Below are 72,089 nucleotides of genomic sequence, written 5' to 3' on the forward strand. Positions count from 1 at the left end.
AATTAAATATTTCAAATCAATAATCAATAATCAGATGATTCCCAGATCGGGTGGAGCATTGTCAAGAGGCGTCACTTAATAACCCTTTCTTACAGATAGAAATCTGTTGTTGACAGAATCATCCTTTCTCTCATATCAAAAATTCATATTCAATTACGTGTTTCACAAACACAAGAATCTCATGATTGTATTCATAATATTATTCTTAAGGTTATGAAACAATTTCACTATACTAGGTTGTCTAACAAACGCCTTATGTTTATTTAAGTTCACCTAAATCTATTATCGCATGATAAACTAAGCATATATCATATATCAACATGAATAAACATCAAGGTAGGCATGTTACATCATCTAGCACATTAGTCTAAGCATTATACATCTCTATGTATCACATGAAGCATTTAAAATCAATTAAAACAATCAAAAACAGCTTTAAAACACTTCATGGAAATATAAACAGTTCAAAACTTTTATATAAACTAAAATTGATCACTCCATTAGATCCGTCTCGAAAAAACGAATCCAACGGTATATTGCACGCCTAAAACGGAGTTACGAAACTCCCAGAAAATTAATTTTAAAATCAACAGAAGGGTTGTAACGCATTACAGGAACGCGTTACAGGGTCTGTAACGCATTCCGGTGATGCGTTACACCACTTTTCAGCCATTAAAGGGTGTAACGCATTCCGTGAATGCGCCACAGGTGTGTAACGCATTCCCGGAATGCGTTACACACTTACACCCCTATTTATTTATTTTTTTTATATTTATTGCAGCCGCTCTTTTCTTCCTTGGAAAACGTGCCTGACAGTTCTGTTACTTCTTTCGTGCAGCAGTAGACAGACAACAACACAGAATACAGCAGATGGAGTACAGATATAATATATATATACAACATAATATATATATATATATCTATATTTTATTACGAATTTAATTACAAGAACTTCAAAAATTCATAATAAAAAATCTATATATCATAAAATTATGAAAAAATACCCAGACGATCTACAACACTTGTAGAACCCAGATCAACATTCAAAATTATTCTGAGAAACGATTTCTCATCAGACAAAATTAATCCATGATATAACTTGTAAAAATCATAATTAATTCATACAAGCACATAAAATTCTGAAATTTTTACCACAGATCTATATGCATACAACCTATGCTCTGATACCAATGTTGGATTTTTAACGCAGCGGGGCATGGCAAAACACTTTTACACATACAAAATCCAAATAAAAGCATATAAATCGTGAATAAAAATTCGAGGGATCGAATCTAACCTTTTAAAATTAATTCGGAGACAACGATCAGAGATCCTTAGCAGTTGCTCCTCAAGTGTGAAGCACTCCACCGGTATCCACCAAGAAAACGACTTTTAGGAGGAGGAGGAGGTGGAGAGAATTTGGTTTTCTAAAACTTTTGGGTTTCTGGGGTTAGAATAAAATAGGGTCCATAATAGTGTATTTATAGGCAAAATTTTCAGCTGAAATTTTCCCATAAATATTATTATTATTATCCCATTTATTATTTTCATTAATAATTAAAACACCTTTTAATTATTAATCCTTTTTCTAAACACTTTAGAAATAATTCTCTCTCTTGATTTAATTTCCAAAAATTAAATCCTTAATTAATAATATTAAGAACTTTTCTTAATTAATTTATAATCAATTAAATCTCATTTAATCAATTATTAAATTTGCCAATTAATTATTTATTTCACAAATAAATAATTATTTAGCCATTATTAATTAATTCCTCCACCATTAAATCATTCTCTTTTTATGGTGTGACTCTGTAGGTTCAATATTAAGCCGGTAGTAGAAATAAATAATAATAAAACTATTTTATCATTATTTATATAAATTCTCTAATTTATTAAATATGATTAATTAATTAATCACATTTATTCTACATCGTGAGTGATGCTTCTCAACATATCGCGACTATCCGGATAATATGAATTCACTGCTTAGAATACCAAGAACCTGTCAGTGAATAGTTACCGTACAATAAACTCCTTCTACCCTACAATATCCCGATTAAATACAAGGCATGGATCTCGTGTCAAGCCTATCTAATTTAATCACTTGCTTACCATTTATTATGCGTAGTTATATGCAAATTAGAAACTCCTTTCTAATTTCATTCACTCTGGCCAGAGATTCCTGAACTAGCATAAGTGGATCAGCCTTGAACATTCGCTTCCTTCACTGGAAGGGGTAGATCCTTTATTGATCATACACTATCTTCGTGTACAAATTCCTATACCCAGAAGAGCCCTAATAATTGTCCCTGGAGACTAAGAACTAAACCAAAGCATAGTTCAGTGTACACAAGATGACTATGATGACCTCAAGTCTAAGGATACTTGTACAACTATCACTAAGCGAACAACTGCTGACACGTGAGTGAACTCCATCAGTTATTCAGCTGGGCGAGTCATGTTCAGTGAACTTATTCTATAATAAGCACCTACATACTAGCTATAGTGTCACCACACAAATGTCTATGAGAACAGACATCCTTCATAATGAAGCAAGCATAGTATGTACCGATCTTTGCGGATTATTAATTACCAATTAGTAATCCTATGACCAGGAACTATTTAAGTTTAGAGTTATCATCTTTTTAGGTCTCACTATTATGATCTCATCATAATCCATAAAAAGCTTTACTCTAAACTATGGTATATCTTATTTAAACACTTAAATAGATAGAGCCCGTAATAAAAACAAAACAAGTCTTTATTAATATCAATGAAATCAAAACAGATTACATAAAAGTTATTCCTAAATCCTAATACATGATTGGACTTAGGACATATTCCTTTCATCAAGTGGGTGAGGCGGGCGGGTGTTTGAATCAAGACTCAGAAACCTGCGAGGCCAATAAGCTAAGTAGAGGAAGTGGCACAAACATGTAAAACTCTTCCCTGTCCCTGTGTATGCTCCCTCAGTTCCAATCAACCCGATAACCAATAAATGGTTTCGCTCTTTCAAACATGTTATTTATGGAATCCATCCGATCATGAACTCCATGTCACCAGATGGCTACCTGGGTTCTCATAGACAAAAATGACCATAATTTTGAAAACCATAATTAATTCAGAAACAGAAGGCATAAAGACTATAGTTACAAACCAGAACCTAATTTTACAAAGAAAAAGAATTCATGACGTTTAACAAGTTTGAGATTAAATGTGTCAATATTAGATAATATGTCATGAAAGCAACAAGTCCAACAGCGCATATAAGTCAGAACAATTCTATTTGGTAACAACGTACCATCTGAAACTTGTAGTAACATGATGTAATGTTATATTTAGTCTCCAATAACATGTAATGCTTCCGGCTACATAAGCTTTGTGCTTAAGCTCTTAGCAAAGGGGTAACAGGTCAGTTATCATAATTTATAGGGTAAATTACAAACCGCACCCCCCTGATTGTTTTCATTTTCACTTCACCGTAAGTACTTTTGAAAATTGCAGTACACACCCCAGAGATATTTTGGCGCTGCAAATCACAACCTTCCGTTAGTGCTCTGTCAATTAAGACCGTTATCCTCAATTATGTTGAGGGTAAATTTGTCTTAAAAGTATGTTTTCTTGGCAACGTTCATCTTCTTCCTTCTTGCAGCTATATAAACATATATAAACATGGTAATATGGTTTATTTGAGGGCTAAAACTAAGTTTATAAAATACATGGCTGAGAGGTGTGTTTGTGGAGCATGGGTAACAGCGAAAACAGCTTGAACAACTGCAAATGCCGGTCGCCGTTTTTTTCTTGCGATCGATGTCGTTATTTTAGGTGGTTGGATGGTCCGTTGTGTGAGCGTGCAAGAATTATCATTCCAGGCCTTTTGCGGAGGATTAACTATCTTGAAAAAGAAGTTGATGGCATGAGGATGACTGAGCGTGCCTTCAATGAAGCTGGTGAAGCACCCGAAAGTTCTTGTTTATGCTGCAAAGTGACTGAAGGAAAAAAATCAGCTAACAAGTTGGCACTTTTCTTGCTGATTGTGACATGCGTTGCAATTATCATTTACATCATTTGTAATAGTGTCGATGGCAAGGTAGAAGAGATTTAGTATTTCTATTGTATTGTTAATGTGAATCATAAAAAGCTTTGTAATTGTTTTTTAGTTTTTTAATTGTATGTTATGGGACTTGCAGTTTATGTTGTTTTGGTAGGTGTTATAAGAGTACAGAGAAGTGTATGAATGTGCAGAAGTAGATGAAGGTGATAAAAATGGTAACCAACCAAAAAAAAGAGTAAAGGCAAGATTACAATAATTGGAACAAACATCATATTCATGATCATTACAAAAGTATCCAATGTATAATAGAGTGAGTTTCATGGTCATGAGTTACAGTCCACGCAAAAAGTTTAACAAAAACCAAGTCCACTACATACTAAAACACAAAATAGGCACGCAAATTACTTGGTCTTTTTCCTTTTCCCCAACATTTTTTGCTTCTTCATGAGGGCAATCTGCAATTGTTTAAGTGTTGTAATATTGTCACCATCCCCCTCAAAATATTCAATTCCTGAAGGTCCTGTTTGTGCTGGGGGTTTGAAGGGTTTGACAATGTCTCCATGCTTCCCACTCTTGGCTTGCTTTTCAGTCCCCTTTCTTGCAGATCTTGCAACAGCCTTCTCTTTCTGTGATTGCTGAAGTTTTGCAAACTTCTCCTTGAAGGCTGCCTGCTCCTCAACCTCTTTATCTTTGTTCTTAGTTTGAATATCCACATTCTGCACTTACATGAAACACAATTACAAGTGAAAGAAAAATTGGAATTATAGGGGTAAATTGCAAAGTCAAAGTCATATACCCGAGCACTGCAAGATCTTAAGTTATGTCCTGCTTCCTTACAATATGAACACCTAGCTGGTTTAGCATTCCAATTCAACTCATCTTCTCCCTCTTCTGCCTCAGCTTTCTGAGAAAATTGACAAACAAAAAATAAGTGAAGAGCTGAAAATTGACAAACAAAAAATAAGTTAAAGATAAACATATACCTTTGATGGACATTTCCTGACATTGTGCCCTCACTGGCTACAATTTGAGCACCTCATGATTGACCGTAATCAATCATGACCGCGCCTTCATTTGATCCTCCTTCACCCTTCGCTTTCTCAAGAGTTAAAATATCATCAGCATCGAATACACCTCTCAATCGGCCTCTCATTGCTCTTAATTTATGCACTTAATCGACCTCTCAAGACTTAATCTTCAGATTTGGGAATTTAGGGTTAGGTTTGTGCAAATTTTGGTTGTGAATTATGATTTAGGAAATAACAAGAAAGGACGCAGTAACAAGATTTAATTGTAAAAAGTCTAATATGCCCTTGCCGTTAGAAAGATAACGCTAAAATTTAACGGCACTTTGTCATCGGGTTGTGATTTGCAGCGCCAAAACATCTGTGAGGTGTGTACTGCAATTTTCAAAAATACTTACGGTGAAGTGAAATTGGAAACAATCAGGGGGATGCGGTTTACAATTTACCCTAATTTATATATAACAGTTGGTAATATGAAGTTCAAATGAGTAATTGAGTCAATTTTACAGAGAATCTCAATTATCGCTATGATTATTTCCATTTTTTAGGAGAAAGAATGGATATAAATGTGGCTCAGGGAGTACAATCTGAACAGGGTCTTTATCAGAAGCTAAAACTAAAGAATTTATTCAGATTTTCACAAACTGAATACTAACCACTCACCATACTTGCAAATGTCTCTGTAATATCATAACTCATACAATTCATTGACTACGAGATACTAAAGGAGGGCTCCCCAGCAATTAAAAATTTGGCTTAAATCTCAAAATAGTCACTGAACTGAGAGTCATATATCAAAACTATCACTCCAATTATTGGGGACTCGTATGAACCACTCTAGTTGAGAATAATTACACTACCGTTAAATATGTTACTTTGACCTGACTAAGAATTGTTGACATTAACGGTAGGTACAGGTGGAAGTGGTCGTGACTTTAAAATAAAATTATATATCAACAGTAACACTTTATGTATTTCACCATTCTTCTCCGTTAAACACGAACCCTTGGATCACAATAATATATTTCAAAACTAAAGCACATTAAAGCTGTCATAGCAAAATCATAGAAACAGCCAGATATGTGTTTCTTTTTTGATTTAATTTCATTACTTTGTCACACTATATATCCCGTATTGAACAATTAGGTTATGCTAAATAGGATGAAGAAGGAACTTATTTTAAAATATTATTATCAGTTTAAAATTTGTTGATTTAGATTATTTTGAATTAATAAGCTCTTTTTATCAACAATATTCTGCGTGAATCGAACGAAGAGACAAAAAAATTAAAATAAGAAATGATATTTTATTTTATAAGAAAATTTAAAATTTTAAAACTTGAATATTTTATTCATTTATTTTTTAAATTTCGTATAAATATTTTTTCTTGAAATTATATATGTATTTTAAAAGTTTCCAACTTCAAGATATTTGATCTTTTCAGCTCTTATCAATAAACTTTTTTAATGGAAATTGAAAATAGATATTTGAATTTTTTTAATAAAATTAAAAACAAATATTGAGAGTTTAAATTAATAAAATCAGTTTTCTCTAGAAACTCAATTTTTTATACTGAAAATTATTTGACTATTTTTATAAATTTAAAAAGAAAGTAAGATATTAAAACTAATAAACATTTTTGTATTTTAAATAGAATTAAACTTTTTAAAAGGTTGAAAAAAATATTTAATATTTAATTATATATATCATTCTCATGTGACTGTGACCAAGCTACGCAATTTGATATTAGTATTGCACAGACACGCGCTGCTGACACAGGTTACATATGTCATCCACGTCAACTATTATGCTTATCCGTTAACATTTCTGTTAGTCAACAATTCAAACTAACGGCAGTGTCATTATTCTCAACTAAAGTGGTGCATACGAGTCCCCGATAAATACAGTGATTTTTTTGATATATGACCCCGAATTCAATGACTACTTTGATATTTAAGCCTTAAAAATTTAGAACAGATAACTTGCTTGTAACACAGTTCTGATTGCAAAAGAAAGATGAAAAAGGTGCTACAACTACGACTTCAGGGTGAAGGACTAACAATCCAAGTACTCGGCTCCATAAGGAGCATATACTTGCATGTATTTCCTTTTCCCAATCAGAGATCACCAAGTGGTCTAAAATATCTTGCATGAAATTAATCTTCTCTCTAGCTACAGGAATCAATTCGAAATATTGCCTCGCTAGCCTCTGCTTCTGATCTCAAGCTTTAGGCTTAAGCAGTTTTACAGTCTCCCAAGTGAAATCCGGGTCATCACGCCCAAAATGTCCATAAGCAGCAGTTTTCTGGTACCTGAAGTTTCCTCCTCTCGTCAGGTCAAGATTGATAGCAATCACTCCAGGCCTGAAGTCAAAGGCTTCCTTAATTAGACCCAAAATCTCAGTGTCTGTAATCTTCCCTGTCTTGTAAGTGTCCACATACACCGAGAGTGGTTCAGCGACACCTATTGCATAAGAAACCTGCACAATACAGCGGCGTGCAAGACCTGAAGCTACCACGCTCTTGGCTGCCTGCCTGACAATGTATGCACCGCTCCTGTCCACCTTAGTGGGGTCCTTACCAGAAAAAGCACCTCCACCATGAGCACCCCAGCCACCATAAGTGTCAATTATAATTTTGCGACCAGTAAGTCCAGCATCACCGTGAGGACCACCAATGACAAATCGACCTGATGGATTAAGGTGGAATATTGTTTTATCATCTAGATACTGAGCAGGAATAACAGGTTTGATCACATGCTCTTTCAAATCTGCAGCAATCTGCTCATTTGTCACATTCTCGTCATGTTGAGTAGAGATGAGAACAGTATGGACTCTGAGGGGAACCATAGCACCATTATCATTCTTATATTCAACTGTCACTTGAGTCTTTCCATCTGGACGCAGCCATTTGCAAGTGTTGTTCTTTCTCACTTCTGTGAGCTTGGCTCCCAGCTTAGTTGCTAGCACATGAGTCAAAGGCATGAGCTCGGCTGTTTCATCAGTGGCATAGCCAAACATGTGCCCTTGGTCTCCGGCTCCAATTTCTTCAGGTTTTTTTGTCAGATGGCCATGAACACCCTGCGCAATGTCAGGGCTTTGTTGCTCAATGTTGACAAGGACCTTGCAATTATCAGCATCAAGACCAACATCAGCTGATGTAAACCCAATGCCTCGACAAGTATCTCGAACTATTTTCTCATAATCTACATTTGCCTTTGTAGTGATTTCACCAAAGACCATGACCATGTTCGTCTTTGTACATGTTTCACAGGCAACTTTGCTCTCTGGATCTTGTTGCAGGCAAGCATCAAGGATCGCATCTGAGACTTGATCACAAATCTTGTCGGGATGGCCTTCATTGACTGATTCCGAGGTGAATAGGAAGGTTTCCATGTCTCAGCTGAAAGTTTCAATCAAATGTTTAATGTAAGGAATTTTTTTTGTTATTGTTCTCTCCTAATTTCATTACAAAATACTCGACATTCTCATTCTCCTAAATAAAGGTATCCTAAGGAAGACTTAAAAAATTAAGGTATGTCATTCATAGTCTTTATGCTGGTAAATTTTCTCCAAGAAAATACATTCTGCAATGCATGACTAAATAGCAGATTCATATATCTATCGACTGTTGTTAAGAGCAAGTCCAAGAGGTATCTTAAATCATGCCTTAAATCAAAATTTAGGGCAAGTTTTAAAAATAAGAGCTACAACAGTATACTAGATATGTCTTAAAATGCCATGGCATCAATCAAATGCCTTATCTTTGGGGCACCACTACACATGTTCTATTTCATTTTTAGCAATAAATTTTTTTTGTATACATTTATGTTCTTGTCATTTCACTTCAGTACGATTTTAATTCAATATATATTATTATTTTACAAACAGTACACAATTGTAAGACAAATTGTTGGACTAATATACCAAAATAATATCCTAAAGCAGTAGTACACCGTTATTTATTGTATATTTATAAGGCATTTGGTATTAAATTATTGGACTTGCTCTGACCTACGTACAGTGGCGGATCCAAGACTTAGATCTCTGTGGGCAACATGACCATGCCATCGGCCATGTACTCAAGTGATAAGTGAGTATGTTATGAGTCAATGATTTTAAGTTTTTTTTGGATCATTTTCATTACACTTTTCGATTTTTTTTTATATTTAAGTGTTAGAAATTAGTATTTTAACCATTTAATATCCAACCTATGACCATATAACTTTAAATAAAAATAAATATGGCTCAAATTACAAGAATATTACTACCACTATACGGACACTTAGCATTTTTTAGTGGGCACTTTACAAAATATACATATTTATCTTAAAATTTCAATAGAAACCCGTAAATTTTTGTCTACGTGAGGACACGTGTCTATAAATCCGCCCTTGCCTACGTATATATAGCTACAAGAAATCAAATGCCAGTGATGCCCAATGATGATAATAGGAAGCAATATAAAGATGATTGAGAAAGTAAATTATAACCAATAATATAAGCAAGGAATAGTATAATCCTAGCAAGCATATACCATTGTTAGTAGAATATGAACAAATTAAAATGCATGGCAATTAGAAGAGATTGCAAAACAATGTATAAAGTAGGGTTATTAGAATTTTTGACGTACCGTAATAAGTCGGAGATGAATAGGAAGAGAGGAAGAGCAAGAGAAGAGAGAATAGGAAAATATGATATGAATGTATTTATAGGAGGATACATTTACATAAAAGAAATTATTGGACGATCCGTGTGACCCGCTCTGCTACTCAATCTAGTTGTTTTTTTAAACCACCCTCCTTTTTTAGCTGGCCTATCTATTTTTTCTTCTTTTCTCCCACCTCCCTGCACATTTGAGATATCAAATCCCACGATCCCTTAATATTTGAACATCGTTAAGCAAATTGTATTCCGGAACTCACGATAAGCAATTAATTTACAATATTATTGATGGAATTTATGTGAATGAAGAAGATCCATCGTTATTAATTAATTTGTAGTCAATCAGTGTAAGCATTTAGAATTCATTTTGGATAACGATTTGTTACCTCTAGAATTATTCATTTCTTTTCCCTTAAAATTACTCATGTTTAAACAGTTAACACCGAATAATCACTTGTGCTGCAGCAATGTGGTTGCTATGAGAAGTCACTCCATCAATGCGGTTGCTATGGGAAGTCAGTCCATCCCTCATGTGATGATGATGATGTAGTTCTGGCATCGTGACAATGTGGTTACATGGCATCACTAAGTAGGTCCCAATGGATTGAATTTGACCTTGAATAATAAAGAAAATCGTTTGGAAACCGATGGCATTCAATAATTTATCAAAGAGTTGTTCCAGATTAGGTTAAAAAAAAAACTCATGCAAATGCAAGTTTACAGACAAAATGTGTACAACCAGATTTGTGTACCCCTCCTGCCGCTCTGCAACAGATTATATAAACCTAGGAGCATCTTTTTTCAGTTATTTCCTTTAAATATAATCTCGGAATTGTGGTTACAGAATCATAAATTCTGAACTAGAAACTGAGGCCTAGTTGAAGCCCCAGGGCTGCGTGTACAACAAACAGTGTCATGATGCTGCTTCCTAATATACCATGAACATTCCTTAAGCTGGGGTTCCCCTGTTTATAAAAACTCAATTTGATCAGTATAGCAAAATTATCTTCACCAAAGAAATCAAGTTCTTTGGTATAAAATTGCAATTACAGAAATTAGGGATCAGAAGCTTTTGCTACCTCGAATAAAGATGGTAAAATGGTCTGTATTGTTAAAAGAGAAAGGCCTATTAGCCCTGTGACGGCATGAGGGCTGCAACCAACATACAAATTTCATCTGAGGTTAAACGAATTATAATCAAGACCCTCACTCTTCTATCAGATATGGCCTTGGTACTTCCTTAAAAACATCTTTTTTCAGAAGTTAAAAATATTTCTATTGGTCTAACTTCCAAGGACTATGACGATCTCTTCATCCCAGAGAAAGAGCCACATTTCAAGTTTTTAAGTCAAAAACAGCATCTGAAGTTTACATTTGATTTTAATTGTATTCATTATAATTTATAATTCAAGTAATAATTACATACTCTGTTATTAGTAGTGTTAACAGTCTTTTCCTCGAAATATAACATTTATACCATTTGGTACAAGTACTCCTACTCATAATAGTCCCCCTTATTATGTGAACCACATCACTTTATAAGGGTATAATGTTATAAATGATATCTGTTAATAAGTCCCAAGAATACCTTTCGAAGATAGGTTTATCTGAAGTCAGGAGTGCTGTTACGCCACCGGTTGCACCTAGAGCGAAGAAGAAAAACATTCCTGCAAGAAGCTTTGGATGCAAATCTTTAGCCATTGCCTTCTCATCCTGAATTTAGTAAAGAAATTTAAATTAATGGCAGTTCGTTAAAGGATGAAAATGAAATATTATAGAACTTTGATAATAGATATAATGAATGAATTTCCTACCATGTCATCTGCAAAACGGATGCGGAAGCCCAAATAAGTTCCATAACCGCCCATGGCAAAAAGCACAACAGCCTGAAACAAATCAGTTTACGTAATTTACATTTAGAACTTGATGATCAAGGGTAAAGAAAAAGGGAAGGGGTTTAGGAGCAAGAGCGACCATGTTTCCAGGGTGGCCCCAGTGCACTAGCCATCCCGGAAGATTCCAAGATTGTACAAGTTCAACAAAAGGCCCAAAGAGAGACCTCACAGTTCCAGCTGAAATGTACAACGTGCATATTCAATCACATTATAAGTTCTCACAGGAACTACGCATAAACAAAGAAGGGTCATGTTTCCTAACAATCATGTGTCAGGGAACGATTATCCAACACATCACTCCCAACGGCCCGGATTTGAAAAAAAATTATCCCGGTCCGCGCATAATAACTGCAGAAAGGACGGCTTCCGCGCTTATTATCCACGGAAGGAATAGATAGTTCCGCGGGTATTATGCGCGGAAGGGGCCGATCTTTCAGGTTTAAAACCCTAGACGATCCCACTTTACTTTTTGTGGCACTTGAACCAAATTGGAGAGTTAAATTGAAGAATTTCTTGCAATCTTTCATCATTTTCACAATTTTTATTGGGTAAGCTAAAATTCTTGTTTTCATTATGGATAAGATATTTGTATTTGAAGGTAGAAAAACTTTGGAAAAAAGTGATTAAGATGTTAGTAATGTAGTAAATAGTAGTGGTAGTGGCTTGCATAATGATAATGTAGATTATGTGAATCTTGTAAATGATTGTGATGAGGATGTTTTTGTTAGTGAAGATGTGTTTGAAAATAAAAATTTTGCATGAGTAGTAACTTTATGCATGATAGTAGAAAAGATATAAGAGCGTTGTTGGAGAAGAAAATATAGTAATTCCTTTCTTGAGTCAAAATTTTCCTAATTTAGTAGTTGCGGAGAATGTAATTAGGGCTTACGTTTTGAAAAATGGCTTTGCAATTAAGATTCAAAATACACAAAGTCGTATAAACAAATCAATATATACCCGTACATATATTTGTAATTTAGCGGGAGAAAATCGTGATAAAGAACCTGTCGAGGATGATGAAATTTTGATCAGAAGTGTTGGTAGTACAAAGAAGAAAAAACGTAGAGATAAACTTCCTAAAAGTGGATGTAAATTTAGAATTTATGTAATTAATAGGAGAAATACAAGACATTGGAAGATAACGTTTTTAGCGTTAAAACAAAATCACGATGTTGTGTCGCCATCTAAGATGAGTTTGATTAGAAGGGAGCGACATGTAACCGCCGCCCAAAGAAATTTAATCAAGATCTTCCATGTTTCGGGCATCTAACCTAGACAACAAATAAATTTATTTGGAAAATTGCACGGAGGAGCGGAGCAAATATGTTTTCATGCCCAATATTTGAGAAATGTGGTGCGTAATTTTAGGAAGGACAATTTGGGTGAGAATGATGCTCAAGTGGGATTAGATTTAATACATCAGTTAGAAGAGAAAAGTGGAGGAAATTTTTTCATTAGGACTCTAATTGATGAAGAAAGAAGATTGAAGTGTCTTCTATCGGTTGATCCTCGGTTGTTGTTGTTGGCCTACAAAAATTTTGGCTTGTATTTCTCCATTAATCACATAAATTCTAAATTTATATCCACTTCTAGAAAGTTTATCTCTACGTCTTTTCTTCTTTGTACTACCAACACTTTTGATCAAAATTTCATCATCCTTCAGGGATTCTTTATCACGGTTTTTCCCGCTAAATTACAAACATATGTACGGGCATATATCGATTTGTCCACACGCCTTTGTGTATTTTGAATCTTAATTGCAAATCCATTTTTAAGCGTAAACCCTAATTACATTCTCCGCGGCTACTAAATTAAAAAAAAATTGACTAAAGAAAGGAATTACTATATTTTCTTCTCCAACAACACTTTTATCCCTTTTCTCACTACTATCGTGCATGAAGTCAATACTCTCATGCAAAATTTCATTTTCAACCAAATCTTCATTAACAAAAACATTCTCATCACAATCATCAACAAGATTCACATAATATATATTATCATTACGCAAGCAACTACCAATACTATTATCAATATCATTATTTACTACATTACTAACATCTTTATCACTTTTTTTCAAAACTTTTCTAAATTCAAATCTAGCAAACATCTTATCCATAATGAAAATAACAATTAAGCAAAAAATTTAGCTTACCCAATGAAAATAGTGAACAAGGATGAAAGATTGCAAAAAAAACTCCAATTCCAATTTGGTTCAAGTGCCACAAAAAGTAAAGTGGGATCGTCTGGGATTTTAAAAACTAAAAGATCGGCTGCTTTCCCGCATAATACCTGCGGAACTATCTATTCCTTCCGCGGATAATAAGCGCGGAAGCGGTCCTTTCCGCGATTATTATGAGCGGACCGGGGTAAATTTTTTCTAAATCCTGGCTGTTGAATTCGTTCAACAGCCGGGAGTCATGTGTCGAATTCAACAGTCGGGAGTGATGTGTTGGATAATCGTTCCCGACACATGATTGTCAGGAAACAGGACCCGACAAAGAAAATAAAATATATTGCAGAAATATTAGGAAGCTTAAAATCATCAGAAGATGGAGTTCTTGGAAACTTGTAAGCTCCTGCTAGGTTGGAAAGCATAGAAGAGTAGGGCCAATACCCAAACATAAGGTTTGGGGAAAGTAACAATCCTAAATTTCTGAAGCTTTACATAATCCAAGAACCTAATCCCGGCCCAGTTAAATCATCCCAACTCCAAGTATTGAGGTTAAAAGTTTATAATTTTGAAAAATTAAGAACATTTTTCGAGCCTCAAAGTCACAGATATGAAGCAACAGTTCAAATATAATAGTAGCAAGAATAGAAGTAAGTTACCACTTACAAATATATAGCATAAATTTGACAAAACATAAGTAACCCGTAAGGTATTGCAGCATACATATGAAAAAAAAACAGAACATTAGCAAACAATGTTGTGAAGTGTGTGCATAAAAAAATACCTCCAGGGAGGGCAGCGAAAAAGAGTAGAGGTAAAGGGCTGATGGAGTAAAGTTGACTTTCGGAGCAGCTGGTCAATTTAATATTTGGATTGTCTTGATTAGTAAGTTCTGTTTGACAAGGAGTGTGGTTCTTGAGCTTACACGAAAAGGTCTTGATTGTTGTTGTCTTTGTTTTAACAAATGATGGTGATGATTTGGAATGGTGAAATGAGGTGGGCAAGTCACTCAACTGATTTAATGGACGAAGAAATGCACAAGAAGATGAGGAAATATTCACCATGGCCATTCTGGCTAGAGAGAGAGAGAGAGAGAGAGAGAGAGAGAGAGGGGTATATGTAAAATATGGGCTTTTTTGATATGGAGAGGATAGATGTGGAGCTGGAAGGGTGGTAAAAGGGGACACGATACATGAATACATGGAGCCATTCTCGTGGCTTCAACACGCTCTCCCTTCTTACCTAAAACCACCACCTTCTACTTTGGTTTGGTTTTTTCTTATTTTATGTCCTATTTTCATGATTTTATGGACCCCGGTTCAGTGATGCCTTTTTCTAGATTCTTGCTGCATCAAATTGGGTTGGGGTAGTCGTTTGGTTGGGCTATCTTTGATCCAAGTAAGATTTGGATCTATCTAGCTTTCACTGATTTTTTAAGACCCACCTGCTATGCTTTCACTGAGTTTTCACTGGTTACTATGTATAGTCCTACACTTGACGTTTAACTGCAGCATCTTGGTTTTTAAACTCATCGGATTCTCATCTGAACAAGGCCATTACACATACAGTATAAACAAAGATGCAGCTAGATCTATAATTGAAGAATTTTAGCCAACGATTGCTCATGCTGCATTTGAGAGGCTACAACTTACAATTACAGAAGCATTACTTTGTTTAAGATGATTATTACTTGTGCAGAAATATTGATGGATAAATATTTTTACGGGACAAATTGGCAGAATACTTTGGAGAACACATACTAACCTAAACCTAAGCATTAACTGTACAAGATGACACTGTGAATCAACTTCCTGATCCTGCTTTATTTTTTCTTGGCTGCTGACTAGCTTCTAACTGGAAATCTACCGGCAGCCTCCGTCTTGAGTGAAGAGCTGCAATATGATTAGGTGATTAGAGCAATGTATTTGCAAAGTTGATTACACAAAAAGAAGTTCCTCGATACATAACAAGATACTTTAGTAGCTCAAATCAGATCAAGTAATAACTATTCACAATTTGCTGATTGCAACAAATCGCAATTATAGAGTTTACAAATTCCACCAGCTCCGATAAGATCCCAGCTAGTACATCTTTCAATACAAAATTGAGTAATTGCAACAAATACTTTTTAGCAGTATCGTTGTCACACGGAAACATATGTGATCCAATATCCAGGCAAATAGAGTGCGAAAATGCAAGTATATCACTTTAAAAATGCATGCAAGAATGTTTTTTTTTATTGTTGTATGTATTAAACATGTTTATGCTCAGAACTTCTGCTACATAATTTTGTCTAGTCCGGATGCATTAAGTAGTGGTACTTCATGGCTTCTTACAGATCCATCAAGTATACATCAGAGGCATATTACCTGCTACCTGGTATCCGGGTCCTAATAATGCTCACTAAAGCTGTATTTTTTAATTGACTCGGAGAATGTTGTTGTGTATTGTTCCTCGGTTAACTGTCTCTCTTTCAGGATCGATCTTCCAGTGGCCATCAACAATAAATTTAATCTGCACACAACATGAGTCAAAATAAGGACAATACACAAAATTTCCAACTTCAACTTCAATAAACCAGAACTTCCATTGATAAAATGGAGAATAATGTTCCAAAGGTGTCCATTATCAGTTAACCAATAGAAATATGTCATTTACACCCCCCATGAACAAACAAAAATACTCAGTGGGTGAATTTTGGTAATGGCAAATCTCTCAGTAAAATGGAATTATTTTTCCTTTCACAACTTCTATCTAATATTAGTTGGTAAATTAATGAAGATCTTCTACCAAAAATGATAAGCAATATGAAATGCTTTATGTGAAGTGATTTGTTACGGCATCTCTTTGTATATTAGGTCATGCTTTTATTATAAATACTAGCATACAACCCATGTGATGCGTAGACTTTATATTTGACAACTATGAAAATTGTATGCATTACATTTTTTAACTCAAGAAGAGACGAAGACAAACACACAGATATATATATATATGTATATATATGTACATATATAACTTCTTTCATTTAAATTCAACTCAACCTCATTTAGCAAAACCAAAGAAAAACATAGAAAGAACTAAAATGAACCTACAGATTATAGATAATTATCCAAGATTAAAATTAATAAGTCGAGTACTTCAAATTATATTAATAATTATTAATTAGTGATCATTTAATTATTTCATATACACACATTTTACTAAAATATAGATATAATTTTATTTTTTGTAGGTGTCGAGCTCTTGACCTTTGGTCTTACTAAGAATTATATATATATATATATATATATTCAGTAATTGCAAAAAAGCGAAATCCTAGACATTTGGTAGTGTATAAGATCTATCTTACGCTTATTACAAGTGTCACCTTTGATTTTACATGGACTCTAGCTTAGTATCTTTAAGATAATTGTGCTTTCTGGTTTTGGGTGAAAATATATAGTACACATGCTTCTTCTCTGAAGTCCCGTGTGTGCAGAATCAGAAGGTACCAAATATCTCTATGTGTTCTCTGAAGGCACAGAGCCACCCTCGTAGATATTTGACCTTGCAGAGGCAAAAGAAAGGTGCATATTTTAAAAGCTCAATAAATCTGAGAGTGACTATATGGAGAAATATAAAATGCATATTTTATAGACTAAGGTGCTTGAAATAAATGCTAATTTCTCAGTCTTAACTTGCTAGGACCAAAATTTTACATTGCTAAACCGCCTGATTTCTTACCCCGTATCAACCAAATAAAATTTAAAATTTGTTTAGCCAAGTAATAAGAAACTCATAAGGGTCTCACCTCATAAGTTCCAGGATAAAGCCACAATACTGTTCTCCAAAGTGTGAAGCTCCTGAAAGAAAATGTAATATCCATGGTAAACTTTCCAACGGGTAATCTCTGTATAGTGGAGAGTGCTTGCTGATTTCAATGAATGATTGTACATGCATGTAGAAATGATATAGTAACTCAGAGGTAAGTTTTCAGAACAGGTAGTGACAATTCAAAAAACTCAGATGATCAGCACAATAAAAAAGTTGCAAGGTTCATGAGATTCTGTTTTAAATGGCTAGACTGGATCTTAGAGAGAAAACGTTAACAGTTTGCAATACCAAACTATCCAGAAATGAGTCTATTTTCTTTAAACAAGTAGATTTAACCATTTAACTTGGTAATTCCGCCTACATGAAGGATCTTGCAATTATTCCACAAACATCAGACAGAAACTACAGATATAGAGAGATATCCTCCAAACTCTTTTCCCCCCATCAATTATCTGTACACAACCAGGCTAAGTTCTAAACTAGCCAGTTAGCCAATAATGTATAAGAAGTTATTAGTTTCCAAGTATCCAAGTAAAATATTTATTGAAGAGGATTTTTAAGCAGGAGCCGAACCTACATTTTTCCACGTGTTTTCTGGTAAATTTTGATATAACCTAAAAAAATATATCAAGCAACAAAAATCAGCAAAATTAACTTACAAAATCAATTTTTTGGCTCTCCTTGCATCTGACAAGTTCCTCTTGTGAAAGATTTTTATCATTGATGATCAGTTCATGTCAATTATGAATCACTTAGACTTTTCTGTTATTATGTGCTACATTACTATGTCGTGTTTTGAAAATTTTCTTCCTCTGGAGGGGAATACCTCTTTCCTTGTACATCGGCTCCTTTCCCTCATAATCTATTGTCCCGAAGGGGGGGGGGTATATTTCCAATCCTCAGCGCCATGAAGACAAACAAAGACTTTGCATGCATCTAACCAGGGTCAACTAAATAACTTAAAAAGGAGCACAGATCTACCACCTACGGACATACAAGGCCCATATACAAGTCCACGAAACCTACAAGAATTCCTAGTCTAATACTCAATATAAGGCCCATTATATTTCTTCAACAAGAAAACTAATAATTACACACACCAGACGAAGTAAACAAACAAGTTTAAAACATTATTCTAATATTCATTATGGATATGATATATGATTTCTTAGTTCAGGTTATACATGACAAGATTTTCAGGAATATTATTGTTTACATTGGGTGCATCATCAGTGGTTAAATACTTTACCTTATCCGAAAAAAATTAGGATTTTATAAAGAGTAATATTACGAGGTACTGGATAAAGTAGTACTTTTGAGATTAAAGATTACTCTTGATTTATTGCCAAATACTTTTTTCCTCTTTTTAGCTGTCAAGAAACTATGAAGTCGATTCTCAACGCGGTTATGACAAACAAGGACTTTGCCTGCATCTGACCAGGGTCAACTAAATAACTTAAAAAAGGAGCACGGATATACCACATATGGACATACAAGGCCCATACAAGTTTATGAAATTTACAAGAAATCCTAGTCTAATACTCAATATAGGGCCCATATATTCTATCATTTGATGATTTGTTACCTACTTATTCTTCATATGATTTATTCTAAGTGTTCATGCTCCCTCAAGAGGGATGGATCCAGAAAATTTGTCGGTTGCCCCAATTGCTAAATATTTATAGAAAATTTTAGAAAATGTACATGTATATTATGTAATAATCATATGTATTGTAGTACATAATAAATTTTTTCCAACCATACTAGTATTCAGCTAGGGTCTATGACCGCACAAAAAAATATTACAAATATAATAAAAATATATTTTATTTTTACATACAATTAAAAATGTAAAATGTTACAGTTTGGACTGGTTAGATACTTGCTATTCTTTATTACTCTTTTCGACATGAACAATTACAAAAAATTAAAATACTCACCTCGCATCTGCCACAACTGAGTCTCGAACTAATGTATTATCATTTTCATTTCCTTTATTTGGACTAGGTAAAAATAGAAGAAAGTTTTTAATTTTCAAGAAAAAAATGTTTGATTCAAATTACTAGGGTTCCCCGGATTTGTTAAGTTTCAATAAATAACTTATTGGAGTCTATTTCTGATAAAACAAGAGAAAATGACACACTATCTAATGTGGGTTTGTTTAATTAGCATGGTGTGTTGAATGGTGGATGCACTTCAATATTTTTAATGGGGGCACTTGAAAAAGCCTTTATATTTTTATGACTTGAGCTCAAGTTCCAGTGGGGGCATTCTTCCCCAGTATTTATTTTCCATGCAAGTCTGCCCTTGTCCGTTATAATAGTACAATGGTCACAATAAAAGATTCACACTAAAACAAATATTTGAAAAAATTTATATAATAATTGTTTAATTCACAATTAATTCAGAATTTGTATACAAATCAATGCAACACCTTAAATGATATTATTCACTAAATAACAGACTTAAAAAGAGTAATGTTTTATCAAATTAAATATTTTTATATAGAATATAAAAAGAGTTAATTGCACTTTACACCCCTCAACTTTGATAAAAAAACAAATATGTACTAGAACTTTGGGAAAAGCAGATTGCACCCTTTAACTTATATTTTGGTATTCATTATGCATCCCTTTCTAGAATTTTGTTGAATTGGGAAGGAGCAAAACCAGAAATTCAGCAAAAAAAATAAGTAAATTGAATTTTACATCTTTCAAATAATATTAAACTTAAATATTGATACAAAATTGTAAATTTTAAATTTTCAAATAATACTAGTAATTTCAGTTTTAATTTTCATTCTACAGTATTAATGCCAATATTTTATAATTCTACTACAAACAATTTTAATAATTAGTATGATTATATACTTAAATATAATTGTAGTAGAGTTGTAAAATTTTGAAATTAATATTATAAAAATCAAAATCAATAACTAAAATTAATAGCATTATTTGAAAATTCAAAAAATATTATTTTATAGTTGGTATAAAGAAAAATTCAATTTTTAATAGTATTCGAAAAAGATAAAATTTATTTTGATAAAGTATATTACTCAATTTCCGGTTTTGCCCTTGCTTAATTAAACAAAATTCTGGAAAGGGGTGCATAATGAATCCACAAGTTGAAGTATAAGGGTGCAAACTGAGTTTCTCAAAGTTCTGGTATAAATTTGTTTTTGAAACAAAGTAGAAGGGTACAAAGTGCATTTAACCCATATAAAAAACAAAAGGAAGGGTAGTAAATACCTTCTTCTCACCACATCAACAATACTTGGAGTTGATGATGGTTGGGGGTCCATTTTAATCCTTTGATGCCATCCATTGAAGCTACCTGCAACCTCCACAGACTCACCCGCACCTTCGTACTGAAGTTGAACCTAGTACATGCAAAACTTTGTTACAAGTGAAGAACCTACTTAGCTGGTAAGTAGGGAAGTCACTGCTTTTATAATTAAATTTATTGGCCTTGTGTTAGTCCAGTTTAGAGTCGGCTACCAGAGCCTGACTAAAAAATATTTGTATTATGTACCATTAATTATATAAATGACATATTCTATGCAGTAGACTTCTATGACTTTTTGAGTGGTGGGATTTCAGACAAGGAGGGATTTTAAATAGAAACTGATTACTGATGTTTGATGCTGTATCAGAGATCTCCAAAATCATATTAGCATGCTCTTACAGCTAAAGATACAGATCCTATTACACTGAAATGATAATCATATCATAATCTTAATGCAGCAAATTAACACCCTATTGTGCTGACCTGGTAAGCAAAAGTTTTCAAAATAGACAATAACAAAACGAATAAGCGAATAGCGAGGAGAATTTTGACCATCTTCTATACGATTCAACAGTTATAATCACAAAATAATATATCCCCTTGGTTGCAGATAATCAGCACTTTAAATTTGTCTATGACTTCTACGACAAAAAATATCCAAAGTAGAAACACCAAGATATAAATGCATGAAAATGGCTTATGAAAGCAGGTGTGCACAAGTAGATTTCTCAATTCCTTCAATGAATGTTTATATAAATACTGACAGTTTATGCCTTCTAAAATTCTTTAAGCAATCCCTTAATAATTAACTATTATCAATCGATAACATTCCAAGAACATGTTCATATTTAAAGCCTAGCTATGCTCAGTTCCGAAATTATATAAGGGAACAAGAAATTCTACAAGTCAAATAGTGGATAAATGACCTCCTGTAGTCCAACAAGGGCTTGTTCCGCTGCCTGTAGCTCTGCATCTTTGTCTGAAACAAGCTTTTGTGCTGTGCTTATCTCTTTTTCTGCTCGGCTTTGCAGTAAAGACAGAGCAAGCTTGTTGATTCAAAGAAGAAACTAATTTAGGTAATGTTTAAAGTTATAAACAGGTAATGATCGGAGGAGGAACCTGGTGTCTTAGTGCTCCATAAATTTAATAACTTAGCAAACTTGGACCACAAATGTAATATTACAAATTCCCTTTTCCAGATCACTTGATGCAAAAGACATTGCCAAGTTCCTTTAAAATTAAGTATTCATCCAGGATCAAACAAGTATAAGTCACCCGGGTATTCCATAACCTTAAGTGCAAACTAAAACAAGCCAATTCAAATTGAAAATTCAGTTAAAAATGAACTTGGTTCACTGGATCATAAGCAACTTAGGTCCTCATAGACTGGTATGCGCTCACCCGAAAAGCTTCATTTGACTCGTGAGAACAACTTGAATGATCTGATCCTACCACTGAGGCACTGACTAACCCAGGAGGCCAGAACTTGTACACCCACTTGGAAGTACAGTTACATCTTGCATACAGACTAATCTCATCACATATTTTGCAAGAATTAAGCAAGTCTCAAACTACAACTTCGCATTGTTTCACACCGACAATAAAATTGTATATCTTAAACATTATGTCAGAACAATTCAATTTAGTAACCTATCACCTGAAACTTGTAGCTTCAGAAAATGAACTTACATGCAATGCTCTATTTAGTCTACAATAACATGTAATGCTTCCATCTAGATGAAGCTTTGTGCTTGAGCTCTTAGCAAAGGGGTAAAAGTCAATGATTGGAAGGAAGCAATTGCTTTTATTTTTACACATAATTACATGAAACAGTCGATAATATGAAGTATAAATCAGTAACCTAGTCACTTTTATAAAGAATGTCAATAATCACTCTGATTCATATAAGAACACGAGAAACAAATTTTACGCACATTAAACATCTACAGTCTTCTAAAGCCAGCCACGAATTTTGTTCTTGATGCCATGCAAAAATTATATCATTTTTAAGTCTAGCGCAAGAACTATGACAACCCCTATCAGTAGATTAGTTACAACATGAAAATACCTTCTTGCATTTGTTACAACATGGCACTTTCTTTCGCAACAATATGAGTTATAACTGGAAATTGTATTTTAGTTAAGTTTACCCACAACAATACCACATTACCAATTTGTACTCTTTTTGTTCAATTTTTTTCTTTCACATGGTAGGAGGCTTTATACAAGGCGTCTATATGTCAAAAATGTACAAAACAAAAGGAAGGCAGTAATTTTTTTTTATGTTTGTGCCTATGGAGGCCTGATGAGGTTGCCTAATCTACTAACACACCGAGTATATAAAAATACCTTGTCCTTCTCGATTTGTTGCTTCAATTCAGACAACTCTAACTCCTTTTGATGCTAATTACATGAAAGATAACACCATTATTAGTTGCGTGCTATATAATATCAAGATATAGCTCAGTAATCATCCTGTGAAAGCCAAAAGTTCATAAACAAGTAAACCAAATATTTATTAAATGAACAGTACCAGCATGAACTTGAGACGGCTAATCTCAACCTCATTCTCCTTTTTTCTGGTCTGTTTTATAAAAGTACATAATATGAGGAATCTTTTTGTGAAAAGAAACTAAAATGACTAAATATGTAGTACATGTACAAAACATTACAAATTAATAACCTCTATGTCTGAATCATCGTCAGCACTTGATAGACCATCATCAGTAGAAAAAGAATCCTCCCTACACGGGGAAATAAGTTTCTATATAATGACTATTAATTTAAAAATGATACACATACCCAAAGAAGAGTAAATTTAAAAGATTAGATGTCAATATGTCATATACTCGTGTGGGACGCCGTATCTATCAAATATGACGAGAATACAACTTAAAGCCTAAAATAATGCAGACAGATGTTATATCTCATTTAGTCATTTTTCTATTATATTGGAGGGTAAAGTAATTTGCACCTCAAAGTAAAATATAACTGGATTAGCCATAGATCTGTATTCAAATCTTAACCCATGTTTAAGCATCAATAAAGCCAGACATGATCCGACATATATGATATAAGTGCTTCTTTAGAAGTGCCACTTGCTACTTATAAGAAAGAGGTTATACATTGATGGGTCAAACAGTTATACTTGTACCAAATTGGAGTCAAAGCAGACAAAATTTCCTAAATGTGTAAGTACGACCAGTGCCAGATATGGCACACATAAATATGCAAAATAAATAATATATAACCTAATTAAAAATCTTTGACAAGAAATGCAAACCTTGTACTAGATACGGATGTTGAAGGCTCGGCCTGCTGGGACAATAACTCATTGTTTCTCTGCAATGTCTTCGCAGCATCAGTTTCATTAGAATTTAATTCCAGATCTGTAGTATCCTCAAATTCAGAAACTGCCTGACCTTCAGCAACACTCTCTCTTACAATGTCAAAAACACTATCTGAACAAAACAAACCACATGGTCAGCTTAATTATTTAGGGAGCTAATACACTAATGCATTAATAAACTATTGAAATGGGCTGTAAATAAATATTTATACACTACACATTAGGAAAGAACATGGCCGTACGTGCTCTTCAGTTTTAAATGCGCTCTTTTACGAGTTATTTAGACTTATTGACAATAATACTTTTAGGACATAAGATATCTTCAGAGTTCAGACCACTAATCCCATAATCCAAGTATTGCAAGAAGTTTCTGTCTGACTGACCACAACATCTAATGCTGTAATAATTAACTTACACGGTAAATTTAAGAATTTTCCGATGAAAAGCAATGTACCGGAACCATAAGATCACGGAGTGCTATACATGTCCCAAATAAATAACTTTGCAGATAAATATCGTGACCAAATTACCCCCGAAGTTGTTCTGAAATAAGCATCAGTCTGCGCACTTAATTAAATAAAAGTATATCAATTAAAACTTTGTGATTTACCTTCAATTATGTTTAGTTCTCCATTCTGAATAAAATTTGCCACTTTTTCTTGCAACGATGATTCATTAGAAGATTCTACTGAAGTGTGACTTTTTTCATTCAAGTGGAAATCGCTAGCAACAGCTATGGCATTGAAATCATTTTCTGAAATTGGAGATTTACTTGACAAGTGAACAGATTCAACCAAATTTTCCACCGCTTCCTGGCCTTGTACAAATGTTAGAATGCAACATAAAATTCTTTATAGTTAAGTTAAACTGACAACACAAATTCTGAAAATAATGGTGACCTGCTGGTTCGTGTTTACTGCTGCAGCTTTATCGACTTTTCCAGCCATATCAGTCTCTGCAGTTTTCGCGTTTACAGAAGTTGCAAGAAGTTCTTTAATGAGTTTATATCCTCTCCGTCTTACAATATATGCCAGGTCTTGCCTATAGATTTCATAGTTCAAAAGAAATAGAATAACAATAATAAACCTTGGCCCTCTTTTTCTAAAAGATAAATAAATTAATCCAACATTGGCTAAAGTTCAACACCCAAATAACAATCATGCACTCAAATAACACTAATTCAACTGTGTTAAAGTTCCTCATCCATATGACAGTTATGCACTCAAATGACTTATATATTTCAACTCTAATTCTCCTTGATGGTAGTTTTAATTGAAATGTGACAATAGAGATTAGGTTTGTTAGGATCACCCCGGCGTCCTGATGGACATATCAGCAGAATCAGGGCACTGCGCCGCTGCTACATCAAAACATGAGGACCACGAGAACCTTTAAAAGGTATCCTATTTAATCAGAAGAAGTTAGCAATATTCGATGAAGGTGAAGTAAAACAGTACAACGGGAGATTGAGAGGATGACTTAAGCGAGATTGCAAGAGATGAGGTGAGTCTATTGGTTAGACGACTAGAGTCCACACCAGTCAACAGCCACAACAGACGAATACCTGGTCCGGCAGGATACTCCCCTTTCTCTCTCAGCAGCCTCTAAGAGCTTGTAGCTCGGATATATATAGACGCTAAGCTATAGTGGAAGGAGAATCACTGCTTACAAGCATTTAGATAGCTAGCTCAGCTATATAATGACATACAGCGACAGTGAAAGGCCATCACTACTTACAAGCATCGAAATATATCTCCACTCTATTATCCGTTTACCAGTCATCTGCTTTTAATTCTACTCAATACAGGAAAAAAAGCATATCTGCACTGGAAAAAATTGACTTCCTGACACCCGACTAACTTGAATTGGTGGGCTCAACAAATTTTATCCCATAATGGGGCTTCAGGCATCATAATTTCTCCTTTTTACTTAAACATAGTACAAAGTCGGAACATAACCAAACATAGACGCTTAAGCGCAATTTGGAAAGCAGTGTGTAATTAGCATTAAAGTTAAGTAGCTCTAAAATGTAAAGAGAAAAGAATGTGAGCATAGTATAAAATAAGAGCTTTTGAATAAGAATGAAAACCTTCCATGGTCCGAAAGGTCGTTGAATGATGGCAAATGATCCTCCGGAAACCCGAACTCCAACATAAACTCTCTAATATCATTGCACAAATCTTCATTACTTGTCACCTTCTTCCTTACCCTACATTGGCCCCCAAATATATAAAACTGTAAGCAGATACACAACTACATAATAAAGTGTATAATGGATAACCCCAAGAAAATAGAAAAACAAAAAAAAAAGACCTGGGTTTTTTGCTTAAAGAAGCATCAATTGTAGGGATTTGAGAAGTTGGACAACTGTAAATCTTGAAGGGTGGAGTAAAAGAGAAGTTTTTAAGAGGAAAATATGATACAAATGCAGGGAACTGAAAGAGGGTCGCCATTAATGAGCAGGAGGAGTTCTTGAAATGGGTTATTTGAGTGCTACACAAAGTAAATCAGTGTTATTATCACATGTACACATGTTGTGCCTCTAGATTTGGTTCCCAAAGGATGATTGGATTAAATCAACACAACTAATTCATGTACCAATTTGTGCCCTAAATCCTCTCTTCTTCACTCCGATTGCCGTTCCTCTTTCTAAAATTACTACTGCTATCCTGCACAAATAATTTTATACTCCACTATATATATTTATTATTTACAGTATGTTCAAATATTTTTTAATATACTTTTTTAAATCATACAAAAGCATGGTCAACATTTTTTTTACATCTGATCACACCAATATCATTTTTTTTTTAAACAAAATGGCCAAAAATACCTGTTTGTCACGCATTTCAAGTTTGAGTTGCATATATGTATTTCAAAAATGGTTATCATGTTTTTTTTTTAAAAAAAATATCACAAAAACAAATTAAAAAATAAAAACCGGATACACATTACCAATATGTGTATTACACGTGCTGTACGGTTTTCAGATCATATTTATTTTAGGATAAAAGTCGAACCAATCTGCGAATAATGATTTTAGAAAATTTTCATCTTCTTAATTTGCAGTTATTGCAATTCGATTTGCGGTTTAATCATTTAATATAAAATATTAAGAATCACAAAAAAAAATCAAAACGTCAATGGTTCGAGTTGTTTGATAAGTTTACATTAAAAAATAAAAAATATAAAGGGTCTTGCTAATTAGTAATAACTGATATAAATTGTAAGACGCTTTTAAACTCTGATGATCGACTACCTCGTTATTTCTAGTACCGCGCCTATAAAATGAGTATTATGCAGTGAAGCGCAATGATAGTCTTTGATAGGGTCTGAGATTTGAGAGTTTAAGAGATAAACAAAATGGATGTGTTTACTAATTAGTTTATATACTATAAAATATATTTTATTCTGAAAATATTTTGCGGTTGTGATTATTAAAACCGCATCCAACTCACAAATAAGCGATTATTAAAATTTTCGTCTAAATTAACCCGCGTTTTACGGCTATCCACAAATTACGATTCGGTTATGAACGGTTGAGCGGTTCGTTTGTGCACTTCAAGTATTATCCTTCTTCAAGGCAGATGATACCCATCTTAAATGCGTATCACACCTCACCAAAATTTTTATTTTTTTCTTTTATTTTTTTACGTAATACCCATTTATGAAATATGTATCAGTAATACCCATTGATCAAATGTATATTAGATATGTATTTTTGGCAAAAAAAAAATAAAGTAGTATTCTTATCATTTATCCTGATAATTTTGTCATTTTTTCTTGTACAATTATTAACCTGTAGGGGTATAATACCGTACAAATTGATTTCCTAAAATTTTCATTCGAGAGTGTGTCATCCTATATCGTTTTTAGAAAACCTAAACGTAATAATTTTTTGGATTAGAGTGCAGATATAAGTTGTTACATGCTGATTCTCAATGATCAGGAGGAGCTCAGGATATGACTGTTTTAGATGTCATCAGGATTTGATGTGCCATCAGGATTTGATGCATCATAAGTATCTACAGAACATCAGCATCTGAAGGCAGTTTGTTGTGAAGATTGACTTTGTTCCTTATTATGAAGGATGGATATCTGTTCGTTATGAGTGATAGGACTTTGTATATTCAGTTAAAGATATGTATCATTTTCTGTTAGTAATTGATAATGCATATCCTAGACTGATTTGTAGCAGTTGTGTATTATATAAACACATTTTAGGTCATCACATAGTGATTAAGTCGAGTATTGTACGACCTATCAGCTCTCAAGAACATCAGTATTTCTTGAGAGAGTTTGTAACATTTTTTATCAGAAATATAAAGAACTGTTATATTTTTATACTTGTTCGAAACATTTATATAATTGTGATGTGTAAAATAACTGCAAGTGCACAACGATTAATTGTAGCAAATACAGGTAGATCCACAGAGACTATGAATTTTCAAAATCCTAACAATTTAAATCAGGCGAACTAGACAATAAGATTTGAGAGGAATTTGAATTAACCTAATTAACAAATAAATCAAATAATATGGAAAACCTAAGAATCTGAATCCGTTAATAAATCACAATTAAAATCAACTCGCCTTAAAATCAATTCTCTTTTTTTCACAAATAAATTTTAATTAATGAGACAAGCATATACTATAAAACTTGTTATCTAACAATAACCCATCAAAACTTGATGGAGCAAGCATAGGCTATGAAAAATAAATCCGGTAACAATAATATATCAAAATCACTTTGTCAATTAAACAATTAAGCACCAAGAAAAATAATGAGAATCAAATAATAGGAATGAGAAGATATCAAAGCAATTAAATTAACTTCATCTTCATCCTAGGGAACAAATTTAGCTACACATGATAAAAAGATGAACAAAACAAATAACTAATTGGGTGTCGTGGGTGTTGGAATGTTGAATGTGTAAAATACAAGAGGGGAGACCCATATATATAGGGAAAATATGAGGGTTGGGTTCTTGAAATACAAGTAGGATTCTTAAAGTAAATTCTTCTTCTCCAATAAGGATTCTATTTATCTTCCAATTCCTTTAACTTCTAGAATAGTCCACCTCCTTACTTTTTTGCACCTTTTCCAACTCGAATTCTGATTTTATTTATTTTCCTACAAAACAAGGTAAAATAATTTATTTATTAATAAAATTACGAAAACGGACATAAAATAGGTATTAATAATATGCAATAATATGGACCTATCAAATGCCCCCATACCTATCTTTTGCTCGTCCTCGAGAAAAATCAAAAAGAAAAATGCTAACTAAGAAAAGTCATATGCTCATTTTCGTAGGCGTGACGGGAAATTTTAGGTTTACCAACCCGTTAAACTCATAGACGATCTCTATAAGAGGAGTGTTATTTCCTAAGGGTTTACAGAAGATATACCCATAAAATATGTGAAATACTCTAGCAAGTGTCCAAACTCTATCAACAATAACATTCATCGGTGTCAACACAAGAATTTTTAGGAAAATACATGCCTTTAAGACTCTTCTAATTATAGCCAAGATATAGGTATCAACAATCCACTTATATCGACTCTGAACGTTTACAAAAAATCCCAAGGTGTGTCGTGAAAATAGGTCTATGAAGAATCAATTGAGTAAGTACATTTCCTCTTTTTCAACCAATATTGAACGAACCCAATCTCTATCAAAACAAGTATCTAGCCAAAATTCACAATTTTTTTTAACTGACTGTGCAGTATCCGTTTTCTTAGACATTCTATGTTACCCATGTAGCGAGTTTTGGGCCAATGACTCCCAAACCAGATGGTCTTAGGGCACTCGGTTTTGAAATACCCCTACGGACTTAATTACTCGAGTAACAAAGGCCACAAAAAAAGACTAGTCAATTATACTACTTGTGCCCATCATCTCAATTTTTTTCTCTTTTTTTTCTTTTTTAACTGTGAGGAATATTGGGTATTGAAGTAGTTTATTCAAGCATCTCTTTTTCTTTTTCTTTTTGCTTTTGCTTCTTTTTTTTTCGCAAAAATTTGATTCGACATTGTTTCAACATGTGGGCTCTATCTCAGATTTCGAAAACTTCCCTAAACAATCTTTCCTACAAAGACCTTGTGCAAATATGCCGTCTTGGACTCTTAAGCAAAAATTCGTTCGACACAAGTTTCATGAAGACAACCTTACTCAACTACATTCAAATCATCTGAAGGCATTATATATATAAGTTTTGAAAAACTGCTAACACCAATTAGTATTAAAGTACAAGAGTGGAGTGGGCAAGTTAGCTAAAATATCTCTGAATTCTTTGGATTTTTTTCATTTTTAATTTTTTTTTGGAATGTTTATATATATATATAAGTACTACTAAACCCCTCCCCATACCTAAATCATGCATTGTCCTAAATGAATGCAAATGAGAGAAAAATGACAAAATAAAAGGACAAGAATACCTGATAAGGGCAAGACAGAGGAACATAATTACCTATAACACACACACACACATTCACACACATTCACACACATTCACTCACACATACATAATTACTCCCCCATACTTACACTTTATTATGGGAGACACATACAAAAAAATATTTATTAACCAATACCAAAACGTGGGAAAACTGACACATACAAAAAAATATTTATTAACCAATACCAAAACGTGGGAAAACTAACTTCGTAACACAATCAATACACATGTGAAACCCACCCAAAATAGCAACATTATCCACTAGAGAGGTTAGATCATGCATCAAAATAAAACTCATAGACCAATTAGACGCTTCTTTATGTTGTTTAAGCAAATTAATGACTTGAAATTCTTGGTTATGTACTTTGCTACTAGAAATAAGAACATGATGAGTTTTCTTATTAACTACCAAAGACTGTTCAAGAGTGGAAAACAAAAGAATATGATCGAGTGTGGGTGGCTCACCAACAGAAATCTTAACAACGGTCTTAAGATCAAAATAACTATCCTCAAGTTGGGTTTCATGATTAGAACAAATGACATTCAATTCCTCTAACATCTCATCACAAGTGAAATTCTTATACAACTCATGCAATTCTCTATTGCTCTCATACTCACACGAAACATATTCTTCAAGAAGAGACTCAATTGCACTATCCTCAAGATTCGACCAAGACACAACCTCATCTATCAAGTTAACTCCTACAGGTTGTTCGAAAAGCTCATTAGGTTTGTAACACCCGCAGATCCGGGGTCGGGGATCCGGGTCGTCACGGTCTTTCTTTCCACAATATCACTTAACTGAATTAATAATAAATAACCTCATCCTGTGACCCCACACTAACACACACCACAACCCGTTATAGTCTCAGAGATGAAATTGAAATAATTACAAGTCTTTGAATCCACAATTTTAAAGTTATTACAACCCAAAATGATCACTTGATAAGTTTACCATTAATTGCCATTATCTGCCACAAGTTATAATTATACATAATTGATTCCCAAAAGTAGAAGGTCTGATCTACAGATAGATCTACCTCTGCAGCTATAACAGCTACAACATCAACGGGAAGACGCGGGACGCTTCCCACGCGCTTGTGCTGGGTCTGCTTGAGTCTGGCCATCTTTCCTAACTGTTGTTGTGTGATGAAGAAATGAAGTAAGAGTGAGCATTACAGCTCGCAAGATAATATATAGTGTAAACAATAATGCAAGTATCTAAATGGATGACTTACTGGAATCCTTTATCAAGTGTAAGGTAATTACTTACTGGATATAAGCTTAGAGGAAGATGAATTTACCAATTACTTCACTATACTTATACCATTTTTAGAAATCTACTTGAACTACTACTGTTCAAAGTATAATAAGTTTCAAAAGGTCATCCCATAGATGAGACCACAAGTTAAGACTTAAATAGATTCAATCTTTGAAATATTTTTAAAGGAAATGAAGTTACGAGATACTTCATTCAATGGAAACACCATTATAACTGTTTGACCCTGTCAAAGCTTCGATAACCACCCATTCGTAGCCTTTCGATCGAAATGCTCCGGGTAGTGTTGCAGAATTATCCAACTGGATGATGAACTCATTACGAGAGTTTTGCCGCGCCAGGAAGACCACTTACGATGATCAGTCGTAGTAGTGCAACCCTACCATTTTCTACATGTAGAGGAGAACCTGTCGGATTTACTTGTCAACCGAACACTGGACTCCTAAGGAATGTACCTTCTTAGCGGAACTTCCAGGCCATTTGGGCCAATATAATAAGGCTGGGCCGGCGCCACTCGACCACTTACGCCACTCCTAGTTCAGATGAAATCCATGACTCTGAAACGTACAGCTCGTCCGTACTTTCCCCAAGTAGAAACTTGTTGATACGGCTCCACCAAGAAGTCGTATCTAGTTGGAAAGGAAAACTCACCAATATTTCCCAGGCGATGCCTGTTAATGGATTAACTTGTTGCAAGAATTTTACTTCCTGAGTGTTGGGTAAGTAATCAAAAACTCTTTTATCAAAACAGCAACCTTGTTGCGAATATAAACACACCACAGAGCCGGATCCCTCAGGTTTTGAGCGAGTATTTAAATCCCCTTTGAAAGGAGGATCTTAAATATAAATATGAGTTTTTGGGATCCGCCCTAACCTTTAAAAATCATTTTGAAGACTCGAAAACATTTTTAAGAATGTTTGGAGTGATGCTGATTTAATAAAATAATTTCGTCCCAATATATTAGAAAATATTTGAATATTATTATTTAAATAATATTCTCATAAAGAATAATCTTTATAAAAATAATTGAAGTAGAAGTTGTAATACTTATACTTGAAATGAATATTAAATAACCAAAGATATACTTATACGAAAGTAATATCTTTATTTGAGTAATCAAAAGTGAGTTTGATCATCGAAACATTATTCCTTAATAAAATAAAGAATAATAATTAGTAAATAATCGGAGTCATAAGTCCTCGAATGAATATTCAAAATAATATACAATAATAAAATAAACGGGGTCATAAGCCCTCGAATGAATATTCAAAATAATATTCATGAAATATTTAAGCAGAGTCATAAGTTCTCGGATGAATATTCAGAATAATATTCATTAAATAAAATAAACGGAGTCATAAGTCCTCGAATGAATATTCAAAGTAATATTCATTAATAAAAATAAAGTTATCGAATAAACCTTATTCGAATAATAGTCTTGAAAACTATTCATATATATATATAAATATATATATATTATACTCGGGAACATCGACTCCCGGTTTTAGAAAAATGTTCACCTTGGGGTCCCCTATACTAAGGGTATACGCAAATACCGCTTATCTCTAGCATAGGTATTATCAAATGAATCAACAGATATATGTATCAAGATTATGAAACAGACATGCATATATACCATATCACATGCTACAATATATCGCAAGAATTTGCTAATTAACCATCATGCATCTATCACAAGATAATGCATATACATATGTATACATCACAACAACAGTATAACGGGTAGAAAACTTGCCTGAGCGACTGGGGGTTACAAATGGATTGAGACGAGTCTGGTAACCTATAAACAACATATAAGTTGGAATTAAACCAAAGTCACTTATAAATCTATACTTTAACCAATTTAGACTCTAACGCTCGCTTTGCGCTTAACGATTCACTTAAGTCGCTCGAGTACCCTCGGCTCCACCATTTTTAATAAATTAACCATTAAGAGTTTTAAGGCAATTCTTTCGCGAGTGCCTTACCAACTGCCTAATACACTTTATATAAATTTTTCATACTCCAATTAGTCCTTTTAGGTCTTTAACCTAGGTTTCAAAGTAAAGCGAGGGGTAATGGTTCGTTCGCGAAATGCCGTTACTTAAAACGGTCGTTTCTCCTAAACTGTACATCGGATTCAAACGAACCACATATCAAAACGAAGCTCGTAATATGAACTATATAATCATGGCAATGGTCAAAACCTAGCAGTGAGTTCACGGGTCCTAATGTTAAGAACAAAAACAGTCTAAAGTAAATCGGGCATTACGACGGCTATGTTTACGCGATTACCCAAATTTATACCACTCCAAATCAACCCACAATCAACTCACAATCAACATCCCAACCAAACTCCATCCATACTTCACCATAACAGCCACAACAACTCAATATTATCAATTTATACTATTCTCAAACATGAATTTAAACTATACTTAAGTTCATTAATCAATAATCCAAGAATTACAACTCCAAAAACATCACAAAACCAACTAACCTCTACATACACACCAATCAAGCCTCTCATGAACTATAACAACAAAACTAAACCTAATACTCAAGTAAAGTTAGGGTTTGGAGGGGTTATACCTTCCTTGGAGAGTGGAGAATCAAGTAATTAGCTTGGAATCACCCTTAAAAGTCCTTATCCAAGCTTAATCTAAACAAAAACTCAAGAACAAAAAATTTAGTTCTTGAAAAACACTATTCACCATCTTCTTCCATGATTTTTAGGAAGAGATTGTGAATGAATTAGAAGCTCAAACTTATAGGATAGCTATATCTATGTATAAGGAGTTTTAGATAATTACCTTGTTAATTAACAAAGCTTGGAACTAGGATTTTAAATTTTCTTTCTTTGAAAAAGAAAAAAAAGCCGAGAGCTTTTGATGAAGAAGGTGAGATAGATTTGTGTTTTTGGTGAAAATGAATTGTTGGTTGACTTGGTGGATTTGTTTTGTTTTGATTAATTACCTTTTTAACCATGAAAAATTGTGTGGTTATTAATCAACCACACCTCCTTCCCTTATGTCATGCTTAGGTCATCATGTGATGTCACTCTCCCACACTTGTCCTCTTCTTGTTGGTTTGATAACATAATCATCCCTAACCTCCTTGATTAACTCTTAATTGCTTGTCTAATGACCGCTGATCTGTTATACGGTTCGCTTAACTTTGGTTCTCGTTTATCGTTTGAGGGATCATACCCGGGATCTTATTACTTGGGTTCCCTTAACCTTTCTCAATACATTATATTCCTTTTATGATCCTCTCTTAAAATCCTTGAATTTAAATCCTTTTTATCCTGTTACCTTATACTCAATTCTTTCGGTATCTGGTGGATTTTCGGGAAAAATCAAAGTGTTCGGATTTGGATTCTGACGATCTTTACATACACTTATATATCATATAGAGTGCTAATAAGATCTCAGAATAACAATAAAAGAACCCCTACATAGTGTGGCATGAAAAGTTTTCTTATTCAACAATATCAACAAAAGCACTATTCATAAGGGTTACAAAAAAAATTCAAAATTTTGGGGTTATTACAAGGTTAATTTCCTACATTAAAGATATTCAGATCTATCGATATGTTTCCAAATATGAGTTTCATCGAACCATTTCTACAGTTAATCAAAGCATTAGAGGTGGCAAGAAAAGGCCTTCCTAAAATGATGGGAATTTGATTTTTCAGATTTTTGACTGGTTCGGTCTCTAGGACAACAAAATTGACGGGGAAGACAAAATCACCAATTTTTATCAAAACATCTTCAACTATACCCTTAGGAGTTTTAACAGAACGATCAGCTAATTGAAGAGTAATACTGGTCTTTTTAAGTTCACCTAAGCCCAAGGCTTGATAGACAAATAATGGAAGAAGATTCACACTAGCTCCCAAATCGAGTAAAGCTTTATCAATGAAGGTATTTCCTATGACACAAGAGATGGTAGGACAACCAGGATCCTTATACTTCACCGGAATTTGATTTGATAAGATAGAACTAACATGAGAGGTTAGGAAAGCTTTCTTAGGAACATGAGTGGTTCTTTTATGAGTACACAAATCTTTTAGACACTTAGCATAAGAGGGAACTTGTTGAATTACTTCTAAAAGAGGAATGTTAATCTTGACTTGCTTAAAGACTTCTAAAATCTTATCTAACTGAGCAGATTGTTTATTTGAGATAAGTCTTTGAGGAAACAAATCTTTTGGCTTAAAGAATTTTTCACTAGACGCATCAGAGTGGGGTTTTGAAGGTGGTTCTTTGGATGGTGATGACTCATTAGATTCAGAAGTTTCAGGATTTGGATTGGGAGGTTGTTGAAGACTAGGATTCAAAAGTAGAGGATTTGGTTCAGATGTTAGTTTATCTTCCTGATGAGTATTAATACCAGCATGATTGTTGAATTGATTGCCGAACCTTAGAGAGATGACAGAGTTTACAGTTTCATGAGACTTTTGGTTTTGATGAAATTTAGGATTAGCCTCGGGTTGACTAGGGAAATGATTTTTCTCTCTCTCACTGATTGTGTTTGCCAATTGACTAACTTGGACCTCTAGCTTAGATATGGCTTGTGTGTTTGAATTTAGCAACTGCCTATCTTGGGTCATAGCTTGAATGAAAGATTATTGAGATTTAAGTAAAGCCTCAATACTTTTTTCAATGGAATTCAATTTCTTATCAAATTCACTAAAACCAGGAGGGTTTAAGGGGACTGAGTTAGGATAATGACCAAGATTTTGAGTTGGGTATGGACCAGGATTGGGCTTTTGAAAAGCAGGTTGAGAATTTTGAATAAACTGATTGTATTGACCTTGGTTCTATGAGAAATTTGGGTGATTCTTCCAACCAAGATTGTATGTGGGTGCATATGGATCATTCCTAACTATAGGTTGAAACATAGCATTGACTTGTTCACTTTCAGGGCAATTATCTATTACATGATTAGGAGAACTACAATTTGCACAGATAGAAAATTGAGAAGACACATTGTTGGTTTCTAAGGCTTCTAGACGTTTAGTGAGTGTAGCTAACTTAGCTTCGGTTGTAATAGAATTACCAACTACGTGTAAGCCCTTAGATCTTTCAGGGTCTGGATTAGGTTCCCTAGTTGACTCCCACAACATTGTTTTTTCAGCTAACTCCTCAAAAAATTGTCAAGCTTCTTCCTCATTTTTATCCATAAATTTACCTTGGCACATAGACTCTAACAAAACAGTGGTTTGACTGTCTAAGGCTTCATAAAGTCTCCATTATTCTATACCATGTTGAGGACACTTAGACAAAAGCTTTTTAAATCTTCAAAATACTTCCAAAAAGACTCATTTCAATTTTGTTGAAATTGGTTAATTTCATTCCTAAGTCTGTTTGCCTTATGGTTTAGAAAATATTTTTTAAGAAATATAGACACAAATCCATCCCACGTGGAAATAGAATTAACGGGTAGACTATACAACCATTGTTTAGCCTCTTCTTTTAAAGCAAAATTAATAAGTCTGAGCCTAATGGAGTCTCAGCTAAGTTGTTGGAGTTTTTGTAAAGCACATACTTCCTCAAATTCTCGAATGAAAAGATATGGATCCTCTCCCTCTATCCTAGAAAACCTAGGTAACATGCTAATGTGGTGATGTTTGATTTCAAAATTTTTCGCGGTTACTTCAGGTAGGACTATGCATGAGGGTTCAGCGGAACGAGCGGGATAACAACGGTCTTTAAGTGAGACAGCCATGACTACAGGTGGAATTTCTACTTCTTCTTTTGACTCAATTTTAGTGGGTGAAGTAAAGTTAGTGGGTGAAGAGAAGTCGAGTTGCCTTACTACTTTAAGAGATGAAAGGTTAGAGTGTCTTATTAATCTAGATGAATGGTCTCGAACCCAATTACTTTGCATATAAGACAAGTAATCACGTAGTAGACAAGAGCTATAAGTAAACACCCAAGAAAAATTGGAAAATCAAAAAGAAAAAAAACTTAATCTAGGGGTAATCCTAAAAATACTCTAGACAGCTCCTAACTTTTGGACCACCAAAAAGTCTATAAATCTAGATTTATTCAAACCGATTGGCCAGGTAAGCGGGGGCACTTCCTTGTAAATAAGGCGCTGAATTAGAGAACCGCTAGCCTAGTCACCAATCCAAATTGGCCAGGTAAGTGATACACTTGCCTTGTCACCAAAAGTTTGAATAATTCCAAATTTACTTCCTCTTTTAGGTACCTTCCTAATTGAGCTCGAAATCCTAGGGGTTGACGTCTACTTAATTTTATTATGGTGGGTGAATGCAAGATGAAGGAATTAGTGATTTGTGGGCCAAGGAAAAGGGTGATGAAATCCCTCACCTTATCTTGTAATGGGGTGGCGCCCTTAAGATTGATTAGATGATGCAACACACAAAGAACGAGATAATAAACACTTATGGATGCACTACACTACGTATATTATTCTAAATTGTACGTACCTCTTTCCTCCAACAATCACCACAGTTGTATAAGATGGAAAACAATAAATACAAAAAAAACAATCTAGAGGATGTGATCCTTGTGAAAGAATGAATGATGCAACAAATTGGTTTTAACAAATAACTAACTAATATTTTTGGATTTTTCAAATATTTATTTTTTTTGGATTTTTTCAATAATAAAAGTGAGAAAAAATAGAGAGGTGATACGGAATACCGAAAAGCGCTTTCGAAAATTCTAAAACGATGATGCCTTCTAGCGATCTTCTTGGTCCAAGCATTCCTCCGCTTCATGATTCCCTAAAAAAACAAAGAGAAAAATAAAAAAAACTAGTCCGGAGAATTAAATATTAAGGAGTGAAAATTAACAATAGTCCCTGGCAGCGGCGCCAAAAACTTGATGTGTAAAATAACTGCAAGTGCATAGCGGTTAATTGTAGCAAATACAGGTCGATCCACAGAGACTATGAATTTTCAAAACCCTAACAATTTAAATCAGGCGAACTAGACAATAAGATTTGAGAGAAATTTGAATTAACCTAATTAGCAAATAAATCAAATAATATGGAAAACCTAGGAATCTGAATCCGTTAATCAACCACAATTAAAATCAACTCGCCCTAAAATCAATTCTCTTTTCTTCACAAATAAATTTTAATTAACGAGACAAGCATATACTATAAAACTTGTTATCTAACAATAACCCATCAAAACTTCATGGAGTAAGCATAGGCTATGAAAAATAAATCCGGTAACAATAATATATCAAAATCACTTTGTCAATTAAACAATTAAGCACCAAGAAAAATCATGAGAATCAAATAATAGGAACGAGAAGATATCAAAGCAATTAAATTAACTTCATCTTCATCCGAGGGAACAAATTTAGCTACACATGATAAAAAGATGAACAAAACAAATAACTAATTGGGTGTCGTGGGTGTTGGAATGTTGATTGTGTAAAATACAAGAGGGGAGGCCCATTTATATAGGGAAAATATGAGGGTTGGGTTCTTGGAATACAAGTAGGATTCTTAAAGTAAATTCTTCTTCTTCTCCAATAAGGATTCTATTTACCAATTCCCTTGACTTCTAGAATAGTCCACCTCCTTACTTTTTTGTACCTTTTCTAACTCGAATTCTGATTTTATTTATTTTCCTACAAAACAAGGTAAAATAATTTATTTATTAATAAAATTACGAAAATGGACATAAAATAGGCATTAATAATATGCAATAATATGGACCTATCAAATTGTACCCAACCCCCCTTAAACAATTGTATCATTACTGGGCAACAATTGGTATCAGATCAAACTGATAAATTTACAATCGAAAACGATCTAAACATGTCTCTGAACAAGTATGAAAGTATCAAAATCCCCATTCTGAAAAAGGCTGAATATCCTACATGGAAGGTGAAGATGCTCATGCACCTGGAGGCTACAGATCCAGACTATCTCGACGTAATCAATGATGGACCCTACATGCCAACAAAACTGGTTCCTGTAACTCCTACTGTTGCTGAACACTATCAGTTGAAGGAGAAGAGTGAGTGGACACCAGAAGAGAAAATTGTTGTGCTGAAGGATGCAAAGGTAAGGAACATTTTGCATAACAGTCTTGATTCTCGTTATTCCTGGTACCGCGCCTATAAAATGAGTATTATGCAGTGAAGCGCAGTGATAGTCTCTGATAGGGTCTAAGATTTGAGAGTTTAAGAGATAAACAAAATGAATGTGTTTACTAATTAGTTTATATACTATAAAATATATTTTATTATGAAAATATTATGCGGTTGTGATTATTAAAATCACATCCAACTCGCAAATAAGCGATTATTAAAATTTTCGTCTACAATCAACCCGCGTTTTACGACTATCCACAAATTATGATTCGGTTACGAGCGGTTAAGCGGTTCGTCTGTGCACTTCAAGTATTATCCTTCTTCAAGGCATATGATACCCATCTTAAATGCGTATCACACCTCACCAAAATTTTTATTTTTTTTCCTTTTATTTTTTTATGTAATACCCATTTATGAAATATTTATTAGTAATACCCATTGATCAAATGTATATTAGATATGTATTTTTGGAGAAAAAAATAAAGTGGTATTCTTATCATTTATCCTGATAATTTTATCATTTTTTCTCATACAATTGTTAACCTGTAGGGGTATAATACCGTACAAATTTATTTCCTAAAATTTTCATTCGAGATTGTGTTATCTTATATCATTTTTAGAAAACCTAAACGTAATAATTTTTTGGATTAAAGTTCAGATATAAGTTGTTACGTGCTGATTTTCAATGATTAGGAGGAGCTCAGGATATGACTGTTTTAGATGTCATTAGGATTTGATATGCCATCAGGATTTGATGCATCATAGGTATCTGCAGAACATCAACATCTGAAGGTAGTCTATTGTGAAGATTGATTCTGTTCCTTATTTTGAGGGATGGATATCTGTTCGTTATGAGTGATAGGACTTTGTATATTCAGTTAAAGATATGTATCATTTTCCGTTAGTAGTTGAAAATGCATATCCTAGATTGATTTGTAGCAGTTGTGTATTATATAAACACATTTTAGGTCATCACATAGTGATTAACTCGAGTATTATACGACCTAGCAGCTCTCAAGAACATCAGTATTTCTTGAGAGAGTTTGTAACAATTTTTATCTGAAATATAAAGAACTGTTATATTTTTATACTTGTTCGAAACATTTATATAATTGTATCCAACCCCCCTTAAACAATTGTATCATTATTGGGAAACAATTGGTATTAGAGCAAACTGATAAATTTACAATCAGAAGTGATCTAAATATGTCTCTAAACAAGTATGAAAGTATCAAAATCCCCATTCTGAAAAAGGCTGAATATCCTACATGGAAGGTGAAGATGCTCATGCACCTGGAGGCTACAGATCCAGACCAACTCGACGTAATCAATGATGGACCCTACATGCCAACAAAATTGGTTCCTGCAACTCTTACTGTTGCTGAACACTATCAGTTGAAGGAGAAGAGTGAGTGGACACCAGAAGAGAAAGTTGTTATGCTGAAGGATGCAAAGGTAAGGAACATTTTGCATAACAGTCTTGATTTTGTGATGTCAAACAGGGTTATAGCCTACAAGACTGCCAAGGAGATCTGGGATGCTTTTGAAACTCAATGTCAAGGAACCATGGCCATCAAGAAGAACAGAAGGCCAAATTCTAATTCAAGAATATGAACATTTTAAGGCCAAATTTGATGAAAGTCTCACCGAAATCTATGATAGGTTTCTCACCCTGCTCAACAATCTATCCTTGGTGGGAAAGGTGTATGATAGGGGGAGATCAAACACTAAGTTTCTGAGAGCCTTGAATGAGGAATGGGAGACTCAGACTTCAATCATACGACATCAGTATGATTTGGAAATAATCACCCTGGATGAACTCTATGGCATGCTGAGAACTCATGATCTGGAAGTTCAGCAAAGGAAAGAGAGGAAAAGCAACAAGAGAAAATCAGTTGCTTTGAAAGTGAATGCTAAAACTTCAAAAGAAAGGTATGTTAAAGCTGCAAGGAAAAAGAACAATCTGCCGGAATCAGATACTGATGATTCATCATCAATTCCCGATGACGATACTGATTGAAACTGATGAGAACATGACAAATTCTGATGTCATACAAATGGCTGCATTGCTAGTTAAGGGCTTCAAAAGGATGCAATTCAGGAAGTCTCAGAAGAATAGAAGCTTCAGGAAAAAGTTTACTGGAGGAGAAAGGAAGTCATCTGGAAGAAGAGAAGGGAAGGACTGTAAAGCTGGAAAAGTCGACAGGTCAAAAATCAAGTGCTACAACTATGATGAACCTGGTCACTTTGCTATAGAGTGCAAAAAGATAAAGCATGACAAAGGGAAGAACAAAACCTTGATTACATCAAGCAAGGATTGGATGGACTCTACTGATTCTGAAAATGAAGAAACATGCTATGCACTGATGGCTAGCTTTGATGCTCCTGCTTCCTCGGATTCTAAGGTATCAACTTTCTTCTTCTCTTTTGATACCGAAGATATATCTGAACTGAAATCTATTCTTAAGTCTCTTCATGGAAATTTTAAAAATAAGACTTTGGAGAACAATAGGCTGTTAACTGAAAATGAATTCTTAAAGTCTAGGAATGATCAGTTGAAGTCTGACTTAGTAAATCAGATTGAAGTTCAGAAAGAATGTGAGAAAGCTAAACATACAGTAAAGATACTAGAAGCTAAGTATAGTATGTTAGAGAATGAATTAGAGAATGAGAGAAAAACCCTTAAAGCCTGGACTAATTTAGGCAAGAAGGTTCATGAGATGATCTCTAAGAAAAACTGGAAAGAATGTCTTGGTTATGTAGATGGAATTAAGGATGTTGACACTAAAAATAACACTACCCTTAAGACTCCTGTAAAGTTTATCTCTTCAGAAGCTGATGAACCCAAATCTACCTTTGAAAAGGGTTCAACATCAGCATCCCAAGAAAAGTCAGTAAGTGATAAATCTCAAAGAAAGGAAAACAAGGAAACCATTAAGACTATTAGGAAAGAAAAGAATTTAGGACTTTTGTCTAAAAGATAATTGAAAAAGAAATTATCTGAGGTTACTCACAAACCTCAAGTTAAAAGTCTTAAAAGAAACAGAAATGGTAAGAAGGTATTTCTAAGGATTCTAATTATAAGTTTCTTTCCAATGCTCCTAGAAAAACTTATTTTAACTGTGGTAATACTAATCATCCTTCTATTGATTGCAGGAGGAGTAAGAAAATGAAAACCGCTATTCCTGAATCTGATGTTAGGGGTAGATCAGTATTTTATAAACCACAAAATCCTCATTTTCATTATGGTAGTAGTTGGCATTCAATTTACACCTGTAGTTCCTATCATAAGCTGTACCACAACTATTATGAACCTTTGCCTAAATTTAATAAAACTGCTTATGTACTCAATTCCTTTAGTTCTACTAAATCTACTTATGATAAGACAAATCCTGACAAAGGAAAAACTGTTAGAAGTATTTCTGAATCACAAAGGCTTAAGTTGTCCAAAAAGAGGGCCCAGCAAGTATGGGTCCTTAAAAATCCTTCTAATTAATTATTCTTTTGACTACAGGGTAACAGGAAAAACACTATTGTCTTGGATAGTGGATGTTCAGGACATATGACTGGAAATAAATCCCTGCTGTCAGAGTTTAAGAAGAAGGCTGACCCATATGTATCTTATAGAGATGGAAATGTAGGACACACTTTGGGATATGGCAACTTGATAATTGGAAAGGTTGCAATAGAGAATGTAGCTCTGGTAGAAGGGCTGAAGCATAATCTTCTAAGCATCAGTCAAATCATTGACAGAGGTTATCATGTGGTGTTCTATGACTCTCGCTGTGAAGTGGTTCACAACAAGTCAAAGAAGATTGTCCTGATGGGATACAGACATGGAAATATGTATGAAGCAAGGCTACATGAAAGTCTTGAGCAAGAAGCTACTTGCCTTATCTTAAAGGCATCAGTAGATGAGAGCTGGAATTGGCACAAGACGCTCTCACATCTCAACTTCAATTCAATCAATGAACTTGCCAAGAAGAAGCTAGTAAGAGGATTACCAAATATGCTATACTCATCTGATGGTCTTTGTGATGCTTGTCAAAAGTCTAAGAAAAGAAGAGTATCTTTCAAAAGTAAAACAAAATTCTCTATTACTGAGCCATATCATATGTTACACTTGGATCTCTTTGGACCAGTAAACATAATGTCTATCAACAAGAAAAGGTTCACACTTGTAATTGTTGATGATTTCACTAGATACACTTGGATTTATTTTCTACACATGAAGGATGAAACTCCAGAAATTCTTCTGGATCATATAAGGCAAATTGAGAATGGATCCATCCACAAAGTGAAAATACTGAGAAGTGATAATGGTACTGAGTTCAAGAACTCAAAAATGGAGGAATTTGCAAGTAAAAAGGCATACAACAACAATTCTCAGCTCCTGGCACACCCCAGCAAAATGATGTTATTGAGAGAAAGAACAGAACCCTAATTGAAGCTGGCAGGACTCTGCTGGAAGAAGTAAAACTACCCACTTACTTGTAGGCTGAAGCAGTAAACACAGCATGTTATACTCAGAATATCACACTGATAAACATACATGGTGTTACTCCTTATCAGATGCTGAAAGAAAAGAAGCCCAGTCTCAAACATCTTCATGTATTTGGATGTAAGTGCTTTATTTTGAGAACTCATATTGATCAGCTAGGGAAGTTTGAATCAAAAGCTGATGAAGGAATCTTTGTTGGTTATTCACCATCAAGAGCATACAGGGTTTTCAATTTGTGAACAAATACTGTAGTTATCTCCATAAATGTATCTTTTGATGATAAGAAGATTCCTGGTTTTGAAGAAGACTCTCATGAAAGTCTAATCTTTGCAAATGAAAATGCATTGTTGGAATCTGGATCAAACTCTAATGAACTGTCAAATCCTGATACCCCTTCAGATTCTGAAGATGATCATTGTACAAATGAACCTGCACATGTTGAGGGGGAGCAACAACAAGGTTCAGCTGATGGTACCAACATTGAAGAATCAACTCAAGGTTCTTCTCAATCTGGTTATTCAGAATCCAATGTTGATTCAATAAAAACAGATGGACATGATTCAAGTCCCAAAACTTCATCAGGAGATGACTGTACAGATTCAGGGGGAGCCTCAAATGCATTTGATGAGGCATATAATTCAGGGGGAGCATCTAGCTCCAGAAGGACACTTTCTAGTGCCAGAAAATGGACTAAAGATCATACTCCCGATCTGATCATTGGAATTCCTGATGAAGGTGTAAAGACAAGGAGTGCAACTCAAAATGAATGTTTGTATCACAATCTACTTTCAAAAGAAGAGCCAACGAAAGTAGAAGATGCATTCAAGGATGCAGATTGGGTCATAGCTGTGCAAGAAGAGTTAAAATGAGTTAAAAAGGAATGAAGTTTGGAAGCTGGTGCCTAGACCTAAGAACATGTCAATTGTGGGCACAAAGTGGGTCTTCAGAAATAAGACTGATTCTGATGGAATAATTGTAAGAAACAAGGCAAGATTGGTGGCTAAAGGATATTTTCAACAGGAAGGCATTGACTATGATGAAATATTTGCTCCTGTTCCAAGGCTGGAAGCAATCAGAATTTTCTTGGCATATGCTGCACACAAGAAATTTAAAGTCTTTCAGATGGATGTCAAGAGTGCATTTCTAAATGGAGATCTTGAAGAGGAAGTCTATGTTGAATAGCCACCAGGTTTTATGGATCCTAAACATCCTGATTATGTTTATAAACTTGACAAAGCACTCTATGGACTAAAGCAAGCACCTAGGGCATGGTATGAGACCTTTGCTCAGTTTTTGCTGGAAAGTGGATTTAAAAGAGGTATAATAGATAAAACTTTATTTTATCTGAATCAAGGTAAATATCTGCTTTTAGTTCAAATCTATGTGGATGATATCATTTTTGGATCAACTAATCAAAAACTGTGTGATAAGTTCTCAAAGTTGATGCAATCAAGATATCAAATGAGCATGATGGGATAGATGAGTTACTTCTTGGGACTACAAATTAAACAGACTGATAATGGTATCTACATTAATCAGTTAAAATACACAAAAAATCTGTTAAAAAGGTTTAATATGCAAGAAAATGCAACTGCAACTACTCCTATAGCAACTGCTACAAAGCTTGATCTTCATGAAGGAAAAGTAGTTGATGTCATAAACTATAGAGGTATGATTGGTTTTCGGTTGTACCTAAAGGCTAGTAGGCCAGACATTATATTTGTCACCTGTCTATGTGCAAGCTTTCAGGCAAATCCAAGGGAGCCACATCTTATTGCAGTAAAGAGAATCTTCAGATACCTCAAGGGTACTGTATCACTTGGTCTCTGGTATGCAAGGGGAGCTGATTTTAAATTATGTTGATATTCAGACGTTGACTTTGCTGGCTGTAAGATAGACAGGAAGAATACATCTAGGAGCTGTCAGTTTTTGGGAGGCAGATTAGTCTCATGATTCAGTAAGAAGCAGAAATCTATTTCTACTTCAACTGCTGAGGCTGAATATATTGCAGCTAGGAGCTGCTGTGCTCAGTTGTTATGAATGAGAAACCAGCTCATGGACTATGGATTATCATTTTCTAAAATTCCTGTTTATTGTGATAATCAAAGTGCTATTGCTATGACAGGAAACACAGTGCAACACTCTCTTACTAAACATATCAGCATCAGATATCATTTTATAAGAGAGCATGTCATGGAAGGAACGATTGAGCTTCATTTTGTTCCTACCGATCAGCAGCTGGCTGATATCTTCACGAAGCCATTACCTGAAGTAACAATTACAAAGCTTGTCAATGAACTTGATATGGTTAGTTGGGACAAATAAATTCTTTTAAATTTATATTTGATCAAATCCTGATGAATATTGATCAAATCCTGATATGTCCTAAATACTGTTCAAGATATTAAGCTGGGAATTTTTGATGTATTTTAGTATATGCATGATAAACTAAGTGAATTTATTTGCTAAATGTGTATGTATGAATATATATCATTGTCATCATTACAAATCATTTTAGGGAGATGCGCTTTAATAAGATATCTTTTGGTCAAATCATTAAGTTAACTCAACACTTAATAATTAATCAGTCTCCTAGTCCCTTGATATTCCCTTTCTCTCTCGGTTATTTAAACCATCATTCTCATTCCTGATACGTCCTAAATGCTGTTCAAGATATTAAGCTGGGAATTTTTGATGTATTTTAGTATATGCATGATAAACTAAGTGAATTTATTTGCTAAATATGCATGTATGAATATATATCATTGTCATCATTGCAAATCAGTCTAGGGAGATGCGCTTTAATAAGATATCTTTTGGTCAAATCATTAAGTTAACTCAACACTTAATAATTAATCAGTCTCCTAGTCCCTTGATATTCCCTTTCTCTCTCGGTTATTTAAACCATCATTCTCATTCAGTCCAATCATCTTTTCCTAAACTCAAAACGCCCCCCTCACTATCATTTCTCATATCCCTTTCTTCTCAAATAATGGCGCATTTCCACTGGTTTTAAAACCATTTCACTAATATTGTGACAATCTTTCATGATGGAATGCAAACTCCATACCACATCAATGCCATTTCAAACGACATCTGGATTTAGCTTCCAGAAGTCATCAAAAATGACCTTCAGGGATTCCAAAAAGATCTTCACCTCTACACTCTTCGAAAACAAGAGAGAATCATTCGTCTTGCTATCCTCTCTGTTGAAAGAAGGATGAAGTCATGACCATCCACTTCCTTAGTCCCTCCGGCAAACAATCTCTGGTTGTTTCTCTTCATCATCAGCTTTTTCTGGCCTCTTAGACTAAGGCTGCTGACCTTTTTCTATTAGACTAGGATTTTCTTGTAATCATCTATGCATGTAATCGAAAAATTTCATGAAATGTACTCTCTTAAATTATTAATGAAATTTTGTTTATTTTGCTTACAAGATCTAATCTATGTTCTTTATTTATGTATGCATGTGATTATTCTTAATTGTAGCCTGTTAATCTCTAAATAGCACTATTAACATGGATCTTTTAATGATGCTTGAGATTAAAATTGTGGTTTTCTGATAAGCTTGAGTTGTTTTGACAAACACTAATGAATTTGAATCGACAAATCCTTACGATGTCAAATCCTGATAGATAAGAGGTACCAAATACTGATGACAAGTCAGCTTGTTTTAATTTAGAATATTATTAAAAAATGATTTCTGAATTGTTTAATGCTGAAAAGTGATTGTCTTCTTGATTATTATTTAAAAGTGGATAAATTTTTGAACAAAGTCACACATCAATTTACTAAAAGAGCAGTGCGTCCTTTGTTGCTGATTCTGCACATTACTCCATTTTTTACTCCAATTCTTCAGTAATTATCCTCTATCAGAAGGCTAATTCACTAAGCTTCCTTCTCCAAGTGTGTTACATACAACTAAGCTTTGCAAAATTATATATACACAAGAACCTCTATGACACATATTATCATACACACAGCCTCACTATTCACATCTAACGAGTACCTTTCCTCAACGCCTACAAACAACATGTCATCTTCTGAGATTTCACCCTTCTTCAGTCAAACCACTATTATTCATGGCAATACTTTTGGAACCAATAACTACTTGGCTCCGCTTACACATCAGCATTTTCCTCAATATTTTCATGATATACAGGATTTCTTACTCCAATGTCCAATTGGCTATGCTCTCACAAATCCTACTAAGGTGTCATACAGGGCTGTAATGCATGTATGGGATACAGCTCTAGTTAATGCAACAAATATTGCTTTCTCTTTTGAATATAAGGGACGCAGGTATGAGGCTGATGCTGATGTTCTGGTTCAAGTATTGAGGTTGCCTGCCTGTGACGGTGCTCCTGATAATTATGCAACTGAGCAGCTGTTTGATATGCTCAGAACTCTGAATTACAAAGGTGACATCACAACAATTGGGAAATTGACAAGAACAAAATTAAAGAGAGAATGGAATTTCTTCTTTGATTGCATTAGCAGCTGTTTCTTGAATAAGACAACAAATTTTGATGCCCTTCCATCCACTTCTCTGAAAATTGGGTATTCTCTTCTCTATTCTGGTAATTTTGACTATGGTAATACCATTCTTCAATTCATAATTGCTAGGAGAACAGATGCATCAGGTGTAATAGGGTATACTAGATTTCTTCAACTGATTTTTAATTTTCTATGCCCTAATATTAAATTTGATAATGATAAATTGCTTCATGTATTTCAAATTTCTGAGAAAGCTATCACTGATCATATCAAAAGAGATAAAAATAATAAGTTTTCAGGACCTCCCTTCCCGCCTCAGGAGGTCAGGCAATTCCTATTAAGAAATAGACCTACTCCTTCAAAAGTACCTGCAAATCCTGATGCTGGCACCTCTGTTACATTTCCTGATGTTGTGGAACAAGACACTACCCATCTTATTTCTAACCCAAGAATTTCTTCTACTAAACAGAACTCTAATACAGCTCCTAAATTAGCCTCCTCTGATATCTCCCAAAAGACATCAGTTGTACTAAAGAAAAGGCTGGTTAAGAAATCTGTTTAATCTAAACAGAGAGCTCAAACGGCCCCACTAAGTGAGAGTGAGAAGAAAGAAGAATGTTTTCTAGTCCGTAAAAGAAGGTTGATCATGCAAGATGATTCTAACTCTGATGATCAGATGCCCATTGGGCCAAGGATGAAGATAAATAAATCAACAGTTGCAATTTTCGATGACTCTGTTAACACAAATGGAACCAAGGAGCCAACTACTGATGTTAGTACTCTGATCAAAAAGTTTCCAGTGAATAAAGAAATTGCTGAGCTCAAGAAAACTGACAAGAGCACATTGAAAAGAAAAGCCGAAGATGTGGTTAGGTACATCAGAAAGAAGAAAAAGACTCAGTCCTCTGTTATGGATGTTAGTCCAAAAGAACCTAAGTCTCAAAGGGATTTAGAAACTGAGAAACATCCAGTCACACAAGAACCATCCTCACAAAGGGAAGATACAGACAAAGAGGCTGCACAAATAATTGTTGATTTTTCTCAAGGTGATCTTCTTGCTGACTCTGAACAACTGCTGCAAGAAAAGAAGGCTCATCAGGATGTATTGTCAAAGGTGGATGTAGTTATTAATGATCTGATGTTTGAGGATAGTACACAAGAACCTTCAACCCTTCTTGTTGAAGCAGCTCATATTCCTCAGGCCCCACAAGAACCATCAGTTCAAAGTACTGATGCTGGCCTAGTTCATTCTCCTGATAAATCAAATCCTGATGCTACAACAAATCCTGATGTTGATCAAATATCAATTCAAGCAGCTTCTACCGATGATTCTTTGCTGCTAACTAGCTTGTCAAAGCATCCTGATGCTTTGTTTATTCCTCCGCTATCATCACTTCCATTTGAAGACTCACCTTCAGGTATTGTTTATTTTCCTCTGTTGTTCTTTATGTTTGTATGATTATAAATAGTCTCTTATTTGAGGTTACTTCTATTTATATGACAAGCATACTACTCCTTTCAACTATCTATTATTTCTTTACAAAATGTGTAATTGTGCTTTTTTGTGAGACTGTGTGAAAATACTATGTGAGAAAATTAAATTTTGAGTGGTAGTCTCCTGTACTGGCAAAATGAGAGGTAGTTTTGAGAAAATAATTTTATAAGTTTTTCTTTTCTTAAAACTTTCTTATGTGAGAAACATATTACTATTCAAAGTAATATATTGTGTGAGAAGTGATGAGATCACTTGAAAAGAAAAAAGAGATTTAGGTGTTACATTATTTTATATTTCAGAATCTCATCAGGAACAAATACTTATTGCTAAGGATCCTCTTAAAGGCAAAGCAATTCTGCCCAGCTCTGCAAATTCTTCAGAGGGTCTGTCTAGCTCTGATATTGATGAAGACAGTGATCCTGATGATTCTGACACAACTCAGCTTACGATTTCTATTGATGCATTTAAGAAGTCCAATGTTGGTTCTTCTTCACATTTCAATGCTGATCCTTCTTATTACAATGCTAATGCTGAGCATTTTCGAAAGACTGAATGGGATTTTACATGGAGAGATGCACATACTTCAATCTCCTCAGCTGTTGGTATGCAACATGTTCACAGGGCATATGATGGACTTCAAAACCCTGACCTTAAATTGCATCTTAAAGTCTCTACCATCTTTGTGAAAGGAATTCTCTCTGAACTTGCTGATATGAAGACATCTCATGCTAATTTACAGAACAAGATTGATGCATTTATGATAAATCTACTTACTTCAGCTGAACTCATAAGTGTGAAAAGGCTGTTAAAGCCGTGGTTCAATCTCAACACAGCATGTATACTCGATTTTCTTCCTTGGAAGATAAAGTGTCTTCAATGGAAAACTGGATGCGATGTTTTCTCTTCTTTTAGATACTGATGCCAAAAAGGGGAGCAGATAGCTGTCACAAAATGTACAACTAACTCTATTCAGTTGAAAGATAAAGATACTGATGATGATGGTGATAAGAATCCAGTTGAAAATGTTCAAATTGCTCCTATTTCTCAACAACCTCAAGATTCTAAAAGATCTGGTTCTTCAGGACAAGGAAAGTCTAATGGTGCTCATGAAGTTAAGAACAAGACTAATGCTGATGCTCCTGAAACTGGTGATGTTACAATCTCTAACATAGGAGATGCTAAAGGATTATTCTTTCCTTACAGACATAAGGAAATAGGTGAAGAGATTGTTCAGTACTACAAGGATAAGTGGTTTGAGCAAAAGAATGCCAAAAATGCTCTTGGGTTGATAACTGAAGAATTTCCTGATCTAACAACTGAAGAAGCAGTTATGCAACTGAAGGAGTTAATGGCTCAAATTGAAGCTGAAGCAAATGTTGAGTGGCATTTATGACACTTTATTATGCTCCACAAAGCTTTGAATTGGTGTATTTGTACTCAAGTTGTTGGTGTTTTAATGTGTTTTCTAGTGTTTTTGCATTTTCAGGAATTATCCAGGAAATCATGTGAATTAACATTGTTTTGGTGCTAATTTGGTGTTACAGAGGTGTTGGAATAAAAGCTCTTGGAAAACCGACTCCAATCAGTAAGGAAATAGAAGAAGTCAGAAGTTAATCCAGGGAGTCAGCGCGCCCGCGTTGTGATAGCGCGCAGCCGCTCCCGAAGTCCAGAAACTCAGCGCGGGCGCGCGCCAGGTCGAGAACTAAAATCCTGATTCTATTGGGATTTTGATTCAGAAGACTTCTACTTTGCATGGGGATGCTATATATACATAAATAAGTTCATTTTTTATAACAAGACATACCAGAGCAGAAGGAGAAGGCGTAAGAAGATCGTTTTAGCACAATTCAACCAAGGCGAAGAAGATCTAGTTTAACTTGTGATTCTTTGTTTAAGTTGTAACGTTGGATGCTAGTTTTCTTATTCTTGAACCTATACTCTTGTTTTGTACTTTATTTATTATTCGTTTATAAAGACTACGTTTATTATACCATGCTTTCATCGGAACCCACGTTGATGATGAGTCCGATTATGGGCTAATCGTTATCGTGGGGTTCTAGCGGATTTATTTATGGATTTCTTTAGTTGATTTGTTTTGATGCCTTAGTGTGTGGTGATTGTATGATATCCTAGTATTGGTTGTGCGTATTCGTCTTATGAGCGTCGCGAACTTATAAGATAGTGTGTTAATTCTTAATGAAGCGAAAATGAATTCAAGGGTTTAGAACTTGCCATGCTAGCATAGGTTTATGTGTTATTAATATGCATGATTCGTAGGTAATTTTAACCATCTTACTTGTCCTATGTAATCACGATAGATAACTTTTGCAATAAACTGTTATGTTGTCAAATTCTATAGACATATAGGGTCTCAATATAATTGGTGTTTATTCAGCTTCTATCTCTTTTGTGGATGTCTGGTAGTATAGTATTCGTGCAATGAAAGTTGGTGTATATCAGTTTCGTGTTATCTGATTAGTGTCGTCACCATTACATGCTAAGGTTAAGAACAAAAAGACTATTGAATGAAGTTTTTAATGAAGTTAGAATCCCATATTTGTCATATATATTAATTCAACCATTCTTATTCTCTTAGTTATAATTATTAATTTAATTCTTAGTTATAAACAATCTCAATCTGTTTATCGTCTCAGCATTGAATAATAGCTATATCATTGTTGCATAAGTGCATAAATTACAAAGTAAACCTTATCCAGTCTCTGTGAGAACGAATCTGATTTATATCTTATACTACTTGAGAACGCGTATACTTGGATGAATTTTAGCGCATGTTTAGCGACTAACAAGTTTTTGGCGCCGCTGTCGGGGACTCGGTGTTAATTTTTAGTTTATGTGTTTGTCATCAGTGGTCGTTAAAGTTCATTGACTCGGACATTATTACTTATCTGTTTCCTTGCCTTATTTCAGGTACTCTAGCGAGCGTGTATGCATACGCGTTCTGGTCTCGTAAGAGAATGTTGGATAAAGGCGATGAAGAAGCTGTAGTGGTTTGAAGGGAAGTTGTTGAGGATGAAGAGAAGGTAGAAGAATAATAGAAAGTCGAGGAATCAGTTTTAGTAGTGATGGGAGATCAATTAAAAATTCCTAAGGCTTTGATGGACTATTCTCAACCTAAGATCAATGATATTCAGTCTAGCATCATCAGGCCAGCCATCTCGACTAACACTTTTGAGATCAAGTCAGTCTTTATATGTGAACATTATCACGGCTGACTCTCGATCATACTTAGGAGGCCTCTTATCTTGGGTCCTTCTTGCTTTAAACAATTTTGACCTTCATTGGTTTGATCTATACTTTCTCATGGTTTAACGCGTGCCCCACTTGGCATCATTATTATTATATCCTATTTCCTTTACCAAAATTTCTATTTGGAAAACTAAAATATTACCTTTCTTCTTTTAAAATTTCCAAAGCTATCCTTTAATCATTTCTCATGTACTTCGTAGGTACAAGGCATATTAAGATACCATTTGCTAAAACTATAATCATTGTGTATATCTAATTCTGAAAACTTTCTCCATTGATCGTTAAAGATTGTTGCTACCTTAATCCCTCCAATTCATACTGTCCAAACTCATAATGTCCCTATTAAGGGTGAAATGCTACCCTTTATGCATCCCCCAGGGATTCATCTCAAGTTATCGATATTTTATCCTCAACTAAAAAAAAGTACTTACCTTCTTCAATAGATAAATCAAATCATCTACCCCTAGTAAGGGTATCTATTCAATCATTCTCACCTTGATAGTTTATATATAGTTTCATGCTTACATTCCTTTTCAAAATGAGATCAATCTATATGGCCTCCAAAAGATAATAATAGTTAACGATTTTTCTTACAGAATTTAGTAATGGTATCAAGGACGTTCTGGAAGATATTGGTCGCGTTCAACGTGAATTTATTATTTATTTTACGTGCCTTATGTATTTACTTGTTATGTAAATTGTGAGTTCACGTGTCTATTAAACTTGATATGATTAAAGATGACCCTTATCTGTTATTATCAAGTGGTTAGATGATAAGGATAAACATATAAACTAGACAATTATATATTGTCGGTTAATTAAAATAGTATCTTTTATGATATATACACATAGTTCGAGGAGTTCAAAGTCAGACAGTGATAGTAAAAGTAAAGCCTGGTTATGTGGGGTAACTGAGATGAGTGGATACATAATAGTGATGAACATAGAATGATGATTGAAAGTTAATAAGCGGATCAATTAATGCAAGTATTTCTTCCCTATTCTAAATTCAGAATAGTTAAATGTTTTTATATTTTGCTGTAATGAATCTTAATCATGCAAGTGCCCTCCATTATTGTTCCTTTATTATTATTAATTGATCTCTTGAGCAAATACCTATTATTCTGGGTTATTTAAGAACCCTGAATCGGGAGGTTTTGAAATCAAAATAATTTGACATCAAAATACTCTATGGACTGGATGGTTACGATAAAGGCCATAGATGGCTGGACCCTTTGATATGAGGGCCAGGGATGGACTGGAACCTAAGGGCCGGGGACCGGACCCTTTGTTTATTGGGCCATAGTGCCTGGGTTCCCTGATTTGATAATGGATCTATACATGTAGGTATAGATCTGCACTGTATCCTGACTGATCAGTAGGGTATAGGTGCGAATGTTGATTCTAGTGTCCAGTCTAATTTATTGTTGATTGCCATTAACGAAATTCCTTCTTGAAAAGTTTTATTCGACTGGACAATAAATTAGACTGGACAACAATAAATTAGACTGTGCACTATAACCAACATTTGCACCCATACTCTGCTGATCAGTTAGGATATAGTACAGATCTCTACCTACCTGTATAGATCCATTCGGGTACCCAGACACTATGGCCCAATCAACAAGGGTCCAGCCATCACTGGCCCCGACCCATTCTGGCCTCGAAAATAAAGGGTCCAGACATCTCTGGCCCTTATCATAACCATCTAGTCTATGGAGTATTTTTATGTCAAATCACTTTGAGTTCAAAACATCCCGATTCAGGGTTCAAAAATAACCCGAAATAATAGGTATTTGCTCAAGAGATCAATCAATAATAATAAGGAACAATAATAAAAGGTACTTGCATAATTAAGAGTAATTATAGCGAAATATAAAACATTTAACTATTCTGAATTTAGAATAGGAAAAAAATACTTGCAATATTTCAAAAGAAAGTTTAGGAATACTTGCCTCAATTGATCCGCTTTCTAGCCTTCAATCACCATTCTATGTTCACATCCACTTTGTATCTACTCGTTCCATTATCACACACAATTGGACTTTACTTTTACTATCACTGTCTGGATTTGAATGCCTTGAACGAGGTGTATCTATCATAAAAGAATATTATTTCAGTTAACAAGACAAAACTTAACCGACGTAACTATACGTCTCGACGTCTACCCGATCGTTTATACCTAATCATGGCATTGGAAACTATAAACAGATAGCATGCGGGTCACATAGCATGTAATAATTTTATTCATATAACACGTGAACACATAATTCATTTAACACATAAGTTAAATCATTAACAAGCAGGACTCGAAACTTTTAGAACTGAAATCGGGTCAAAAATAGTATTTATCAATCAATAACTGACTCAGAACGACTCGTAAACAAACGACCTTCTGAAACAAAAGAATTTAGGTCTCGAGAGTATTTTTATTGAAAGCGGAATATTTTTCTGAGACTAGAGGCGTTCGTTTCGTATTAAACGGACGAACGATTGATTTATTATGAATAAAAGAAGAATAATTCAATTAATAATAATATTAATTGAATTTTAAAGACCTTTATAAAAATTTAAAGGCTCAAAATGATTTTTAAGAATTATTTTAATTAATTATAAATAATTTTATTTTATTTAACTATTTATAAATAAAATTAAATGATTAAATGAATTAATCAATTAATTAAATCCATAAATAATTAATTAAAAAAAATTATAAATAATTAAATCAAATTTATATTTTTGAAAATAATAAAAGAAAATAATTTCCTGGATTTAAAATAATTCATTTAAATATTTATAATAATTAACTAAATTATTTTGGAAATTAAAAGAATATTTTTGGGATTAAAATTGGATTTTTAGATTTATTTTTAAACATAAATCATACAAACAGAGTTCTGAAAACAGGTTTGGGATTTCGGGATCGAACGGCAGCAACAGTGGGCGGAGTAACCACCAGACATGCGGAGAAGACGACGGCGCCTCGCCGGTTTCTGTAAATTTTCCAGATTCCGGCTGAGTTCCGGCCATCTCCAACGAGCCCAAACAATGGCCATCTGCACAGGTTTTTGTCCCGAATTGATCCAAATGCTTCCCAAATTATCAAAAATGACAACAACAAGTATCAACTATCTCATCGATTTCTTTGGTGAAATCGAATATAAACCCAGCGAACTTCCGGCCAAAAAATCATTCAAAATTGAACCAAACTCGAGGGATTTTATGTCAAAATAAAGCTTATAACGGGCATAATTAACTACTACCATTCAATTCATCAAACAAACCCTCAGAAATTCAGAAAACCGAAAATAAAAACTAAAAACTAAAAAAATATCAATAACTCGACATAATATTTATAGGAATTGCTTGACACAATTAACTATATGAATCGATTGCAAATCACGCCAGGAAGCTATTCCAATCATCCAAAAAAAAAAATAACCCCAAAATAAAAAAGCCCTAAATTCAATTAAGAACATCCATACCCCTTATAAACCCTAATTTTAATAATTCAAGAATCAAACTCAATTTTCCATATGTTATTGAACTCCAAATTTAATATATAATATACCAAAATGATCAGGACAAAATTATCTACAAGATACACTCATCAAATCACACAAACAACATCAACATCAAAAATTCATACATTAATCAAAGTTAGATTTGAATTAAAATAAAAATATATAAAAATACCTTTGATTTTTGCAGTAAAACAGGTTGTAGATTCTGAAAGTACTTTTCACGAGCTTTGATTCGGTTACTCCCACGCTTGATTTCGATTTCGATAATGCCTTCATTTTTTGGTTTGATTTTAAAGAACGCAACGAATATTCAAGTTTTTTTCTCTTTAAATTATATTATTTAACTATTTGTTTATGATTATCTGTATAAAATAAAATAAGAAAAATGCTATTTATACTTACGGAATATTAGTACCTGTTGGATCATATCTGATACGAAAATAGATTACTTAGCCGCTAAGTAATAATAAAACAATTCAATTTCGTACCTGTTTAGGATAATTATCAAAACCAGGGCTTTTTATTATACACCCTACGAGAAGATAATGTTATAGTATAATCGAAATATCTCGTTTCTCGAGAATACGGGTTTTATCAATCTATTGATATGACTACCGTATCGAAAAATTTACATCGGGACCCGTACAGTTCAAACCGTACTTCGGATCGAAAAAGTCAAAACACGGAAAATGTTCAGAATAATCAAATTAGGTTAGAAAAGAGTTTTTCGAAGACTTTCAGGTTGTAAAAATGCAAAAATGGTTGAAGTTGGACAATTTCCAGTTATATAAAATAGTTTATAATTACTCAGAAAGATAATTATTAAATATATAAATTCTTTATAAAATCATATAACAACCCATAAATTATCAGAAAAATACCAAAATTATCTATACTTTATTTTGGATATATAAAAATTAAAATACTCAAATTTATCACATATAAACATCCAGACATCAATTTCATTTACCAGATAATTCACCAAAATTCACTTAGTAATCACATAATAATTATTTATTAATAAAAATAATTACACGATATTTCCCGGTTATTACATCCTCCCCCCTTTAAAAAGATTATGTCCTCAGAATCATACTAAGGAACATATAATGATACTTTTCAAGTATCTCACTTATAGTTTCTCAGGTTGACCTCTCAACCTTACAACTTTTTCATAAACTTTAACTCACAACATCAATCATTACTCAACTGCCTCTTGCTGACATTATATGCTACCAATTGTTCATACAATCTAACTCAGGTCTCCATTTTATATACAATAGAGCTAAATTACTCTTCTTGGGTATACACATATAAACACCCTATTAACCTACTATACATATGGCGGTAAATCCAACTCACTCACAATCTTCCTTCCTCTCGTACTGTCTTAAAAGGACCAACATAATGCATACTAACCCTCTTTTTTTTCTATTTCTAATCAATCGTGTTTATGAACGCTTTCACTTTTACTGATTCTTTCACTTCATTCATTTTTTTCTTTGTTCAATTAGTCGAGCTTGTAATCGCTTCCAATAGCATTCGAGGCTCTTTAATCATTCCCTTGCTCTTCCCGTCCATCTGCGGATGATATACTGAGACCATGTCACCTTTGGAGTCTAAACGTTCCTAAATTAATTCCAGAATTTTAGAATTAAAGAGAAAATCTCAACTGGATATGAGTGCCGCGCAACTTATTATCATACCTTAATTTCCTTGAATAATAATCGAATTTATTCATCGAGCGAAAATCTTTTACTATTTAGAAGAAAATGTACTGACCTGGATACCTCGTCCACATATATTTTAACCTATAATATTATTTATTTGGTTTTAGAGAGTCCCGATATAAAATTTATTGCAATGCTTTTCTCTGACGTTCCGCCACACATAACGTTCATTCTTGTCTTCACTCCATATGATCAGAAAGTCTTCTTTTTTCATCTATGTCTTGTATCATATTCTCGGAGTAACTTGAATCTCTCGAGTTAGCGATGTTTAGCCAACTCCTCTCTCTTAATCCTGCCTTACCTAGTGCCTATTTATTCATGAATGGTATATCTTATTCCGGTTCAGTACGGTTTACAGTGTTTCCCATACTTCTGCCAACATATTAAATCAAATAATAATATCGATCAATTACAATCCATACTTGAATCTGATAACATACCACAATCTCCTTTAAGCAATATCGAACTTACTCATCGGGTAAAGTATTGATTAATAAAAGAATGATTAGGTTTGGTTAATCTATCCTTAATAATTCAAATAATGGTTCCTTCGGCTTTAGGTTTCAAGTAATTCTACTATATCGTTCCTTAACGAGCTACTCATTTTTGAAATAGTTACGATAGTATGTTCAACCTTTGATGCTGGATTGATTCTTCGGTAGAAATAAAATTTTCGTACATACTCTACCACCTCCATTCTTATACCAAGTCAATCAATACCTTCGTTTAACTTTCAGTATTTAATTATATTCTCAGAATGATATTCCTATTTCAAGTTATAAATGTTTCATTACTTCATTTACTTCAGTCCTGGAACATATGATGTCCATACCTTACTTACATCATAAGAAACTTATAAAGCTTCTTTATCATCCTTTTGATTCCACTTCCTTTCCTATTTAAGTTCTCTATTCTCCTGGCTCATGATTTCTTCTTAACATAAGGAAATTCTTCTTCCCAATAAAACTGATCGATTCTTTATCAAACAAACCATTTATGTGGCTAACTCTGGGATACAAGCTTTCAATTCTTAACTATCTGAGCTCTTCTACTACTCTTTCTAATAAAATTATCAAAGTCCATCTTTTCTTTTCGCTGAATTAACAGCTACCTCATTAGCCTTGCCCAAATAATTTCTAAACGTGCAACTATCCTTTCTAACCAATTCCAACTATCCTCTGTCTCATATTTGGCTTCCTCGAATTGAAGATATATTTCACATTATTGGGGTTTGTGCCAGTTATATGCCTTCTTTCCTACATAATCAATACCTCCCCTTCTTTAGTTCACATGCTAACATTGCCAGCTTCTATCATGCATCAGATACTTGTATTCACGAGTTTTCTGGTATTTTGGAATAATTATGTACATCGTCGTTCTATATTGGTATACCTTCAAGTCCTTTAATAAAACCCTATTGTAGATGATAAAATCTCTTTAAGCGTCTAACAACATCCAAATTGGCATAGTTACTAATCTCTTCTTTATTAACCTCCCTTCATTTTCTTCCTTCCTTCTCTTTGCTCTATCTTGAACCTTTAGTTCTTGAAAACATTCTTCTCACTTGCATGTACAAATAACTTTTTAATTCTTCTGTCTATTGCAAAAGGGCATATTCATCCAGATAAGGTCTCGCACACTTGCAGTAACATCGCGCTAATTCCACTAAATTTTTGAATTCTACTGGTGTGCTTACTTCCTCCAAATTTCTAATTGCTTTGATTTCGGATTCGAAAATCATGTCAGAATTTGACTTAATCTAATTGGAATCAATTTCCATCTAATTGACCATAAGTTGGTAAAATTAACCAATTAACTCTTTTAATTGATCAACTAAACCAAGTGATGACTAGCTAAATGAAATCAAAAACCAATTATATAAAGTCAGTTTGGTCATAACAACCTTTTTCAAGGACCGAGATTGCAATCATTTGGAGTATCAACATGGATATCAATAATACTCAGAAGTATACTTTCTATCTTTAAAAGTAGGATATTTTCTGAAAATTTGGGCAACATCTCCTTTATGTTATTGATTACCAGTCGGATTGAATCCAACACCACAATCAATCACCATACCAATCCATCACCATCCATTAACCTCATCATTTCACCATACTTTAGGACATATCATACTGACAACCACATATACTATTAACCAACATAGCATACATCTGTTTATCGAACTAAGGTCATAAACAAACAATTATTAATATAACCATACCTTTCATCTATTCTTTTAAAATATCTTGGAATACCAGTAATGAATATAAAATTATTCTGCCATTTCTCAAAAACTTTATTCCAGGATTCTTCAAGTTCATTTTTCAATTCAAGTTCTCTAATTAACAATTCATATTACTCACACATGTCCATAAATCCATTTGAATAATATCTTTTAATCTTATTCTCTATTGTTGACGCTTGTACATACTTATCTTTAAGTATTATACTACATATTTCCAGCTGATGTAGCAACTCATTTATCCTTGACAATATGTGTTTATTCTCATTAGTTAACTTGTTTAATTTCTGATAACCAATACATGATCTCAATTATCATGCTCTTGTGAAAAATGAAATTTGTTTTAAAACATTATTTCTTTAATATAATTTCGCAGTTGGGTCACCGTTTCTTCATTTCCACTTATGCCTTTCCATACAGACCTTCGTAGCTGGCTCAGTTATGAGTATAAAATTTACCATAACTCACTTACTTGAGTTGAAAAGCCTAACAATTCCTTGAAGAACACGCTCAAAATTTATTCGTACTTAGAATTTCTTTGATCTCATAACCTCATCAAGAGTATCTCCCCGTGATGGCGGTATAGTTCGCCTTCTTAACGTATTAATCATTCATCCTGTTCATTATTGGAAATTCCTTCTTCTTCTTCTTCTTCTGCTATCCAGTTAAACGTTTTCTAACTAATTCCTTCCATGACAAAATCTTAGACTTGAAATATATCATGTATAACAGATATCCATTTCAGATTTGATGTCTTCGTGTCAATCGCATCATCTGCATATCGATTCTTCTTTGGGCATAAATGTCCAACGTTTATTGGCTTGCAATCATATCTATACCCAATATATAATTCCATCTGCTACACATAATTATTTTGCTTCTTTTAAAACACTCAAAGAGTAGACCTTATATAAGAAAAGAATTTGTGTATATGATTTTGATTGGAAAGTTTTGTAAAGAACAACAGTTGTGGCGCCCTCCAAACCCGGGTCAGAAGTTTGGGGTCCACATCACATACACAATATATAAACCTATATATGAAATATTATTTGCAATGACCCTGCTCTACATAACCATAGATCGCAACAGGTTAAAGTATGAAAACAAGCCACAACCTTAACTTTTCTTACAGCGTACCAAATCCCAACTAATTTAACTTACAACTGATAATGAAATTATTCTTACAATCTTACGATCCCACTACTGTAATAAGCTCCTGCTAGCCCGATCCAACTCAATCTGGAATCCTAGCTCGTACATTGAACTGGGAAACCTCGCTATCAACCATATCCTTCTTAACTGTAGAATACATAAAAAGATTCGCAAGAGTGAGCTAACTAGCTCAGCAAGTCACAATAACAATAACTGAGGTTAAACAATGATCAAACGAGATGATTCAGATGAATCAAGTTTCTTGTTAAATAATCCTTAGAATTGGATATTCATTTTAAATTTTAAAACCAAGGTTAGGCTGCTGATTAGTCACGCACTAACCCCGAGCAAGGCACGCAGCTATGCTCTATAAACTAGATCCAAGGCACACATTGGCCTAATTCGACCACGATGGTCTGACCACGAATCTGGTCGACATAAAGAAAATTATCCATTTCCAAAGCAGTTCAATATGATAAACAATATAACTCAATGAAATAAGTTCATAATCAACAGTAATAAAATATTTGTGTAAAAGCATGATGCGATTCATGAGTATCACAAGGGTGTATCAAAGTATGTATAAGAAATGGCCTTCAGCCTGTAGGCGAATCAAGTATCAGATGAATAATGATTTTACAAGGTTTAGTTCTTTGATGTCACAAGGTATGGTTAAGTATAAAAGTTTTGTATGTTCAATAATTCTGTTCCAGTATTTGGTATATGATGGGTATATAGTTGTGGAGTAGTATCGTATTTGTGTGGTTTAGTATCTGGTAAATCAACAAGGAATGGTTCACAAGGAATAAGTCTTACGGCTCAAAGATCAAATGATGTGGCTCAGGTTCAAGGCTGAATGATTCAAAGTACTTACAATATAAAATATAGCTATTTTGAATACTTAACAATATGTCACGAGAGAATTTAGAAATATTTGCAATATATCTCGAAAAAGGTTTAGAAGTACTTGCCTTGCAAGCTTTACAATTATTACTGATCGACTCTGAGCCTACTCGAACGTTCAGGCTTTAACGTCCAACCACTAGTTCACCTTGGATTCGACTTCGTCACTCAGGTTTTTTGGTTGAAACCCTACTGAGCTCGTCGACTGACCACTAGGTTATCTTTAGTCCAACGTCCACTTTTGGTTTCTCGACTAGGACCTACAGGGTCAAAATACTATATATTAGACACCCAATTATGCTTGACATATCCTCGCTAACAACCTACCCATACGATAGCCTATTCCGACTCGTAATTATTCATATTATAATAACACATACAACAATTAGGGTTCACGTTCTCGAAATCGGTTCGGTGTTCATTTTCAGAAAATACGTATACTCGTAATTTTATGAAATCAGGGTTATGGATTTTAGCAAATTATTTCATCACATCGTGCAGTCAAGTTTCATATAAAACACACATGTATCTATATAACCACTCGACGTCCCGATAATCGTCGGATACGCTCCCGTATTTTCGTAGGTAAATTTCCCGAAAATCGGGTAGCATCTCTTTTATTTATCGGACTACCCGTCGAAACAACTCGACGTCAATTCAACAACAAACAACTCAACAATTAATTCAACCGATACCATAACCGAAATCCACGTCACAAATCCCAATCACCGATTCAACTACTTAATTATTACTATTACTCGCATTTCCAATTCGGACCTTAATAATTATATCCGACTATTTACACTTCATAAATAATGGTACGAATCAAATATTAAATATTGTTTTATAATTATAGGACTCAAAATTAATTCATCATCGCCCACCGTCGGCTCGCCGAGGCTCATCGCCGACGGCGGCAAAATTCGGAGGCGCCCGCTTAATTCGGGTTCCCGTCACGAATTCCACCGATGAATTTTTAAAACGGATCTTTCTGCATAATAAACTATTTCATAAATAGGAAAAAAATCAAAATTGTTGCAGAAATTAATCCAAAAATCCTTAGCCAAAACACGCAAACAGGCGAGAAGGAAAATAGTCGGAATTCAACCGGAACTAAAACCCAAACACTGCACAGTTCGAATAACAGCAACACAACCAAGATACACACATACGCTAAACACACACACGAACACACACAATCACACACACACACACTTGCACAACACACACAGAACTTACACACACACGAACACACACTTACGCATACAGGCACCCAACACCATGGTAAACAGGACACGAGCAGGAATAGGGAGTCCAACAGCAAGCGGAGTACGACGGCCGGACAATCGCCGGAAATCACGCCACCGCAGAAAGAAGAAAGAAATGGAGAAATTTCCGGGAAAAGGGGAAAACGGAAGTAGGATAACAGGGATGTGGGCAGAGATTGTGTGAAAGAATCGAGAGAGATATCCAGAAAAGAAAAATGAAGAACCGGGATGAGATTAAGGGGATCGAGAGGAAGAACTGTGAAACAGGGGGGGTTGTATAAATTTATTTATTTATTTATTATTATTATTTATCAATCAGCAGTCCACACGTCTCAAAGTATTGCCACACAAAGTTTATGGCGTGCCACGTGTCCACTTCTGTAATTACAAGCTCGATTTTTGTCCCGGACTTGCATTTTAACGAACCAAGTTGCACAAAATAGTCTCAGAAAATTATCAAAATAGTCCTAAAATGTTACAAATATCCCGAAGTTAATAAAAAAATAAATTTTGAAATTTTAAAACAATTTCTAAAATACACTTTATACCCGCTTTTTAACAATTAGACGAAACAACGCGCGGGTGAAATTAATCCCGAAAATTTCCAAAATAATTTTAAAATTCTCAAAATATTCCAAACTTAAATAAATACGAGTTTCATAATTTTTGAAGAATTCTGGGATTATATACAGATTTTATAAATAAATGAAATCAGAAAATCATTCAGGGCTAAATAATTGATAAAATATTGATTTCTAAATTTTATAAAATCCTAAAAATAATTATTGTAATTATAAAACCATAAAACAACTTAGAGACAATCCGCATATTTATACAAATAAATTTTGTATTAAATCCACTTTTAAAAGTGAAAACAGTTCAATACAATTCCATAATTAACCACACAATTCAATCCCATTCACTAGTAATCACATATACATGACATCAAAGTAATAACCCACTGACAGAACCCATACACATATTTTATTTATTTAATTATTCGATAATTACACAATTAAATAATACTAAAAATATACGAGTCGTTATAACAGTGCAACGAAATAATTGGAAGAATCTATAAGTCAATAAATCATAATTGAAGAAGAAAGAATGAGTGATGATTTAGATATGAATGATACAACCATATTTGTACTCAAGATGGCCAGTCTTTCAGACTATATGGCATGCATCACATGATTAGATGGCGTCCCACCAGACTCTTCGTCATTCCGACAAAGCGTCACACCATAGCACTTCTTGTATCAATTAGAAGGAAGTATTTTGAAGGAAGAATGATTTGAAAAGGGAAACAATAACCTCTTCTTCTCTATTTCCTCATTGAACGGATTAATGAAAGAAATTTACAGTTAATCAAGAATTGAGAAGAATATACGCTATCATGTTATAGAAAAGAATGATACTGTTGCTCGCCATCCACTTTTATCACTTTAATAATTCGACCATAATCGTGTTCTTACAAAATTTATAGTCATAACTTCTAATTTTGTCTATACCACGTAGAATAACCATCGATCATGCAACACCTCGATTCCGTCGATAAGAATATTATTCTTTTTCAATCGTCTGGAAGATTCCTCCATTTTATTCAATCATCTTCTGGCTTCTTTTGGGTCAATGGATTTTTTTAAACTTTAATAGTTTCATAAATTGGATAAATAGTGTTTCCGCATGTTGCTTCAAGTGTTGATACTATTAAGCAAAGTTTACACTCTTCTTCCGAGAAAATTTTAAACTTCTCCGTATTAGCGGGTCTACTTGGCCCTCTACACTAATAATGGGTTTAGATCAACTATTCTTTCAGGTGTTCTATTGCTTATAACAAACAAGAAGCTCAAGTAGTAATTTGATAAACAAATTTTTAAAACTCTTTTTGTGTAAAGATCTTTTAGAAATTATTAAGAAAATCTTTTTTGAAAACTTGTTTTAAATTTTAAAAATCACGCACATGGTCGTCATTACTATATCAGTTGTTTGTTATTCTCATAATCTACTAATGAGGTACCTAATTAAAGAAACGACCATATAAGGGTCCATTCACCTTGATATATCTTCTACTCCTCCTCAGATTCATTTCCCAATCATTAATCGATGGAAACTTCATTTACCATTGCATAATATCCTATTCGTAACTTTAACTTCAATGCTAACATTTGATATCCTCTTCGTTGTCCTTGATGTCATAATTATAACCAATTAACGCAATTCGATGTTCTATCCGTAGATAAAGTCGTATCTTCTTGTTAACCTTACGTACACCTAATAAGTTAAATATGTCGTTCCTTGCGTAGTGCCCGATAAATGATAAGAACCTTTTCACAACAATAGTGCCTTTGAAACTTACAATGTTGGCTCTCTCATCAACTCGTTGCCTCCTGCTTGGATCTTTCCCTACTACACAATTCTAAGTTGGATCATATCAAAATTCATCTATCTCTCCTTATATGAAATTCGCAAAAGAATCAATCTCAGTTTCACTTGAAACCACATGGAAATTAGGAAAATTTACTCAATCTCCATTGAGCTGCCGATTCCTTGCAACTATAGGATCTGGATACTCAATATACCTATAGTGTCAATATATTCGCCTCACACCTATCTTAACAACATATTTCCTTAATAATCAATGTCCTAACCGACAATCTTAACTCACACTCGACCCAACTCAAAATGAGTATACTTAGGGTCTTTCCTATCTTATATGACTTATCAATCCTATCTTACTTCCCCCTATTCTTATTACAGGGACCAATAACCTGTAGCTCTGATACTAACCTGTAACATTTCCAAATCCCGGGGTCAGGATTGGGTGTCACCAAACAACTTAAACAATATAAATTTGTATATTAAAATAAATATACAGATAAACCCTCAATTCCGGATCATTTACAGGTTATGGTATAAAACCAGAATCTAACCTTCTAAAATTTATAACAACTAAATATAATTTTATTACCTCTTTACTAACTTCCTCATTTTATTCCCTCTGACATCTCCTACTTCTTGCAGCTGGGATTTCTCCAATTTTGCTGTCTCTTAAGAGCTATTCACTTTAATCCTCATTCGAAACTGAAAGAAATAGGAATTCACAAAGCAAGAGTGAGCCAAAAATGCCCAGCAAGTATCATATTTGGTTTCCAGGTATCAATATCAAAAGAAATTCCCGAACACAATCTTTAAATAATTTTATAAACATCTTTATTTATTTGAAGTTGTTGAGAAATAAAACATGGGCCTTTATTAGCCCTCATTCATAAATAAAAAACAACGAGCAACTCACTGATTCATCTCTTGAATTAGGTCTTTGTCAAGTTTTATAATCATTAAAATTTTCAAGAAGGAATGCCGTTAATGGCAATCAATAATAAATTAGACTGGACACTAGAACCAACCTTCACACCCATACTCTGCTGATCAGTCGGGATATAGTGCACATCTATACCTACTGTTAGTCGCTAAACACGCGCTAAAATACATGCAAGTATATGCGTTCATAAGTACTATACGATATAAATCAGATTCGTTCCCACATAGACTGGTTTAGGTTAATGTTCAATTTATGCACCTATGCAACAATGTATGGTTATTATCCAATGCTAAGATGATTAACAAATTGAGATTGTTTATAACTAAGAATTAAAATAACAATTATAACTAAGAGAATAAGAATGGTTGAATTAATATATGACAAACATGGGATTCTAACTTCATTAGATACTTCATTCAATAGTCTTTTTGTTCTTAACCTTAGCATGTAATGGTGATGACACTAATCAGATAATATGGAACTGATAAACGCCAACTTTCGTTGCACGAATAACATACTACCAGACATTCACAAAAGAGATAGAAGCTGAATAGACACCAATTATATTGAGACCATATATGTCTATAGAATTTGACAACATAACGGTTTAATGCACAAGTTATCTATCATGATTACATAGGGCAAGTAAGCTGGTTAAAATTACCTATGAATTATGCATAACAATAACACATGAACCTATGCTAGCATGACAAGTTCTAAATCCTTAAATTCACTTTCGCTTCATTAAGAATTAAAACGCTATCTTATAAGTTCGCGACGCTTATAAGACGAATACGCAGAACCAATACTAGGCTATCATATAATCACCACACACTAAGGCATCGAAACATGTCAACTAAAGAAATCCATAAATAAATCCATTAGAACCCCACGATAATATTTAGCCCATACTCGGACTCATCATCAACGTGGTTTCCGATGAAAGCATGGTAATACACACGTAGTCTTTATAAATGAATAATAAACAAAGTACAAAACAAGAGTATAGGTTCAAGAATAAGAAAACTAGCTTCCAACGTTACAACTTAAACAAATAATCACTAGTTAAACTAGATCCTCTTCGCCTTGGTTGAATTATGCTAAAACGGTCTTCTTACGCCTTCTCCTTGTGCTCTAATGTCTCCTCTCTTGAAAAATGAGCTTATTTATGTATATATAGCACCCCCATGCAGAGTATAAGTCTTCTGGATCAAAAGTCCAATAGAATCATGATTTCTGTTCTCGACCTGGCACGGCCGCGCGCTTGACCAGCGCAGGCGCGCTGAGTTTCTGGACTTCGGGCGCGGGCGCGCGCTATCACAGCGCGGGCGCGCTGACCTCCTGTATAAAAATCTGGCTTCTTCAATTTTCTTGCTGATTTGAGCCGGCTTTCTAAGAGCTTTTATTCCTACACCTTCCTACACCAAATTAGCACCAAAACAATGCTAATTCACCTGATCACCTGGAGCATGCCTGAAAATGCAAAAACACTAGAAAACACATTAAAACACCAACAATTTGAGTACAAATACACCAATTCAAAGCTTTACGGAGCGTAATAAAGTGTCATAAATGCCACTCAACATACCCCCCAACTTGAATCGATGTTGTCCTCAAGCATAAACAGAGTCAAAGAACAAGAAATAAAAATGCATGAATGCAACTAAATGAATGCAACGATCCCCATACAATAACTAAACCAATCAACAAGCAACATCTCAACAAATGCAGTTATTCGCATAAGGATCAATCAAACATCACAAATCAACCTACAAACCAGAGACGTGCGTGTGTGCAACTGCTTACAGACATACTATCGCAACTAGATCAATAATCATGAGTCACTACTCATCAAAGCAATCGCAAGGTTATAAATAGAATAAAAGCTAGACTCAAAATAACTTATAGCACTTCAATTTTTATATTAGAGTTTATATGTATTCACTCTTTTATTCACAACAAAATAACAAAAATATGCTTATTTGACCGTGCAATGAGTGAGGTCCACAAAAGACTTATACAATAGTACCCATTTAGCGAGCGTTAGGTTAGCGGATCCCAGAATATAAAAGCCTTAGGTCACTAGGCACAAAGTCCTCTAAGAACTTAATAACTCGAGTACTAAAGAGCCCACTCGTGATCAATTATACATAACACTTAAATACTTTTTTTTCCTTTTTCTTTTTTTCTTTTTTTTTTCAAATTTCTAAACGAGTGCGTTTCGCTCCATCTCGCTCAACCCTAGATTACTTATATAAATATGAGCCGGCTACTAGCCATTTGACACATAGCCACACAACTAGCAATGAAATCCAATTTTCTCCAATTTTTAAATATCCATGCTAATTTATCATTAAGAGAATATCCTAAATTCTAAATATAAACAAATGATTAAACCTCGACAAACAAACAAACCATGACCATGATCTAGCACTTTAGCAACCTATAAGACTTAGTGAAATACAATTATCTCTAGCATACAAATCAATTTGATAAGACCTAACATCACTAAATACGACATCACTACACTAGCTTCAACATCACAAATCAATCAAAAAAATCATCTAAGGGATCATGTTATTATGCAAATGCATGAAACTACATAAATAAACTATCATAAAAACTACCAAAAATAAAAAAACTACCACATGGCAAAATATGTAACTATATGCACTAAACTAACATGAATATGCAAACTATATGTGACTCACACAAAACATATTCCTTCAACTACTACCCCCAAACTTAAAATATTCACTATCCTCAGTGAAGGTAATAGTAAGGGATCAGGCATACCTACTCTGAATCAGGATCATCACCTTCAACGAGTGGAGTGTCAGGCATGTCTGGAGGTGGATACACGGAGTCCTCACCGAATAATGGCCAATGGATGTCAACACCGGTGGCTCTGAACGCAGTCCCAAGTGCCTGGGTGAGATCACGTACAAATCTGCTATGGATATCATGCATCACATCCATCCTCCTCGCTAGACGCCTATACTGCGTCGAACTCAAACTAGCTCCAACATCAGCTCCTGCCTCCTCCTCCTCCTGCTGCGAAGGACCATCCTCATCTCCCAACTGAGCTTTTCATGCTGCCTTCCTATCCTGCTGCATCCCACTAACAAAAGTCTGATCCGCTGGTCTACCACCTGGCAGATGATCATATGAATAACCAAGCCCCTTATGATCGGGCTTGCCACCATACCACTCAGTTATGTTTAATAATAGTGTAGAACTATCGATAGGAGAACTGGGAAGCTGTAGCTGCTCATGCGCAGACCAATAAACACCAACTGCCATGCACAACTTCGTCACAACGGACGCATAGGGTATAGACCCCATAGTACCTCCTCTCAAGAACCTCAAAATCCCCTGATATATAACCATCCCTAAATCAATGTAATCGCTCTGAAGAATACCTTACAGCAGACGAGCACGCTCCACAGTAATCTCATGCACATGTGATGATGGCATGATATTAGCACATATAAAAGAATTCCAAGCCCATGCAAACCTGTTCATGCACGATACAGGGAATGTGGAGTAATCAGTTGTGCCCCTCTTGAACTTCCAGTGAGTCTCAGGCACACATAGAGTAGCAATGATCAGATCCAAGTTGAAGTCCTCTGGAGTCTTATCATTCCAAGTGTCCTGACCGGGCTTCCTCGCGGGCTGCTCAATTACCCTCCTTATGGCATCAACACTATACTCCATAGTCATCCCCTAACCACCGTGAAACCATTCTTCTCCGCCTTCGCGTTAGCATAGAACTCTCGCACAACACTCATGGGCACAACAGCGGGAGCCTCACAAAAAGGAACTCAGCCCATCTCTAGAATTATCTCCAACAACTTAACATCCTTCCCCGATGGCAAAAAACCTCGCTCTTTTGCTATAGGCTTCGAGAGAAGCGTCGTGTACTCCTCTTCAGTCTCGGGAGTTGAAAACCTCGGCCTCATACCACTCGTAGATGAAGAATCGGTGGTGCTACTGCTTACTTGAGTTCTTTATCTCTTAGGTGCCACTGAGATTGAATAAGAGAGAATAAAAGCTAAGTGTTTGAGAGAGATTTGTGTTTGAGAATTTGTGAT

General features: G+C 34.3%; 3 protein-coding genes across 7 annotated transcripts; all 3 read right to left on the minus strand.

Moving 5' to 3' along the window:
• Nucleotides 1-6,975: 6,975 nt before the first annotated feature.
• On the minus strand, nt 6,976-10,009 carry LOC141713003 (S-adenosylmethionine synthase 4). The gene is made up of 2 exons (XM_074516185.1): nt 9,714-10,009; nt 6,976-8,483 (listed from the first exon to the last, which is right to left on the minus strand). The coding sequence occupies exon 2, from the start codon at nt 8,474-8,476 to the stop codon at nt 7,304-7,306; it is 1,173 nt and encodes a 390-aa protein (XP_074372286.1). The 5' UTR covers nt 8,477-8,483; nt 9,714-10,009; the 3' UTR covers nt 6,976-7,303.
• Nucleotides 10,010-10,366: 357 nt separating this feature from the next.
• Nucleotides 10,367-15,056, minus strand: LOC141713006 (uncharacterized). The gene is made up of 6 exons (XM_074516191.1): nt 14,595-15,056; nt 11,720-11,817; nt 11,560-11,631; nt 11,334-11,458; nt 10,825-10,897; nt 10,367-10,710 (listed from the first exon to the last, which is right to left on the minus strand). Exons 1-6 carry the CDS (start codon nt 15,010-15,012, stop codon nt 10,606-10,608), a joined length of 891 nt encoding a protein of 296 aa, XP_074372292.1. The 5' UTR covers nt 15,013-15,056; the 3' UTR covers nt 10,367-10,605.
• Nucleotides 15,057-15,464: 408 nt separating this feature from the next.
• On the minus strand, nt 15,465-26,939 carry LOC141713004 (protein PTST homolog 3, chloroplastic). Of its 5 annotated transcripts, none has more exons than XM_074516186.1 (13): nt 26,574-26,938; nt 26,350-26,469; nt 25,160-25,301; nt 24,871-25,072; nt 24,195-24,372; nt 23,595-23,655; nt 23,445-23,495; nt 23,261-23,314; nt 21,838-21,957; nt 20,875-21,005; nt 17,604-17,723; nt 16,180-16,324; nt 15,465-15,702 (listed from the first exon to the last, which is right to left on the minus strand). In XM_074516186.1, the coding sequence occupies exons 1-12, from the start codon at nt 26,711-26,713 to the stop codon at nt 16,201-16,203; spliced, it is 1,443 nt and encodes a 480-aa protein (XP_074372287.1). In that variant the 5' UTR covers nt 26,714-26,938; the 3' UTR covers nt 15,465-15,702; nt 16,180-16,200. The 5 variants fall into 5 exon arrangements, with proteins under 5 accessions (XP_074372287.1, XP_074372289.1, XP_074372290.1 ...); XM_074516188.1 differs by having other exon boundaries at nt 17,604-17,655; nt 26,574-26,937; XM_074516189.1 differs by lacking the exon at nt 21,838-21,957 and having other exon boundaries at nt 26,574-26,939.
• Between the last annotated feature and the right edge of the window lie 45,150 nt (nt 26,940-72,089).

Source organism: Apium graveolens, chromosome 3 (genome assembly GCF_009905375.1).
Source record: "Apium graveolens cultivar Ventura chromosome 3, ASM990537v1, whole genome shotgun sequence".
In the NCBI taxonomy this organism is placed as follows: Eukaryota; Viridiplantae; Streptophyta; class Magnoliopsida; order Apiales; family Apiaceae; genus Apium; species Apium graveolens.

Excerpts from the sequence above, each read along its gene's own strand:
- LOC141713003 (XM_074516185.1), bottom strand. The coding sequence starts at position 8,476 with ATGGAAACCTTCCTATTCACCTCGGAATCAGTCAATGAAGGCCATCCC.
- LOC141713006 (XM_074516191.1), bottom strand. The coding sequence starts at position 15,012 with ATGTATTCATGTATCGTGTCCCCTTTTACCACCCTTCCAGCTCCACAT. Across the intron at positions 11,459-11,559 it reads TCCGTTTTGCAGATGACATG|GATGAGAAGGCAATGGCTAA; the intron begins GTAGGAAATTCA and ends TACTAAATTCAG. Across the intron at positions 10,898-11,333 it reads GATAAACCTATCTTCGAAAG|CCCTCATGCCGTCACAGGGC; the intron begins GTATTCTTGGGA and ends TGTTGGTTGCAG.
- LOC141713004 (XM_074516186.1), bottom strand. The coding sequence starts at position 26,713 with ATGGCGACCCTCTTTCAGTTCCCTGCATTTGTATCATATTTTCCTCTT. Across the intron at positions 25,073-25,159 it reads CAGTAAACACGAACCAGCAG|GAAGCGGTGGAAAATTTGGT; the intron begins GTCACCATTATT and ends GTACAAGGCCAG. Across the intron at positions 21,006-21,837 it reads CCCTTGTTGGACTACAGGAG|GTTCAACTTCAGTACGAAGG; the intron begins GTCATTTATCCA and ends TGCATGTACTAG.